General features: G+C 38.2%; 1 protein-coding gene across 2 annotated transcripts; it reads right to left on the bottom strand.

The window, feature by feature from the left end:
• Nucleotides 1-247: 247 nt before the first annotated feature.
• On the bottom strand, nt 248-43,278 carry ppardb (peroxisome proliferator-activated receptor delta b). 2 transcript variants are annotated; one of them, XM_062998960.1, is made up of 8 exons: nt 43,189-43,278; nt 13,088-13,509; nt 11,051-11,202; nt 8,877-9,015; nt 7,327-7,529; nt 4,605-4,808; nt 3,662-3,905; nt 248-2,254 (listed from the first exon to the last, which is right to left on the bottom strand). In XM_062998960.1, exons 2-8 carry the CDS (start codon nt 13,464-13,466, stop codon nt 2,007-2,009), a joined length of 1,569 nt encoding a protein of 522 aa, XP_062855030.1. In that variant the 5' UTR covers nt 13,467-13,509; nt 43,189-43,278; the 3' UTR covers nt 248-2,006. The 2 variants fall into 2 exon arrangements, with proteins under 2 accessions (XP_062855030.1, XP_062855032.1); XM_062998962.1 differs by lacking the exons at nt 13,088-13,509; nt 43,189-43,278 and adding an exon at nt 9,314-9,744 and having other exon boundaries at nt 11,051-11,141.
• Nucleotides 43,279-56,411: the final 13,133 nt, after the last annotated feature.

The raw sequence follows: 56,411 nt of genomic DNA, 5'->3' as shown, positions 1-56,411 counted from the left end.
CATTAATGTCTAAATGGCTGGCAACATAAGTGAGTACACCCCACAGTGAACATGTCCAAATTGTGCCCAAAGTGTCAATATTTTGTGTGACCACCATTATTATCCAGCACTGCCTTAACCCTCCTGGGCATGGAATTCACCAGAGCTGCACAGGTTGCTACTGGAATCCTCTTCCACTCCTCCATGATGACATCACGGAGCTGGTGGATGTTAGACACCTTGAACTCCTCCACCTTCCACTTGAGGATGCGTGAAAGGTTTGTGTATTCAGCACAAAATTGCACATTAACCAGATTTAACATTTCACTGTGTATACATGTTATTTATATTGTGCTTTTTAGCCTTTCAGCATCAAGTGGCAATGTTTAACACATGGTACAATCTAAAAGCCTTCAAATAGGACATGGTTATGATCTACAAAAATATAGATGAAATATACTACAGATATAAGATTGGTGTTAATACACAAGTCTCATATCGACAGGGTTAATAGCTAAACAGTCTAAACACTTTTAGGTGACATTCTGTTCGGGGAAATACATAAAAATCACAGAATAACAAATATTGTTAATAAAATTAATAAAAATCTGTTTCATTGGGTGAGCAGATAATGAATTAACATAAAAAGTACATGCTTTTGCGCTGTGTACTGAATATTCTGCCTAAATCAAATTTTCTGTGGTTTTTATTACTGTTGCAATATTAATAACATTTGTATCACATATTTTCAGTAGCATTTGTTTTAGATCCCATACTCTTTGTTAGTTTTCAAACATCAGTCTATTAAAACAAAAAAAATCTATTCAATGCACATTAAAGTTAAGGGGAACCACTAGCATTGTTTACAATGAAAGGTTTTTACCCTTACAGTAATTATCCAAAAAAACTGGCTAAATATTAATTACCTATATTTACTTCACTGCAAGTTAATGAAACATCTTATGATTTTTGTGGTAGCATGTTGAATGAATGGCTCATTTATATTTTGAGGAATTTTTAGAGTAATTGCAGTACACAAGCTATGATATAATTCAATCAATATAATTAGGAGGACCTTGGATGGCAAAGAAGACAAAGAGATGGATCCTTGACCAAATCAAACCGAACCTCTCTCTCAAAGTACAGATAACCAAACTGAAGTGCTCTTATTTTGGACACATTATGAGAAGAACCAACTGGAAAAGGCAATTATGCCTGGAAAAACGAAGGTAAAAAGGAAGAGAACAGCCAACAACAAGATGGATGGTAAGATAATAACAATAAGAAGAAAAAAAAGAAGAAGAAGAATATGAAGAAGAAGAAGAAGAAAGAAAGAACATACAAATTGCAGGACTTTTGATCTGACAAGGTCTGACCGAGGTTACAATAGCATATATCAGCCACATTTAGAATTTCAGTGCCACATATGTGGTCCAGAACAAAACTGAAAAGGTCCTAATTGAAGTCGTTTCAGCTGTTTACACTAATGAAATAAAACACTTCTGGTCATGCAGGGAAAAACATGTAGTGTAAACATTAGCTTTAGTATGAACTATAAAGTGAAGCAATTAATTGTTATCTTAGCAAGCAGTATTACAGTTTTCATATTGATCGGATCAAAACAAAACCACAAAATTAAACTGTGAGGTACATGTGGCCATGATAAATAAGTGTTAAGTAATAAATGAATCTAAAAATTAGAAACAACCTTCACGACTCCTAAATTTTTATATTTAAAATATTTAAATGTTTTAAAATTCTTCTTCTCAGAATAGTTATATTCTGGGTAGTTTTGTAATATTACTCTGCTGTTAAAAAGTCAAAATCTGAGGTTTACCTGTCACAAAAATTTAAGAGTTCTGAAAAAACAAAAAGATCTCCCTGTAAGAAAATAGTCAGTTTTTAAACAGTATTTGATAAAGCTCCATGTGTGTCAATATAAAAATTTTATGGCATAGGCAGCACCATGGACACCTGTGTGCAGCAACATTTCTTAATTCAGGACCAAAGTCTTACAGTCATAAAAATTAATACATGTCCTTATAGATTTCCTGTAGAAGTGGATGCAACGAAGTCTCCGATTCAGTCTTTTTAATCATTTGAACAAGCTGAGCGTTCTCTGTGACTAGCTGTCGCAGGTCAGCCATCTTTTGCAGCAGTCTGGGAAAGAGATGGACTGAGTCAGGATGGTGAGTCTGGAGGTGCTGGTCCAGAGCCTGAAGGATGCTGTCCTGGATCTGCTCCACCTGCTTTACGTTCATAAGTCCAGGACGGTCTAAATTAGAAAACGAAGACAAAAGTAATAGTTAATCAATTTGAGGAGAAAGACACTGCCTGTAGAAAAATTTAGTGATTCAAAATAAGTTGCAGGACAGTTGTATCAAACATAGTTAAGACTACAAATAGGTAGTCTTAGCAATAATGTACAGCAACAAAATCAACTTCTAAACCGTTTCAGAACAACTACGTCACAGTTATAAAAACAGCTCATGTTGTGCTGATTTGTAGGCACTCCTGATATACACCGATCAACCATAACATTAAAACCACCTCCTTGTTTCTACACTCACTGTCCATTTTAACTGCTCCACTTACCATGTAGAAGCACTTTGTAGTTCTACAATTACTGACTGTAGTCCATCTATTTCTTTACATACTTTTTAGACTGCTTTCACCCTGTTCCTCAATGGTCAGGATTCCCACAGGACCACCACAGAGCAGGTATTATTTAGGTGGTGGATCATTCTCAGCACTGCAGTGACACTGACATGGTGGTGGTGTGTTAGTGTGTGTTGTGCTGGTATGAGTGGATCAGACACAGCAGCACTAATGGAGTTTTTAAACACCTTACTGTCACTGCTGGACTGAGAATAGTCCACCAACCAAAAATATCCAGCCAACAGCGCCCCGTGGGCAGCATCCTGTGACCACTGATGAAGATCTTGAAGGTGACCAACTCAAACAGCAGCAATAGATGAGCGATCGTCTCTGACTTTACATCTACAAGGTGAACCAACTGGGTAGGAGTGTCTAATAGAGTGGACAGTGAGTGGACACAATATTTAAAAACTCCAGCAGTGCTGCTCTGTCTGATCCACTCATACCAGCACAACACACACTCACACACCACCACCATGTCAGTGTCACTGCAGTGCTGAGACTGATCCACCACCTAAATAATACCTGTTCTGTGGTGGTCCTGGGAGAGTCCAGACCATTGAAGAACAGGGTGAAAGCAGTCAGTAATTGTAGAACTACAAAGTGCTTCTATATGGTAAGTGGAGCTGATCAAATGGACAGTGAGTGTAGAAACAAGGAGGTGGTTTTAATGTTATGGCTGATGGGTGTAATTGTTGTAGACAGGTTCTGTGTCAACCCAATCTAATTGTTTTGTTTTCCTAGTTTGAATATGCTTGATCTCCCTGTGCACTTTCTGGTGACCTTTGCTAGTTGCACAACACTGCAGGCTAGCACAAGCCTCCTCAGTAACCTTATGCCTAGAGAGAATGTTTGTTTTCTTAACTAATCTGCAGACAATAAAAGCACAAAAATGTGGAAGCAGCATTAAAATAGACAGCAACAGACAAAAAAATCGAAAGTCTTCAGTTTAAAGCTGCGTGTTGGTGCATGTTTAATAATTACCATGTTACTATCTGTGTTGCTATTGAGTTTAAACTCTTACCTCCACACAGTATAATAGATGCCACAAACAGAGCCAGGTCACTATCATCCAGCTCGAGGGCATTAAACTTCACAGCAAACTCAAACTTGGGCTCCATAATTTCACTGAAGGGTTTGCGAAGGCTACGCAAGAACTCTCTCGTCACGAAGCCCTTTCCGTTAGCTACTAGGAGTCCATCTTTATTCATGAGAGATGGCAGCATTGCAAAAATGGCTTCGTGTACGCCATACTTTAACAGCGTTACCTGAAAAAGAGGTAGTACAGGAAATTCTTCAGGTAAAACCTTTATTTAGCTCATTTCACAAAAATGATGAATAGAAATTTGGATCACAGTTGAACTACGAATAGTGAGAACAATTCAGGCTACTAATCATATTATTTCACACTTACTCAGAATTACCAACTGACCTGTTTCAATTCAGAAAAGGAAAATACGTTGCTGCTCAGGTGGTGCAGCAGTAAAGAACGCTAGCGCACCAGAGTTGGGGTTTCGAATACATTGTATCAAATCTCAGCTATGCCTTCCGACTGGGCTGGGCGGCAGCATGAACAACGATTGGCTGTTGTTCAGGGTTAGAGGGTAAAAATTCAGATCATAGATCCTCATAACTGGTGCAACTGCGGCCCCTGCTGGCTGACTGATGGCGCCTGCACAGGGCTGAGGAATAATGCTGATGGGGGTGTGACCCTCCGTACACAGTGCCCGTCGGTGTATGAACTCGACTCGTTCAGGTGAAAAATGCAGTCTGTACTGACTGTACGTGCCGGAGGGGGCGCATGTCAGTTGAGAGGCGTCCTCAGTCAGCGGTGAAGGGTCGAATCAGTATAGAGGACGCATTCAGGGTAATTGAACACGACTAGATTAGGGGAGAAAATTTGAGGGAGAAGAAGTGGGGAAAAATAGAAAAAAAAAAAGGAAAAAAAAAAGGAAAGTACATCATACCTGATCATTAAGAAAGAGATCTACAAAGCCTGGGATGTTTTTGGCAAACTCTGTGAGCTCTCGAACGGTTTCCACAGTGGTGCACTGGCAGCGGTAGAAGACATGGACTCCGATTTCTTTGTTTGGAGGTGCACCGTTTAACTGGTTCCAGACAAGGCCATTCTCTGCCTGCCACAGCGAGTCCATATCATGAATTACAAAGGGCTGTAGAAGACAAAAAGAAAATGAGCAAATACAGATAATAAATAAACACAAATGAAAAACAGTTCAATCAGCGATGACTGGGGCAATTATGGCATCAGTGACCTTCCTGTGTCCACAGACTTCAACATCATGCACAGAACAAGTGGGTTTTTGGTGTTGCCAGTCAACATCTATGTTTACTAATGAACTCAAATCGGCTCTAAATTACCTGGTAGTAGCCTAGACGCTGACATGGTTTTTACTAACAAGGGAAGTTACTAAAATTTTAATCAATTAATCAAAAATCTGATTATAATGATTACTATGAGGGATCTTCAAAAAGTTTCCGGACTTATATTTTTGTTTTCAACGATGAGGGTGGGAGAGTAGTTAATGGTCATGCCTGAGAGAGAGCTTATAGTTCGGATTTAGAGCCATCTGATTTCCACCTTTTTGGACGCTCAAAGTAGCTTTAAGGGGAAGAAGATTTATGTTACGATGATGTGAAAGCAGCAGTGCATCAATGGTATTACAAAGTTGGTATAACTCTGGGAAAAATGTATTGGAAGGTGACTATGTAAAAAAATTATGTAATTTGTTAATGAAATTCTTAATAAATTGTTTTTTTAAGAACCCTTGTATAATTATTTTTTTTTAAAAAGGGCATACTTATGTTCATGTTTACATATCTTATGCAATCTACACATCACTTTATACATGCCAAGTTACACAAAGTCAGAACCTTACAAGAAAAAAGCCTAAGTGACCACAAATAGAAGAAAACAAACTTATTTTAGCTTGTTTGCAGTAGACGCTATTTAACCACACCTAGTGAAATGCTCAGAATATAAATGTACATTAAACCACAGTGAAGAATAACAGTGTGTGTTACAGGTATTTTAGACAACACGTCTACTTACTAACCTGTATACACCGATTAGACATAACATTAAAACCACCTTCTTGTTTCTACACTTACTGTGCATTTTATCAGCTCCACTTACCATATAGGAGCACTTTGTAGTTCTACAATTACTGACTGTAGTCCATCTGTTTCTCTGCATGCTTTGTTAGCCCCCTTTCATGCTCTTCTTCAATGGTCAGGACCCCCACAGGACCACTAGAGTAGGTATTATTTGGGTGGTGGATCATTCTCAGCACTGCAGTGACACTGACATGGTGGTGGTGTGTTAGTGTGTGTTGTGCTGGTATGAGTGGATAAGACACAGCAGCGCTGCTGGAGGTTTTAAACACCTCACTGTCACTGCCGGACTGAGAATAGTCCACCAACCAAAAATATCCAGCCAACAGCGCCCTGTAGGCAGAGTCCTATGACCACTGATAAAGGTCTAGAAGATGACCAACTCAAACAGCAGCAATGGATGAGTGATCGTCTCCGACTTTACATCTACAAGGTGGACCAACTAGGTAAAAGTGTCTAATAGAGTGGACAGTGAGTGGACACGGTATTTCAAAACTCCAGCAGCGCTGCTGTGTCTGATCCACTCATACCAGCACAACACACACTAACACACCACCACGTCAGTGTCACTGCAGCGCTGAGAATGATCCACCACCTAAATAATACCTGCTCTGTGCTGTCCTGTGGGGGTTCTGACCATTGAAGAACAGGATGAAAGCAGGCTAAAAAAAGTATGCAGAGAAACAGATGGACTACAGTCAGTAATTGTAGAGTAAAAACTGTACAAGAAAAAAGCCTAAGTGACCACAAATAGAAGAAAACAAACTTATTTTAGCTTGTTTGCAGTAGATGCTATTTAACCACACCTAGTGAAATGCTCAGAATATGAATGTACACTAAACCACAGTGAAGAATAACAGTGTGTGTTACAGGTATTTTAGACAACATGCTTTGGCCATGTCTACTTTTGATTTGATTTAATGTATACAAACCCCCTTTCCAAAATAGTTGGGGCATTCTGGAAAGGGCAAATTAGATGGTTGTTCCACCGGAGCACCCTCAACTGTTTATTTAAGGCATGTCTTGCATCAGCAATATTACATTTCCCTTTCAAATAACACAGGCATTTTAATGATGGTACAATATCTAGTAAATTTGCGGCCAGTGATAGCTCAGTGGTTAAGGTCCTGGACTAGTAAACAGAAGGTTGCCGGTTCAAGCCCCGCCACCACCAAGTTGCCACTGTTGGGTCCCTGAGCAAGGCCCTTAACCCTCAATTGCTCATTGTGTAAGTCGCTTTGGATAAAAGCGTCTGCCAAATGCTGAAAATGTAAATGTAAATGTAGTAAATGTAGAACCCCTGCCAAAGCTACATTTAGCTTACCTCACAAAGACTGCAAATAAAGGAATCATACAAATATGCACACTGTTCATTTTTTAGTGGTAGTCATTTAAAAACCAAACTCTTATCACACTCATGGACTGGTATCTTTACTGCCTTAACAGCTGAAAAACTCTCCAGAGAGTTTGGAGAGCAAATACCATAGAAGCTTAGGACTCTTAGTAAACAAACATACAACTTGTCAAGTTCAAATAGTAAACAACATGTCCTAATACCGGTGTGCAGGTGGTTTTGCCAGTAAGAATGCTTCGAGCCTTCTTCTTGGTCATGTTGAGATTCTTCAGATAGGCTGTATTCACATGCTTAGCCAAGGTTTTGAGATCAGAGCCTCCTGGGCTCAGCAGACTCTTCTCTCCTGCTAGCAGCCCTGCCACTAGCTTCTTCTTTTCTGCCTCAGGCATACGTCCATACCGGATAGCTGAGGAATGATAAGCAAGATGAAATATTTCAGAAGCTTATTTTGGATTCATAGATGTTTTGACATATTTATAACCAGTAGACAAAATAGCTGAAGACTTAATGCTTTGTTTTAGTACAGAAAGGACAAGAAAATTGGTCTTAACGGAATTGGACATTGGAGTTGTCTATTGCTTTTATAGAACAGTTTTACAAATTAAAAACAATAAGCAAGAAAGTTTAAAACAGGTGTTTCTCCTTTTTAAAAATTTGGAAATTAAATTTTATGTAGTCAGACGTGTAATATTTTTAAGCAAATGTAAGTGCACAATTGTACCTACTAAATTTTATCTATTGGTAAAAAACTCATTTATAACAGAATATAAATATGTTAAATTTAGCAAATAAACTGTAATTGTGCATATATACACCGATCAGCCATAACATTAAAACCAACCTCCTTGTTTCTACACTCACTGTTTATTTTATCATCTCCACTTACCATATAGAAGCACTTTGTAGTTCTGCAATTACTGACTGTAGTCCATTTGTTTCTCTTCATACTTTTTTAACCTGCTTTCACCCTGTTCTTCAATTGTCAGGCTCCCCACAGGACAGCACAGAGCAGATATTATTTAGGTGGTGGATCATTCTCAGCACTGCTGTGACACTGACATGGTGGTGGTGTGTTAGTGTGTGTTGTGCTGGTATCAGTGGATCAGACACAGCAGCGCTGCTGGAGTGTTCACTCACTGTCCAATCTTTTAGACACTCCTACCTAGTTGGTTCGTTTTGTAGATGTAAAGTCAGAGACGATCGCTCATCTATTGCTGCTGTTTGAGTTGGTCGTCTTCTAGACCTTCATCAGTGGTCACAGGACGCTGCCCACGGGGCGCTGTTGGCTGGATATTTTTGGTTGGTGGACTATTCTTAGTTTAGCAGTGACAGTGAGGTGTTTAAAAAATTCCAGCAGCGCTGCTGTGTCTTATCCACTCATACCAGCACAACACACAATAACACACCACCACCATGTCAGTGTCACTGCAGTGCTGAGAATGATCCACCACCTAAATAATACCTGCTCTCTGGTGGTCCTGGGAGAGTCCTGACCATTGAAGAACAGCATGAAAGGGGGCTAACAAAGCATGCAGAGAAACATCAGTCAGTAATTGTAGAACTACAAAGTGCTTCTACATGGTAAGTGGAGCTGATAAAATGGACAGTGAGTGTAGAAACAGGGGGTGGTTTTAAAGTTATGGCTGATCAGTGTATGTGCAGAAGCGTTTCACTTAAAAAAGCCACCTAACAGGGGTGTCAAAGCTTTGCATAAAACTGCATTTAATTACTAATATGACTAAACAATTCTTACCATCGTGAGACATCCCGAGAGCCAGACACTTCTGGAAACGGCAGTATTGACACTTATTGCGATTCTTTTTCTGGATTTTGCAGATGCGTTCACAGCGCTCGTACTCTAACTTCATACGAATAGTGCGTCTAAAAAATCCCTTAAAAACAGTAAATTATCAAAGTGTTAGTGGTGTAGGGAGGTTCAGTACTTTAAACAATTCTCTCTTTCAAATAGATAGAAAATATACATGTTAAACATGTGCAAAATCTAAACTTCAAAGCACAATAGACTAATATGTAAAGCTATTTGGTTACAAAAATTTTTTTGAATGAATGTTTTTTCCACCCAGACAGGAAAAGCTTGTAACATTTACCACACAGTTCTGCCCACCTAAATGACAATGAGTAAATTTATGAGTGTATTTAGGCATTTGCATGCGTGCTTAAAAAACAAACCAACAGCACGCCTACTGCTCTTTAGCCCAGTGAGGTTGGCCTGAAGGGCATCACGCAGCAGTTTTTCCATTCTGCGCAGCAAAAACAAATGCCAGTGCATAACATTTAAGGGAATTTCTAGTACATTACATGAAAGTTGTTATTCTAATACACCCACATCTAAAAATGTTTAAAATGCATATTGATTTATGACAGAAGAAAAAAAGACAGCATAGAGTTTAATTATGTCTCGATCAATCAATCATATTGTAGCTTTTTTTATGCATTTACTCCCCATTTTCCTCCTGACTTCCACTCAATTTGTCTTCTGCTGCTGAGGGATACCCGATTGCATTCGAGGAGAGCACGTCGCTGCACAGACGTCTCTTCCACCAATCATGGTCTTTGCACAGCGTATGAAGATCCCACCCACGCATAGTCCGGCCTCCACCCTGCAGACATGGTGGCCAATTAGTATCCGCTGCAGGCACTGCCAATTATGCCCGCTAGATGGCACCCAGGCGACCGGTGGCAACACCGAGTTTCGAACCGAGGAGTTCAGAATCTTGGCACTGGTGTGCTAGCGGAATATCCCGCTGTGCCACCTGAGTGCCTAATCACCCTGTATCTTATTCAATTAACATCAGTAAAGAAGAATGCAATGTGATACGGAACATAAGGGAGCCCAAAACCACTCCTGTACCAGCATAATGGATCAAAGCTGACTCAAATCCTGACAAGAGAGACGACATATGAAGTTTTATGTTTTATATATGTGCAAACAAACTAAATGGATGGCAAACAAACTAAAGTGATGGCATCACATAACCAAAACTGTAGAGCTGCAATCAGAAATTTTCGACCAAAGGCATTATGATGCTGTGTATAAAATTCAATTACAACAGAGTTATATGTTGATAAGTTGACAATTTTGAGTTGAAATGAAAACATCTAGTTCTCTTGAGAAATATCCATATGGAACATCTTTTTGCCTTGATAACCTTTAAGTGCGAAAAAGCTTCTGACACCTCTGTGGTGGAATCTTTGCCCATTCTTCTCATACAAAAGCTTTCAGTTTGTCGGGGTTTGATGGAAAAAGCCACTCCAGGATATTCCAGGACTGATTCCCTAACAAAGCTTTGGGTGAAAGGGAAGTGTGCTTGGGATCACTGTCCTGATAAAAAGTCCAAGTCAACCAAGGTTCTATTTCTAGGCATAACATTGCTCCTTAAAATGCTTTGGTATTTCTGTGCATCCAGTTCTTGCAGTAAAAAAAAAAAAAAAATCCCCACATCATAAATGACCCACCCTCATGCATTATACTATACTATAGAATACTATTCCCACGGTCAAGAGCGTAGCTGGGTCTTTGATTATATGGGGATTTTTTCTCTGCTGCAAGATAATGGTCTTTTTTGTTTTACTACACTAGTACATATGTTAGGCAAGAGCTACATATTGTCTATACTGTTTCTTCTATTTTTTAGTTAAATAAAAATGTAAAAGAATGAACAAGTCGCAGTTTCTTGTTTTTATTGCATTTTAAAAAATGTACTAACTTTTCTGGAAATGCTGTTTGTACTAAGCATGGTAAGCATTTACGAAATGTGAGCAATATTCACACTCCTCGTTGTTTTGTTGTATTTATTCCTTGTTGGAACAAAAATGGGGCACAAAAAGTGTTTGGATGAAAACAGGATCTAACAGAATTATAGTCTGAATTATAACAGAACAGAATTATAAGGATTAAGTTCATACCTTACATCCCTCACAAGCATGAACACCATAGTGGAAACCCGAAGCTTTGTCTCCACATATCCTGCACTCCACGTTCATTCCTGTTCCATCGGCAGCATCCCGGCCCAACTTCAAATGATCAGACAGTGACAGAGTCGAGCTCTGAACTGGGTCTGAGGTGGATAATTAAAAAACGCACTATTAATATTGACAGTTTCTCAGTGTCTGTGCAAAAGCTATTATTATTAAGACAACGTGTCAACAAAAAATAAAGCGTATTAAAAAATCTTCAAAAAAATAATGACACATTTGTAGTGAGTACATTGCACAGATACATTGTTTTTATTCAAATTAAAACATGTTCAACTCTAAACATCCTGACCTGAAACCACCTGGACTGGCACATTCTATTCATGACGCATTTAAATCTTTTCCATATTTGTGGGCTGGTAACTCCCACTGTCACTGCACCACAAAGACCCCCTCTTCATCACATGATACCCTGCACACTCATTCCATCACACTCCAAATCATGCTAAGCTAAAGATACATTTAAGATAAATATAAATTTAATCCTGATCTGCTATGATGCATAAATACCTGCCTAAAATTCAAGGTTTTAAACTTTCCAACCTGATCGATAAAAATTCTTGCTATAAACAAACATAACCTTAACTGGCATGACGGGGATCATTCACATAAATGTGCCACAAAACCATAAGAATAATCATCATCATGCCTTTGAATAAACTGAATATTTATTAATTTGGGTTGTAAAGCCATGTGTGACACATATTTGTGTCCTTTTATAGCACGATGGGCATTATGTTTCGATCAGCTTATTGTATCTTTTGGGTCCATTTTATATTTTAATTTTTATGGCTGTGAGATGTTTAAGTTCGGCCATCCCCTCCCACCCCTCTCACGTGTCTGTGTAAGTCGGTCAGCTGACAGCACTGGGTGGTGGGCTAGCATAATAGGCCGCTGCACCACACAAGCTTTTTACTATGTTGTGTATTGTATACAACTGGACTAAAGCTAAAAGACTTTTAGTCTTCTGCATGCCAGTTAGTTAAAAATAAGTTGACTTGGTAAGTTGAAAGTCCCAGGCAGAACATTTGCATAGCAACACTAGTAAGACATCATCTACTTCTGCTCAGATTCTAACTCATACAATGAAATCTGATCACATCACCCCGTCCCAGAGCAGCTTCATTGGCTGCCCATTAATAAGCGTATACAATATAAAATTTTGCTTCTCACATTTACGGCACTTCATGGTTTAGGTCCAGTTTATTTGTCGGACGTTCTCAAGTGCTACACTCCATCCCAGAATTTGAGGTCGTCAGATGCTGGTCTCCTGGTAGTTCCCAGGTTCAGACTGAGTACTATGGGTGGTTGATCTTTTAGTGTTGCTGCTCCTTCGCTCTGGAACTCTCTTCTTTCCTCTCTATGTTCCACTTCTTTGAATTTAAAGCTCTCCTAAAGACTCACCTTTTTTCTAAGCACTTTCTCACCTTCTGCTTTTTCTGTGTGATTGTTACTTTTGTATGTAAAGCGACCTTGGGTTTTGTGAAAGGCTCTATATGAGTGTAACATTATTATTATTATTATCTAATAATACCAATTTGATGACTAGCTTAAAATTCCAATTAATTAATGCCCCAACTCCATAATTTCATTTTTATATGGAGAAAATTCTGTACTTTTTTCTAACAATTTCTTTGACTCATCCATCAGTGGATTCTCATTACAATCCCTAAAATGTTTCAGAGGACAAACCGTAACCATACAGTGTACACCTGGCTTTATATGTAGGAGTACATTACAGCAAATGAACAGAAAAAGTTTGGCTGTTGCCAAATTGACTAAACAGACATGTTCTCCCAGTGCCTGTGTGAGTTTCCTCTGGGAACTCTGATTTCCTCTCACAGTCCAAAGACATGCAAGTGAGGTGAATTCGAAATACAAAATTGTCCATGACTGTGTTTAACATTACAGTTGAACTGATGAATCATGTGTAATCTGTAACCACCTGTCCTGTCATGAACTGTTTACCTTGTAATGTGCTGGTTGTTACAGAAGCACAGCTCTTCTTTGGTGCTTTATTTTTTTCAGCTTCCTTTCCATTCTGATCACTCGTACTCAGCGCTCGCTTGTTTCTGAGTGATGCTTTGGTTTCATGGCTGTCTACATTCTCTCCGCTCTCTCCCTCCTCTCCTGAGGCGGAACCGAGCTCTCTGAGCTCGGACGACGTCGGCTCTTCTTGAACCATCAACCAGGCCGTGTCGTCTGTGACGTGGGGAAGGTTAAGGTCAGACTGTGGTGATGGCTGATCATCAGAAAGCCCATCTAAGGCTACAGTACTTTGTACAACAGACAGCTCTGCCAGACTCTCACTGTTCTTAGCAGAAGCAGCTTGTTCGACCCCCTCCATCGTCTCTTGTCGGCTAGTCCATCATTTGGCTGCTATGGCCACCCTACAGACAGACCAAACGAGAGATGGTTTAGGATTAAGTGGTATGTAAAAAAAGTTCAAATATTATCTGTTGTACAAAAAAATCATAATCCAAGTAATGTATAACCTGTAATAGAATTTAATAACAGACAATTATGGTGCCACAGTAAAGTACACTAGGTTATAAATGGCAGTGTTTTACCACTACCGATTGTAAATGCAGGATCTGTATAAGCAACAGAAAATCTTAAAACCATTACAGCATTAAAATAGAAATGAAAATATGATGATGAACAATCCCCTTAAAGTTAACAAGGACAACTCAGGTGAGCACTTAACTACCACTTTTTACTACCAAGCAATATACCAACAGTAATCATCAGTGTGTACACAAACCATAAACCGTATTTAAACCACTTTTTTATTATTGTTATTTTTATTATTGTTGCGGTTTATTCAATTAGTAACATATTTCTAACATGAAACACAGCGTCCAGACATTTTTACTTCAGCCCACAGGTGCCTCTTTACATCCAAAATAACTGGCTCCAAAATATCTGGATATATAACATGCTAGTGAAAATTTATGTTCAATTCAAAGACCACCAAATCTAAATAACAGACAACAACGTAACAATGTAATATCAGTGAAAATGACAGTTGATGTAGACAGATTACACAGCACACATCTCAAAAGCCAGCCAAACAGCCATTATAATCTTAAACAGTAACAGACATCTATTTTGTACAGTCAGCGTTTCTAAATGCATAGTGTGTTTAATTTTATAAACTTCTATATCACAACCAATACAAATAATAAAATAAAATAGGGATTGTGATAACATTTTGGCCTTATTTTACCCATGTAAAGTTATCAAACAATGTATGTGTCATTTGTGACACAGAACCCTGTCTTTATTAAAATTAAATAATAAAAAATTAAAATGTACAGTGTATCACAAAAGTGAGTACACCCCTCACATTTCTGCAAATATTTCATTATATCTTTTCATGGGACAACACTATAGACATGAAACTTGGATATAACTTAGAGTAGTCAGTGTACAGCTTGTATAGCAGTGTAGATTTACTGTCTTCTGAAAATAACTCAACACACAGCCATTAATGTCTAAATAGCTGGCAACATAAGAGAGTACACCCCACAGTGAACATGTCCAAATTGTGCCCAAATGTGTCGTTGTCCCTCCCTGGTGTCATGTGTCAAGGTCCCAGGTGTAAATGGGGAGCAGGGCTGTTAAATTTGGTGTTTTGGGTACAATTCTCTCATACTGGCCACTGGATATTCAACATGGCACCTCATGGCAAAGAACTCTCTGAGGATGTGAGAAATAGAATTGTTGCTCCCCACAAAGATGGCCTGGGCTATAAGAAGATTGCTAACACCCTGAAACTGAGCTACAGCATGGTGGCCAAGGTCATACTGCGGTTTTCCAGGACAGGTTCCACTCGGAACAGGCTTCGCCAGGGTCGACCAAAGAAGTCGAGTCCACGTGTTCGGCGTCATATCCAGAGGTTGGCTTTTAAAAATAGACACATGAGTGCTGCCAGCATTGCTGCAGAGGTTGAAGACGTGGGAGGTCAGCCTGTCAGTGCTCAGACCATACGCCGCACACTGCATCAACTCGGTCTGCATAGTCGTCATCCCAGAAGGAAGCTGACGCACAAGAAAGCCCGCAAACAGTTTGCTGAAGACAAGCAGTCCAAGAACATGGATTACTGGAATGTCCTGTGGTCTGACGAGACCAAGATAAACTTGTTTGGCTCAGATGGTGTCCAGCATGTGTGGCGGCGCCCTGGTGAGAAGTACCAAGACAACTGTATCTTGCCTACAGTCAAGCATGGTGGTGGTAGCATCATGGTCTTGGGCTGCATGAGTGTTGCTGGCACTGGGGAGCTGCAGTTCATTGAGGGAAACATGAATTCCAACATATACTGTGACATTCTGAAACAGAGCATGATCCCCTCCCTTCGAAAACTGGGCCTCATGGCAGTTTTCCAACAGGATAACGACCCCAAACACAACCTCCAAGATGACAACTGCCTTGCTGAGGAAGCTGAAGGTAAAGGTGATGGACTAAACCCAATTGAGCACCTGTGGCGCATCCTCAAGTGGAAGGTGGAGGAGTTCAAGGTGTCTAACATCCACCAGCTCTGTGATGTCATCATGGAGGAGTGGAAGAGGATTCCAGTAGCAACCTGTGCAGCTCTGGTGAATTCCATGCCCAGGAGGGTTAAGGCAGTGATAATAATGGTGGTCACACAAAATATTGACACTTTGGGCACAATTTGGACATGTTCACTGTGGGGTGTACTCACTTATGTTGCCAGCTATTTAGACATTAATGGCTGTGTGTTGAGTTATTTTCAGAAGACAGTAAATCTACACTGCTATACAAGCTGTACACTGACTACTCTAAGTTATATCCAAGTTTCATGTCTATAGTGTTGTCCCATGAAAAGATATAATGAAATATTTGCAAAAATGTGAGGGGTGTACTCACTTTTGTGATACACTGTATAATTATTAGGATTAATAAGCAAATATCAAGAAGTATTAGACAGTGGAAACCAAGTAGGTAGAGCTTCGGGCTATTAATCAAAATGTTGTGTGGACAGCTTGGCTCTGCAATGCAGCCACTGTTGGGCCCTCGAGCAAGGCCCTTAATCCTCTCGGCTGCAGGAGTGCCATTTAATGGCTGACCTTGTGCTCCGACTCCAGCTTCCAAACAAGCTTAAATGTGTCTGAATATGTATATATGACAAATAAAGGCATTCCATGTGACCAAGATTATTTATTATCATTAATTAAGTAATGACACAGCATCAGATTTACAATTAAAGACAAAAAATTTAATACTAATAGCTAATAGCTCCTGTTTTGCAATTTTTAATTGAATACACTCTATCATAAATTATATAATAAGCAAAACGATTTGAGCAATAACGTAAACCTTTGAAAAAAAGGCATGCATTTCAGAATTACTTCTATTTGATGTAACTAGATTGGTAATAGGTAAACAATGGCTGCAAATTTAAAACATAAACAATGGCTGCAAAGAAGGTCCTGGGTTCAATCCCCAGGTGGGGCAGTCTGGGTCCTTTCTGTGCGGAGTTTGCAAGTTCTCCCCGTGTCTGCGTGGGTTTCCTCCGGGAGCTCCGTTTTCCTCCCACAAGTCCAAAAACATGCAGTTAGGTTAATTGGAGACACTGAATTGCCCTATAGGTGAATGGGTGTGTGTATGTGTGTCTGCCCTGTGATGGACTGGCGCCTCGTCCAGGGTGTTACTGTGTGCCTTACGCCCATTGAAAAGCTGGTATAGGCTCCAGCAACCCCCGCAACCCTGATTGGATAAGCGGCTGCAAATTTAAAACTAAAACGAGTTTTTGGTGAGTGGAACAAATTCATATGCTCAGTCATGTGAGCATTTGCTTCACTGGAAAAAATAAAATTCAACAAAACCTGTCCTTTAATAAATTTACATGGTAAATCCTCTCAGTAACTGTTGCGAGAATATATTAAATTCTTATTTTTTTTGTAAAAAGAAAGTTTACTTTTTTTAATGCTTCTGATTTGTAAATTGGCAGAATGGTGTCCCTACTGCTGCCCATGACCCTGCACTCATGCCCAAACACATTGAACTCTGTGTCTAAACAGTTCTTTACAAACGTGCAACAAAAATACACGAAAGAGGCAACATTTACAGACTACTTTTTAAATTTATATATTTTTAATATATTTATATTTTTACATTTACATTTATATTTTTTTTTAATGTATATACAACACAACTGCCTCATTCAAGACAAACTGAAGTCTGGATCAAAGATTTTCATTAATAATTTTCTCAGTAAATAAACGAGGAAACTGGAACAGGACAGTTAACCTTTCACAATCAACATCCAAGTTACGCAAGAGTCAAAAATCAATACACAGACCAAAACAAACAAAAACACCAGCTCACAGAACTGCACAGTGACCTGAAAGAAACTGCTCATTTAAATGGCTAAAATTTGAAGCTGCGATGTTGTAAACAAAGTTAAGCAGTAAGATGCCAGTTGAATAAAAATGTTAATGAATAAATTCTTATGCAATGAAATTGCCACAAAAAAAAAACTGTCATAAGGGTCAGGACTGTTCACACTGAGCTCTGTGAACCAAGTAAACAATCTGCTTAGCAAAGAGCTTACCACTCCAGTACTGGATTTTAACAAATGATTTCTATGCAAACTAGGTCATTTTGACAGCAGGAGTAATCAGCAAAATGACTAATTTGCATTATTACTATTTAACTATAATTACAAATAACCATAAAGTTACTATTAATTCATTTAATCATCACTTTTCTACCTAAACTATTCAAGGAAAACCCACATGGGAAACATGCCAAATTTACAGACAGACCCAAGATGAGGTTCAAACCCAGGTCCTCAGATTCCTGCAGTAAACAGCAAATCTCAAATTGCAGTGTTTGTTTGAGATAACAAAGAGTGGAATTATAAGACATGCAATTAGAAATCGATTAATAGATTTTTTTCAGGCAACCCACATTTTGTCCATGATTTTTAGGGGACCCAGGCAGCACAAAAAATGCATCTTACTCTCTGGTCCCACTGTGGTTTACAAAATGTTACATAAAGCCTCCACAAGCTGTACAAGCTTATTTAATTATTATTATTTTTCTTTGCTACACATTTTTTCCAGCTTGCGACCCCTACCTAGGGTTTGAAAAACTCTGACATAAATAATACAAGCCATAACACAAAGACAGGTCAAGTAAAAGTGGATTTTTTTGCTTAAATGCATTATTGCATCACATTTACTCTTGAATGTTAATTGTACAAGTTCTGCTTAAATTGAGTGCTTCTTAAGATTTAGAATAGTATTTGATTTGCTCTTATCTGAACAGGGATCATTATTTAGTAAATTTAGGTATTTATAAACGAGCAATTCATGACTTTTAGAGATATTACAAACAACAAACATTGTGATAGACTTAATAATAAATCATTAGTCTAGAAATTAGCAAGAATTAAACAAATACACTTCCAAGACCTTAACCACTCACTTCTGTTTTTTTTTTTTTAACCAAAAGCATTTTTGTCAGAAATGTCTGATATATCTCTTATGTCAAATGTTATATTTTATCTCTTATGTCAAACTTACTTTTAAACTTAAAAGAATTTTGGCTAATTTGTAAAACTAGACTAAATGTAAAATACATGAAAAACACTGAGCAATCATGAGAAGAATGGGAGCTGAAACCACATTGTGACTGTAATCCATGTAATTTCTAATAAAAAGATTACTAGGCAGTCATGTACAACTGTTAGCTTGAACAATACATCTAAAATCTATGTAGGTACACAGATAGAAATATGGATATATTACAATTGATAAAAGCTTTGGTCTGGCCAGTAGCTAGTGCTGGACAATAATTCGATATCGATATACAGGGGTTGGACAAAATAACTGAAACACCTGTCATTTTAGTGTGGGAGGTTTCATGGCTAAATTGGACCAGTCTGGTGGCCAATCTTCATTAATTGCACATTGCACCAGTAAGAGCAGAGTGTGAAGGTTCAATTAGCAGGGTAAGAGCACAGTTTTGCTCAAAATATTGCAATGCACACAACATTATGGGTGACATACCAGAGTTCAAAAGAGGACAAATTGTTGGTGCACGTCTTGCTGGCGCATCTGTGACCAAGACAGCAAGTCTTTGTGATGTATCAAGAGCCACGGTATCCAGGGTAATGTCAGCATACCACCAAGAAGGACAAACCACATCCAACAGGATTAACTGTGGACGCAAGAGGAAGCTGTCTGAAAGGGATGTTCGGGTGCTAACCCGGATTGTATCCAAAAAACATAAAACCACGGCTGCCCAAATCACGGCAGAATTAAATGTGCACCTCAACTCTCCTGTTTCCACCAGAACTGTCCGTCGGGAGCTCCACAGGGTCAATATACACGGCCGGGCTGCTATAGCCAAACCTTTGGTCACTCGTGCCAATGCCAAACGTCGGTTTCAATGGTGCAAGGAGCGCAAATCTTGGGCTGTGGACAATGTGAAACATGTATTGTTCTCTGATGAGTCCACCTTTACTGTTTTCCCCACATCCGGGAGAGTTACGGTACGCACGCTGAGACGCTAGCCTAGTAGTTTGTTTGTAGCCTTTAGCTAAATAACTTTTTATATACGTATGTTTTAAACATATAATTTATACGTTAATCTTCCGTGTGTTGTTGATTTAGTTTTATTTTGTTTATCGTAAAAAAGCGCTTGTGTTTACTAACGTAAATTCGTGCTGTGTTGGAAACTAGGAAACTTCTGCTACCGGCATCCGAACGAAGCCCGGTTTTGTTTGTTTTTGTACTTCAGCGCATAAACATCATAATTATCCAGAATTAAAACCGTTTTCGGTCCGCACGAAGCGCGTTTGTGTTTGGTTGTGTTCTGTATTTCAGCTCTTAAAACACCTCTGTTTTGTGAGGAGTTATAACCGTTTCTGTTCGTAGGAAGCGCGTTTATTTGTTTTGTACACCAGCGCATAACACCGTTTTCCTTTAGAATTACAGCCGCTTTTGTCCGAACGAAGCACGTTTGTGTTGGTTTGGTTGGTGGTTTTTGTATTCCAGCTCATCATCGCCTGTTTCATCCGGAATTAAAGCCGTTCTTCTGTGACTACCAGCAGAAGCGCCGGTGAATCCAACATAAACATCATCTCCAACTCATCTTGTAAAGCTAAGTATATTTCTTTGTTGTTATGGCCCCAGCAGGAGCGCTGTATCCATGTTCCGAGTGTAATATGTTCAGTTATTCCTTCTCCGTGTTTAGTGATAACTTTACATGTGATAAGTGTAGATTAGTGGTTAGTCTAACGGAGAAGATCTCAGTGTTAGAAGGGCGCATTCGGGCGTTAGAACAGACTACTACTAGTGAGGGCTTAGATTCAGCTGTAGCAGTCCCGAATGCCAGCAGTTCAGGTACAGAACCCCAGACTCCGGCATTAGAGCCCTCACAGCGGGGCGACTGGGTGACGTCTCGGCGACATAGTCGTAGGGAAAAGCACCGACCATCTCAGTTGCACGTGTCCAACAGGTTTTCCCCACTCAGTGAGCCACCCGCTGAGAAGCCTGTTAATGTAAGTGCTCTGGTTATAGGAGATTCTCAGCTCCGACACGTGCGTATTGCAACCCCCATAGAGACACCAGCAACCATAGTCACCTGTATTCCGGGGGCCAGGGCGCCTGACATCAGAGCAAACCTGAAAGTGCTGGCTAATGCTAATCGTAGATTTTCGAAGATTGTTATCCACGTCGGCACTAATGATGTTCGTTTACGGCAGTCTGAGGTTACTAAGAGTAATGTTAAAGAGGTGTGTGAGTTAGCTAGGTCGATGTCTGAGGCAGTAGTGTGCTCTGGCCCCTTACCGATTCGACCCAGTGGCGAAACCTACAGCAGGTTGTTGTCGCTGAACCGCTGGATGTCTAAATGGTGCTCAGAAAACTGCATCGATTTTGTAGATAACTGGTCCACCTTTGAGGGAAGGCCTGGTCTTTTGAAGCGGGATGGTGTCCACCCCACGTGGGAGGGTGCTGCTCGCATTTCTTGCAGCATAGGTGACAGGCTTTACCACCGCGTTAGTGTAGCGGCAGATAGTGTTAAATGACTATCCAGAGCCAAGACCAGGCAGCAGACTAACAGGCCTAACCGACTGTCTGCGAGTCGCCATCGGACGTCACCCGGAATCCTTAGGTCACAAACCATTGAGACTGTGTCTGTTTACCGTGGCAGGTGTAAGCCAAAACAAAATCAAAAAGTATGTCATAATAACTTAATTAAAATTAATCTAAATGAGCATCATGAAAACCCTAGTAAAGTTAAACTAAAGTTAGGACTTCTAAACATCAGGTCACTTGCATGCAAAACAGTAATTGTAAATGAAATAATTACAGATAATTGTCTTAGTGCCCTGTGTTTAACCGAGACCTGGGCTAGACCTGATGAGTATCTAAGTTTAAATGAAGCATCTCCTCCGGGTTACAGTTATGAACATAAGCCACGTCTTAGCGGTCGTGGTGGAGGAATAGCCGCAATTTATGATAAAGACATAGGTCTTACTGTAAAATCATCTCCCATAACAAACTCGTTTGAAGTTCTTATCTCTGACATAACCAATAAATGTTCATCTGATAAAAATAGTATGTTTAAACTGGTTACTGTTTATCGACCCCCTGGTCCTTACTCAGAATTTCTTAACGAATTTGCCGATTTTCTTTCTAAATTAGTCTTATCAACTAAGAAAGCTTTAATTGTTGGTGACTTTAATATTCATTATGAGGATAAGTGTAATCCACTCAAAATTGCGTTTGATTCTATTTTAGAATCCTTAGGCATCACCCAAAATGTAACAGGACCCACTCACCGCTGTAAACATACCTTAGATTTAATACTTACTTATGGTATAAACATAGACAACCTGGAAATTATACCACAGAATGACTTAATCTCTGATCACTCCCTACTAATATATGAAGTGTCCCTGTCCAATAATATACAGCAACCAAATCGTTTTAAATGTAAGCGCACTATTACATCTGCAACTGCAGCAGCGTTCATAAACTGCCTACCAGAATTACCAAATATATCAGCATCAGAACCTAAAGAACTAGATCAGGCAACTCAAAACCTAGAGACCGTACTGCGCACAACCTTAGATAACGTAGCCCCACTCAAAACTAAACTGATTAGGGAGAAAAAACTTGCTCCTTGGTACAATGACCACACATGCGCACTTAAACAAGCAGCACGGAAATTAGAACGTAAGTGGCGTCACACTACACTGGAGGTGTATAAGATTGCTTGGAAAGATGCTCTAACTGAGTATAAACATGCACTTATAAAAGCTAAATCTTTATATTATTCATCCCTAATAGAGAAAAATAAAAACAATCCTAGATTCCTTTTTGAGACAGTGTCCAAATTAACTAAAAACGTCAATGAAACTGAATCTAATATACCGCCCGACTGTACCAGTGATGATTTTTTAAAATTCTTTAATGACAAGATAGAAAAAATACGACTTCAGAGTCAGAGTGTGTCACTTGCCAATGTTAAGTATGGACTCACTCCGAGCAGCATTGGTGATAATAGTAACGAGTTAATCCAACTAAATTCCTTTAATCCAATCTCCCAAAATGAACTAACTGTGTTGATTAAATCATCGAAGTCATCATCGTGTATACTCGATCCTGTTCCAACTCGTTTACTTAAAGATTTACTCCCAGCTATTGTAGAGCCCCTGCTTACATTAATCAATGCATCCCTTAGCCTTGGGTATGTACCTAAATTGTTTAAAAGTGCTGTTATTAAACCCCTGATTAAAAAACCTAATCTTGATCCACATGTTTTATCTAATTATAGGCCAATTTCAAACCTTCCTTTTGTCTCAAAGATATTAGAAAAAGTCGTTTCCAAACAGCTATGTTCTTATTTGAATGAAAATTGTATTCATGAAAAATTTCAATCAGGATTTAGACCCAACCATAGTACCGAAACCGCATTAATTAGAGTAGTTAACGAGTTGTTAATGTCTTCTGATAATGGATGTGTCTCTTTTCTTGTTCTATTAGATCTTAGTGCAGCGTTTGATACGGTCGATCATAACATTTTACTGGAGAGGCTAGAAAATACAGTAGGTGTTAAAGGACTCGCACTCTCTTGGTTTCAATCATATTTGACTGACCGCTCTCAATTCGTTTATGTAAATAATAAATGCTCAGAAACTACAAAAGTAAAGTGTGGTGTTCCACAGGGGTCGGTACTTGGACCGCTATTATTTACACTCTATATGCTTCCACTAGGTGAAATTATTCATAAACATGGCATAAACTTTCACTGCTATGCAGATGACACACAGCTGTATATATCAGCCAAACCAAATGATACTGACACAATCAGTAAGATAGAAGATTGTGTAAACGACATAAAAAACTGGATGTCGTGTAATTTTCTTTTACTTAATTCAGATAAAACTGAGGTTTTACTTGTTGGCTCTAAAGCTGCAAGAGACAAGTTGTCTAACCTGGTGCTAAACTTAAACACGTTCTCTGTTACTCCCAGCCCAGATGTAAAAAACTTAGGTGTCACAATAGATTCAGATCTCTCATTTGATACACACGTTAATAATATTACTAGAGTTGCTTTCTATCATTTGCGTAATATCTCTAAAATAAGAAATATACTATCTGTTAATGACGCCGAAAAACTGATCCATGCGTTTATAACTTCTCGGTTAGATTATTGTAATGCTCTTCTAACTGGATGCTCTGGTAGATCCTTAAACAAACTCCAGTTAGTTCAAAATGCAGCAGCTCGAGTGCTAACTAGAACTAAAAAATTTGATCATATCACTCCTGTTCTATCATCTCTACACTGGCTGCCAGTTAAATTTCGCATTGATTACAAAATACTTTTACTAACCTATAAAGCGCTACATGGTCTGGCTCCACAGTATCTGAGTGAGCTTATTAATTACTACAACCCAGCACGTCCACTTCGTTCACAAGATGCAGGGTTACTTATAGTTCCTAAAATTAAAAAGACCAAAGCTGGTGGAAGAGCATTTTCTTACAAAGCTCCACAACTCTGGAATAATCTTCCTGCCTCTGTTCGGTATTCGGACACAGTCTCAATGTTTAAGTCTAAACTGAAAACATATTTATTTTCTCAGGCTTTTGATTAGTATAGACAAAGGCGCAGAGCTTGGGGGTTCTTGGTCATAGAAACTTGTGGTGATCAGGGATGTTGGGTCGCTGTCGTTCTGCCTCTCTTGTCCAATCACTCTGGTTTGGGTAGGAGAGGTGGGCGCTGATGTCCTGTGAAAGCCTTCATGACCTTGTTACCTGCTCGCTCTCCCTTTTAGTTATGCTGTAATAATTAGGGCTGCCGGAGTCTAAAACTCTCTGTAAAACTGTTTGTCAACTAGCATTGTACATTATTAACTACATTCTCTGTTGTTTTACCCCGAGGGCATTCTGATGGAAACCTGTTTACCCGCCGAGGTTAAGGATTAAAGTCGAGACTGCCGGGACAACGATGCTGCTCCTGTCAGATGTGACGGGTCTGGAGTAATTGCAACGACAAGAAATCACTACAGACTTTATTGAAGACTAGAGCGGATAACAACTCTATTATTATTTAATTGTTTATTTATCTATTTATTACCACTGTATGACTTTTAGATCATTCAATTCTGTGTTTGTATGATTTGTGTAAATCGTGTATTTATTTAAAGTATCCTCCAGACCACCCAAGAAGGATGGGCCCTGTTGAGTCTGGTTCCTCTCAAGGTTTCTTCCTGTAATTTTCAGGGAGTTTTTCCTTGCCACAGTCGCCCTCGGCTTGCTCAACAGGGGTTTTTGTATCTGTTGGTCCTGGATTTTGTAAAGTTGCTTTGAGACAATGTATATTGTAAAAAGCGCTATATAAATAAAGTTGACTTGACTTGACGGTGTGGAGAAGCCCCAAAGAAGCGTACCACCCAGACTGTTGCATGCCCAGAGTGAAGCATGGGGGTGGATCAGTGATGGTTTGGGCTGCCATATCATGGCATTCCCTTGGCCCAATACTTGTGCTAGATGGGCGCGTCACTGCCAAGGACTACCGAACCATTCTGGAGGACCATGTGCATCCAATGGCGGTGCCGTGTATCAGGATGACAATGCACCAATACACACAGCAAGACTGGTGAAAGATTGGTTTGATGAACATGAAAGTGAAGTTGAACATCTCCCATGGCCTGCACAGTCACCAGATCTAAATATTATTGAGCCACTTTGGGGTGTTTTGGAGAAGCGAGTCAGGAAACGTTTTCCTCCACCAGCATCACGTAGTGACCTGGCCACTATCCTGCAAGAAGAATGGCTTAAAATCCCTCTGACCACTGTGCAGGACTTGTATATGTCATTTCCAAGACGAATTGACGCTGTATTGGCCGCAAAAGGAGGCCCTACACCATACTAATAAATTATTGTGGTCTAAAACCAGGTGTTTCAGTTTCATTGTCCAACCCCTGTATATCGCGATAGAAAATGTTTCAATAACGGTGATATGATTTTTAAACAAATTCGATCGATAAGCATTACGTCAGTGCGCTTTGCCCGTGTTACTTTTTTGCGGAAGCATTTCTGTACGCAGGTTCCCACAGGGACGCAATTCAACAGCGCACCTCAAGCGAGTAGTTCTCCATCAAAACAGTGCAGTTACACACTCAACATAAATGTCAACCACCAACACAATTACAGAAAAAGTACTAGTACTGAGTACTAATACCAGTTATTAATATTACTTCTTATTAGTTGAGGCGCGCTACGAATAAAGGCACCAACGGGATATTCGCGTTCCACTGTTGCCAGATTGGGCTGTGTTCCTCCTAATTGGGCGGGTTTTTTTTTCAAAAACAATTTAATAGCATTTAAATAACACTTCTATTGAAAAGAGAATATTCAGTTTTAAGAAGCCCCAGCATTGTAGAAGGCTATTAAAAGTAAAGTCAATTTTCAATGCTGATTTGGCTTAATAGTGTTGGTCAGAATGTGTCATATTCTTGAAAGAAAATTAAAATTAGTTTTCCATGCATTCATGCTAGCATGTTCTGGGGTTCAGATGAGTCTCATCAGGTACACACAAGTTTGCAATCAAATGATCAAGTAATGCAAAGGAATATCTTTGAAATTCTGTTAAGGTTATAAGCTATATTTTAGTTTTTCACAGGGAAAATAAGAAAAAATAAAAAGCTTATTATGCTAGGCTTGATGGAATTCTACATGGCACTCACTGCCTGTATAGGTAAACGAGTGAGTGACCAAAACACTACTAGATCAACAGCTACTAGCCACATACAAAATTAAGGTATCAGACAGTTTCTGTGCCGCCCCTGTGTGAGCAATGGTCTCAGTCTTGCCACCCCTATGGGAAATTGTCTGGCTTTGCCACTGTCCACAGTTGAAAAAGAAGCAGACGAAATAGCTGATAAGAGAGGAAGGACTAATTCAGTCGTGTATTCAGCTTGTATTTCTTGCCAGAAACCAGAAAAGAGGTTTGCAGGTACAGCCATCCAATTTTGGTGTTTTTGGCAGTTTTTCTGACATTTGTATTATTCATATCGATATCGGAATTATATCGTATCGACCGAAATTAGGAGTTATATCGTGATATAAATTTTAGCCATATCGTCCAGCCCTACCAGTAGCCATATATGTACATGAAGCCTGACATTGAATAATGAGGAAGAAATATACATTAGGGCTTTTTAGAACAAGAGCATTAGAAAATCTCAAGGAGGAACATGAGCACCACTGAGCAAGTTTACAAGATGGCCAGAACAGAAAAGGAGCCACTGTACCACATTAGTTCCAGCAAGTTACGTGACTTTGGGTAAGCGATAAGATGCCCACATGACAGCATTGAAAGCAGTGTTATGACAGGACTTGTGAAAGGACTCCGAAGACAAGAAAGACAAAGAAAATCTGGATTGACAACATTATGATGTGGTTTGCATTATCAGTAGTTTGTCTGCTAAAAGCAACATGAGACAAAGGGCATTGAAGAAAGATGACCCATCTGTGCAGCCAACCATCACAAAGTGATGACACTGTAGTGACATGAGATGACAAAAAGAAATAGGCAAAATTTGCTTTTACTTACAAATATAAACACGGACCCCACCAACACACAGAAATCATGTTTAAATAATCAACTCCTCATGAATGGTCAACTATTTTAATTTTGACGACACATTATGTGTGTATATATACGTATGTATATATGTATATGTACAGTATATATATATATATATATATATATATATATATATATATATTAGGGCTGTCAAACGATTAAAAATTTTAATCGTGATTAATCTCAGAATTTTATATAGTTAATCGCGATTAATCGCATTAAAAAAAATCTGTGTAAATGTTATAGAAAACAAGGATTTTTAAGTGAAATGTTACAGTTAAAATGGTGAACTCATTTTATGCTAAATGTACTTATGTTAAAAACTGCTGGGACAAGAGAAAACTGTAAGGGAGTTTTATTTACTAACATACTAGGCAGTAATACTATCCAGCAGAGACCCTTGACTTCGTATAAATGTCAGATTGTAGGTTAAAATTTCTCCATCAGCAAACATTGTAGATCAGCAGTGCTTTAGGTGGGATAAGGCGTAGTTATTGTAACAGACTTTTCTGTGGTTGTATCGTGATGGACGTTTCTACACAAAGTGAGTGTGTTTTGACCCTTTGGGTCTTCCATAGTGCATGTAATAGCATTCTCGGCTAACGCAAGGGCTCTGGCTGTCAGCTATTCGGTACTGTAACAGAAGTCTTTAATAAAGTGTTAAATGCTCCCGAAACTTGTGAATATACCGTGTATTTATTTCTTTATTAAGAAAGTGCATTATACCACGCTCGGTTACATTTCAGAAACGCCGTCTTAATGAGAGATGCCGTGCACGGTCAAGTCTCAATATAAACTACGGATGACTCGCAGAGCCAAACAGAAATGGCACTTTGCGTTAACGGCACTATTTTTTTTAATCGCGTTAAATTGAGATTGCGTTAATGCGTTATTATCGCGTTAACTTCGACAGCCCTAATATATATATATATATATATATATATATATATATATATATATATATATATATATATATATATGTATATATATATATATATATGTGTATATATATATATATATACACATATATACTGTATATATATACAGTATATACAGTATATCCATATATCCATACATACTATATTGCCAAAAGTATTCGCTTGTCTGCCTTCACACACATATGAACTTGAGTGACTCCCATTCTTAATCCATAGGGTTTAATATGTTGTCGGCCCACCCTTTGCAGCTATAACAGCTTCAACTTTTCTAGGAAGGCTTTCCACAAGGTTTAGGAGTGTGTTTATGGGAATTTTTGACCATTCTTCCAGAAGCGCATTTGTGAGGTCAGACATTGATGTTGGACGAGAAGGCCTGGCTCACAGTCTCTGCTCTAATTCATCCCAAAGGAGTTTCACACCAAATTCACTCATCCATGTCTTTATGGACCTTGCTTTGTGCACTGGTGCACAGTCATGTTGGAACAGGAAGGGGCCATCCCCAAACTGTTCCCACAAAGTTGGAAGCATGAAATTGTCCAAAATCTCTTGGTATGCTGAAGCATTAAGAGTTCCTTTCACTGGAGCCGAGCAGAGCCCACCTCCTGAAAAACAACCCCACACCATAATCCCCCCTCCACCAAACTTTACACTTGGCACAATGCAGTCAGACAAGTACCGTTCTCCTGGCAACCGCCAAACCCAGACTCATCCATCGGAGTCCAGTGGCGGCATGCTTTACACCACTTGATTCGAAGCTTTGCATTGTGCTTGGTGATGTAAGGTATGGATGCAGCTGCTCGGCCATGGAAACCCATTCCATGAAGCTCTCTACACTCAGTTCTTGAGCTAATATGAAGGCCACATGAAGTTTGGAGGTCTGTAGCAATTGACAGCAGAAAGTTGACGACCTCTGCGCACTATGCGCCTCAGCATCTGCTGACCCCGCTCTGTCATTTTACGTGGCCTGTTGCTGTTGTTCCCAATCGCTTCCACTTTGTTATAATACCACTGACAGTTGACTGTGGAATATTTAGTAGTGAGGAAATTTCAAGACTGGACTTGTTGCACAGGTGGCATCCTATCACGGTACCACGCTGGAATTCACTGAGCTACTGAGAGCAACCCATTCTTTTACAAATGTTTGTAGAAGCAGTCTGCATGCCTAGGTGCTTGGTTTTATACACCTGTGGCCATGGAAGTGATTGGAACACCTGAATTCAATTATTTGGATGGGTGAGTGAATACTTTTGGCAATATAGTGTATTAGCATATGGGAGGAAAATAGACTTGGTTTTATGGTTCAATGGTTTCATCCATCATGACTTGACAGGCTTGAAAAAATTTGACTTCATAGCTAGCAAGCTAACAATAGGTACGCCACTAGCTTGCCTCTACCAACCTTAAAGTAAACATGTATTTAAGATTTACATTTACATTTTCAGCATTTAGCAGACGCTTTTATCCAAAGCGACTTACACAATGAGCGGAACACAATGAGCAATTGAGGGTTAAGGGCCTTGCTCAAGGACCCAACAGTGGCAACTTGGTGGTGGTGGCGGGGCTTGAACCGGCAACCTTCTGTTTACTAGTCCAGTACCTTAACCACTGAGCTATCACTGGCCCCCAGATGTTAGAGTTTATGTCTCAGAGCCACAAAACTACTGTGGTTTTGCAGGCACGGTACACTGCAATATCAGAGCCGAGAGTGAGAATCGCTTTTCCTGATTTAGCCGGTGTAATAACATTTGTTGGCTAGAATATCCTGCTGGCAATCATAAAATCCCACAAGACAAGAAATTCAGTAATCAGGAAGTGTAGACACAGGAAGGTTCCTGCTGGATCACATACAGTCAACACAGCGAGCTCATAAGCTAACATTAGGCAAACTGAAACATGGGAATGGTTACCTCTACTTTAAAATCTAAAGGCTGCTCAGACAAGGCCTTAGGCTTGAGGTTTACGAGTGCGTTACAAGAGGTAATGGATGTGTGCTAGCCAATAAGATGTGCACTGTTTGAGTAAGGACTTTCATCTAGCACTCCCAGACCCTTCCGCTGCTATTATACATTTACAAATGACCATCCAAGCTCTCATGAATCAGTCTGATTTAAGAAATATCAACCAGTGGCTGATCTCTACAGCTTAAAAAAAATGTCATCGTTGACATCGCTGTGTAACATGCAGGAAGAAAATGGTCTCTGACTCAACTCCAAAGAACAACTGTTGCAATGCATACTAGGTTCATGGTTAAATCAGTAATGAGACAGTTTAGAGAGATATTACTGTTTGATACAGCCACAATGCCACTGGTCCAGATTTCTCTCCCTTTTTATTTAATTTATTTATTAGAATTTTTAAAAAATGCTTTTTATTCCCATTTTCCTTCTGATTTAGCGCACTAAATTTTGCACTTTGCAGTTCTACAATTACTGACTGTAGTCAGTGTCACTGCAGTGCTGAGAATGACCCACCACCCAAATAATATCCGCTCTGTGGTTGTCCTGTGGGGGTCCTGACCATTAAAGAACAGCATGAAAGATGGCTAACAAAGCATGCAGAGAAACAGATGGACTACAGTCAGTAATTGTAGAACTACAAAGTGCTTCTATATGGTAAGTGGAGCTGATAAAATGGACAGTGAGTGTAGAAACAAGGAGGTGGTTTTAATGTTATGGCTGATCAGTGTATATATACAGTGTATCACAAAAGTGAGTACACCCCTCACATTTCTGCAGATATTTAAGTATATCTTTTCATGGGACAACACTGACAAAATGACACTTTGACACAATGAAAAGTAGTCTGTGTGCAGCTTATATAACAGTGTAAATTTATTCTTCCCTCAAAATAACTCAATATACAGCCATTAATGTCTAAACCACCGGCAACAAAAGTGAGTACACCCCTTAGTGAAAGTTCCTGAAGTGTCAATATTTTGTGTGGCCACCATTATTTCCCAGAACTGCCTTAACTCTCCTGGGCATGGAGTTTACCAGAGCTTCACAGGTTGCCACTGGAATGCTTTTCCACTCCTCCATGACGACATCACGGAGCTGGCGGATATTCGAGACTGCCATGAGGTGCCATGTTGGAACTTTCAGTGACCAGTATGAGAGAGTGTGAGAGCTGTACTACTAAATTGAACACACCTGCTCCCTATGCACACCTGAGACCTAGTAACACTAACGAGTCACATGACATTTTGGAGGGAAAATGACAAGCAGTGCTCAATTTGGACATTTAGGGGTGTAGTCTCTTAGGGGTGTACTCACTTTTGTTGCCGGTGGTTTAGACATTAATGGCTGTATATTGAGTTATTTTGAGGTAAGAATAAATTTACACTGTTATATAAGCTGCACACAGACTACTTTTCATTGTGTCAAAGTGTCATTTTGTCAGTGCTGTCCCATGAAAAGATATACTTAAATATCTGCAGAAATGTGAGGGGTGTACTCACTTTTGTGATACACTGTATATAAATAGTTTTTCTCCCATTTTCCCCCAATTTAGTGTAGTGATTTTGTCTTCCGCTGCTGGGGAGCCCCGTTTTTTTTGCAGCTGGGGAGGGTATATTGCTGCCCACGCCTCCCCCGACCCACGCGCAGCCCTTAACGGAACCGTTTTCCACCCATGCACCCTGCACAGGCGCCTCTATCCGCCAATCAGAGTCCTTACACAGCGTTTGAAGACCCCACCCACATATTCCGATCATCCCTCCCTGCAGGCACTGCCAAATACGCCTGCTAGATGGCACCCAGTCAACCGGTGGCAACGCCGAGTTTCGAACCGAGGACTTCAGAATTTCGGTGCTGGTGTGCTAGCGGAATATCCCGCTGCGCCACCTGGGCGCCTGACTGTTTCTTTATAAGGGACACCAATCATACACTAGAAAATAAAAGCAAGTTGAAATGTTACCTAGCTCATTTGTAGGATTTGCTTTGGCAGTAAAACACAAAAGCAGTTTTCAGACTGCATTAATGACCTGTTTATAGTTGTAAATCGAGATTTACTGGCTACTTAATAAAAAGGGTGTACACAGAGCATATACATACATTAATAAAAAGGGTGTACACAGAGCATATACAGTGCCTTGCAAAAGTATTCAGCCCCCTTGAACTTTTCAACCTTTTGCCACATTTCAGGCTTCAAACATAACGATATGAAATTGTAATTTTTTGTGAAGAATCAACAACAAGTGGGACACAATCGTGAAGTGGAACGAAATGTATTGGATATTTTAAACTTTTTTTAGAAATAAAAAACTGAAAAGTGGGGCGTGCAATATTATTCAGCCCCCTTGCGTTAATACTTTGTAGCGCCACCTTTTGCTGCGATTACAGCTGCAAGTCGCTTGGGGTATGTCTCTATCAGTTTTGCACATCGAGAGACAGACATTTTTGCCCATTCTTCCTTGCAAAACAGCTCGAGCTCAGTGAGGTTGGATGGAGAGCGTTTGTGAACAGCAGTTTTCAGCTCTTTCCACAGATTCTCGATGGGATTCAGGTCTGGACTTTGACTTGGCCATTCTAACACCTGGATACGTTTATTTGTGAACCATTCCATTGTAGATTTTGCTTTATGTTTTGGATCATTGTCTTGTTGGAAGATAAATCTCCGTCCCAGTCTCAGGTCTTTTGCAGACTGCAACAGGTTTTCTTCCAGAATGGTCCTGTATTTGGCTCCATCCATCTTCCCATCAATTTTAACCATCTTCCCTGTCCCTGCTGAAGAAAAGCAGGCCCAAACCATGATGCTGCCACCACCATGTTTGACAGTGGGGATGGTGTGTTCAGGGTGATGAGCTGTGTTGCTTTTACGCCAAACATAACGTTTTGCATTGTGGCCAAAAAGTTCGATTTTGGTTTCATCTGACCAGAGCACCTTCTTCCACATGTTTGGTGTGTCTCCCAGGTGACTTTTTATAGATATCTTTGAGAAATGGCTTTCTTCTTGCCACTCTTCCATAAAGGCCAGATTTGTGCAGTGTACGACTGATTGTGTCCTATGGACAGAGTCTCCCACCTCAGCTGTAGATCTCTGCAGTTCATTCAGAGTGATCATGGGCCTCTTGGCTGCATCTCTGATCAGTCTTCTCCTTGTTTGAGCTGAAAGTTTAGAGGGACGGCCGGGTCTTGGTAGATTTGCAGTGGTCTGATACTCCTTCCATTTCAATATGATCGCTTGCACAGTGCTCCTTGAGATGTTTAAAGCTTGGGAAATCTTTTTGTATCCAAATCCGGCTTTAAACTTCTCCACAACAGTATCTCGGACCTGCCTGGTGTGTTCCTTGGTCTTCATGATGCTCTCTGCGCTTTAAACAGAACTCTGAGACTGTCACAGAGCAGGTGCATTTATACGGAGACTTGATTACACACAGGTGGATTCTATTTATCACCATCAGTCATTTAGGTCAACATTGGATCATTCAGAGATCCTCACTGAACTTCTGGAGTGAGTTTGCTGCACTGAAAGTAAAGGGGCTGAATAATATTGCACGCCCCACTTTTTAGTTTTTTATTTCTAAAAAAAGTTTAAAATATCCAATACATTTCGTTCCACTTCACGATTGTGTCCCACTTGTTGTTGATTCTTCACAAAAAATTACAATTTCATATCGTTATGTTTGAAGCCTGAAATGTGGCAAAAGGTTGAAAAGTTCAAGGGGGCTGAATACTTTTGCAAGGCACTGTACATACAGTAAGAGCAACTGTTCGGACGTCATGCTGCTTCTCAGTTTACTTACTGTACTGACGTCCTATGGGACATACATACAAAGAGGGATTTATCTTCTGTGTATAGGGGATTGTATGACAGGAACACACCCACCTCTGCTCGTCTCATTGTTCTGGCTTTCTTCAGATTTGAACACGTTATATTATTCTGCGATTCGCTCATCTGACACAATATTTAGTTTAGTGTTAAGTTTTAATGCCATGTCTGACCTTGGGCCATGTTTATGGCAGGAAACGTTGCGATATAAACGGTCTTTTATGTTAACAAAAAGGAGGGGAGTCGCTATTCTGTTGTGCCACAATATTTAAACTTTTCTAACAAATCTGTTAAATCTGTGGCTGGTGAAATCCCATGACTGGCCTAGCTGTGATGCTGTTTTAGCACAGGTATTGATGTAAAACATTAGCACTGCCTTTTCCATGCGTAAACACTTGACCAGAATGGACTGACTGTGTGGCTAACTTACTGTCACACATATATCCATGTGCCATGATTCTTGTCAGGCCAAGTCATTTGTATTTATATCCCATCCATGTATAGTTGCAAGTGGAAATATTTATAATACAACTAATTATCAAAGAAAATGAATAAAATTAATGAGGTAGTATTTTTAGATAGCAGAATATTTTATTTATGCTGCCATGTAGTGCTGAACGATTTTCACGATTAATTTGGTTAATTCGAATTAACGTTTTCACACGTCAGAAATTTGACAATCGCGACTGTACAAGTTTACATACTTTATATTTTAATTAAAGTACCAACATGTCACAAGGCAGAAACTGACCAGATGCTCGCGGAATATATATCAAGAAAAGTTTATATCAGTGTACAAAGTCAGGCAGAGTCCAAAACCAGAGGACAAACAGACAGGCAAAGAAAACCAAAAGGCGCAGGCAAAAACAGTAAACGGAGGACAACAAGGGTCATACACGGTAACGACTACATTCAGGAATAAGAACCGCTTGGTACGCACGCAAACACAGTCGGCAATACTTCGCAACGAGAGACAAACAGAGGTGTTTAAATAAGATTCATGGAACTGAACACAGCTAAACTGAATCAAAAATGCAAAGACGGCGTGAGGACCGATCAGGACTGGGTGACCGGGGACATGTGATAGTCATGTGAGAGTCCGTGGAAGCATGAGAATTGTAGTCCATATTGTTAAAAGCAGACCGTGCCACCTCCATCCACCCCCCAGTCACAAGAGGACAAAATCAAATAGGCTCGTGTTCCTTTCAAGAAACCTGTAAAGAACTTTTTGTGGTTTTGTACTTTTCTTAATGTAAGGAGGTTATGCTTTCACATTATTTAAAGTGAGAGTTTGTTTGTGAGCTATTTTTAAAAATGATATAACTAATTAAGATTATTGTTATGTCATTATTGTTATAAAGTTTGAGTCCCTTGAAAAGATAATTATAGGTGGTGCTGTTACTATTTTTGCACTTTTAGTCTTTTAAATTAAAATGCAAATTTTATTGTCTCATATCACCCCTAGGTGGGAGCATCTGGTTGCAGTAAAAAAAGCTCAGGGTTCCCACTGATTTTCCATCATTGGTGAGTAGTATTGTTTTGCACTTTGTGTTTTTATTATGCTCATTGTATAATTTTATTTTAAATTCCTTCCGCCCCGCCGGTCCGTGAAATTATACCTCATATGAAACCGGTCCGTGGTGCAAAAAAGGTTGAGGACCGCTGGACAAGAATATGCCAGAAGGAATTTAAATAGACTTGCAGAGAACATTAACTTCTCATAGACAGTTATGTAAGGCAAGGATCAAACCCAGGTCCCCTAGGACGCTGGTGCTGTGCGGCAACCACACCACCAACTGAGCAAAAGCGCTGTACGCAGAATTACACTACAGCAGTTATTTATACCTTGAAATAACCATTCATATGACATTTACTGCAGGTGCAGCAGCAGTAATCAAATCCACTGCGAGTGCAATCACCCGCTTAGGTTTTATCAGCATAAATCAACACAGAACAGCCAAGATAAATCATGTGTCTGAAGACAGAATTGGCCAGATTTTAATCCTGCACCCCTAAACAAACCCCTTGTAAACAAGGTTACATAAAGAGCAGTGCTGAATAAAAACCAACCCAACATAAAACCACACAACATGACACAAAAGCTACAGAAGCACAAAGTACAAGAGAAATACAAAACTCTGAGGCTGCTGATGAACCTGTTTTTTTATTTATTATTACAAATCATATAATCAGCATATATTGGTGAAAAAGTTGAATCTTTGACAAATCCATGACCATGTCCATTACTTTGTACAAAAGGTCAATTGTTATTGGAGTCTTATCCTTCCTTTTGAAGTGCATATTCAGATACATTAAACATGTGGATCTGACCTACTGTAAACATTGTTCGCCTTAAGTTCGCCCCAATTTTTCCCCCTAATCTAGTCGTATCCAATTACCTTGATTACATTATGCTTTACCTCTACCGATACAACCCACCACCACTGACTGAGGAGCTTCGCAACTGACACACGCCCCCTCTGACACGAGCTCAGTACAGACTGCATTTTTCGCCTGCACGAGGCGAGTCCATATGCGGATCAGCACTGTACACGGAGAGCAACACCCTGATCAGCATTATTCCTCAATTCTGCGCAGGCGCCATCAATTAGCCAGCAGAGGTCGTAATTGCACCAGTTATGAGGAACCCTGATCCGGCTTACCCACCCTGTGAACAACAGCCAATCGCTGTTAACTTTTAACTTGGTTATGCTGATTATATAAATTGTAATAAAAATGTGGAATCAGACTCTTGTGCCCCTGCACCTCCTCCTTATTGATTCCATACTTCACTTATTTACATTGCACTGAATGGCAGAGCTTTAAACGTCCTGTATTGGATGATAATTACTAGGGATGGAACGATGCATCACAATGCAGTTAATAACTGATTCAAATCGATTTGACATGTAAAATGAATCGATATTCACTTTAAACAGCAGAAGGCACTGGCGCTATATACCTGGTTGGCAAATTCGGGGGTTTTCAGCCAAATTAGGCTTAATTCAAAATTGTTTTGCATAGTTTGTACCTACCTCAGAAATAAAAGGGCAATTATTATTTAGATAAATAAAAGATAATCACAAATACAGTATTTTATTAAATTTTTTTAAAAGAAATAATAAAAGGAAACTTTGTCATAATTTGTCTTCAATTTCAGTTTTAAAAAAAAAACGGGAAACCGTATCGTGAACCCAGTATCGTGAATCGCATCATGGGTAAAGTGTATCGAGACATCCCTAATAATTACCATCCTCAAAAGTAATTATTTAGTTCTGCCATATTGTCAGCAGCATGGTCAATTCACCCTGATGGATGAAACACATCCACAGCTCATCATGACTGGCTTTAACACTAAAGAGCATTAACTAATTTGTGACGGCAATTCTCTCTATACTAGAATTTAGACTTCCACTGACCAGTGACACACTTCAGCAGTCTTGTTTTATTGTAACGTTCACATGAAGCTCCAGCCTATACATCTACTGCAACATGAGACAACAATGTTGCCACAAACCCTTTCTTCACTGTTTAAAAATAAATGTAAAACGTCAGGGTTGCCACATTGTTGTTGTTGAAAAGTTTTAGATTTTTTTATTTAAGAAAAACTTTAGGATATGGAAAATGTTCATTTAGTAGAGTATGAGCATGCCAGCAACAAGTAGTTAAACAACAAACACTATACCAAAAGTACATGGACACCTCACCATGAGCTTGTTGGACACCCCATTCCAATAAAAAAAAATCCATACTAAGAACATGGTCCACCTTTGCATCCATACCTGTCTCTGCTCTTTTGGAAAAGCCTTCCACAACATACTACAGTGTGTCCAGATATTTTTGCTTATTTACTTCAAATGAGAGCCACTTCATGCCAGAGGTGTTTAATAGGATTGATGTGAGGTCTCATTTAATTTGGTAAACTTACATTTACTGCATTTAGCAGATCTAGTCCAATACCCCACTGAGCTACCACTGTCCTTAACTTTTAGTCTTGAATCTGATTGAAAGGGCTTAACTCGTTAATAAGAAGAGCTGTCTACAAACTTTTTTGCCGTATACATACACCGATCAGCCATAACATTAAAACCACCTCCTTGTTTCTACACTCACTGTCCATTTGATCAGCTCCACCTACCATATAAAAGCACTTTGAAGTTCTACAATTACTGACTGTAGTCCATCTGTTTCTCTGCATGCTTTGTTAGCCCCCTTTCATGCTGTTCTTCAATGGTCAGGACTCTCCCAGGACCACCACAGAGCAGGTATTATTTATGTGGTGGATCATTCTCAGCACTGCAGTGACAATGACATGATGGTGGTGTGTTAGTGTGTGTTGTGCTGGTATGAGTGGATCAGACACAGCAGCGCTGATAGAGTTTTTAAACACCTTACTGTCAGTGCTGGACTGAGAAAAGTCCACCAACCAAAAATATCCAGCCAACAGCACCCCGTGGGCAGCGTCCTGTGACCACTGATGAAGGTCTAGAAGATGACCAACTCCAACAGCAGCAATAGATGAGCGATCGTCTCTGACTTTACATCTACAAGGTGGACCAACTAGGTAGGAGTGTCTAATAAAGTGGACAGACAATGAGTGTAGAAACAAGGAGGTGGTTTTAATGTTATGGCTGATCTGTGTATATGACATCTTGTGAAGTAGGCATCAATCATAATAAACAGAAACAAAGATTAGTATTACAAGGGAAAGCTTTTGTATTAAACAATTTTTACTAACTGATTCATTCTGTCACATTCAGTCACAGTAGGTCAGAATAATTTCTGCTATTAACTGAGCAAACTGGCTGCAGGTTTAATCTTTTAAGCAAAGTTAATTACAGAATAAATATACATAATTTACTCCAACATGCAAATCTGAACTAATTATCTCATGACCCCTCTGACAAGTGCTTCCGCACGCTAAAAATCCTCTCATAGCTGTGTGGTGATTCTGTTTTTAGCCTAACAGCTATTGTTGTTTAGTCATCTAAAAAATGAAAGCACTGTTTTATCACTTAGGCTAATCAAGACAGATTTATTTATCCCAACTTTCCAACTTCATTTATTAAATCTCTGAGAATATTAATCAACACCTTCACAGTATTTGAGACAAACAAAGAACGTAAAATATATAACCTCTAAAAAAAGCATACAGATCTGAAAACATGTTTGACAGAATATGCTTGGACACTAGATTAACATAGAAAGTCAATATGTGACTCTTAATGACTTTTAAACGCAGAGTTTCCTGATTATTAAAGAGGTTATGTAAACCATGTACTGTGGGAAAGGCCACTCAGTGTTTTTGAGAAATAGGATAAAACCAACTGAATTTAAGCTCAGTATTAAGGTGATTAAGCACAAGTAACACTAGTTGTATTGTGTAATAAGACTTAAGAATAGACTAGAAACTAGTAACATCAAGAAAATGTGCTTTATATCCAAACAAGGACAATCTAATATATTAAATAATAATAAAAACACAATGTTTTTAGGAACAAGACTGGTGTAATTAAAACAGTTACTAATTACAAGCTTTAGGTATTAGGTGATTACATTTTATTAGATCACCAGTAGCTTGATTGCTACATTAATACAAATCACCCACATTTTTTCATTCTAAAATAGGTTTGAAAATAAAAACTACCATACATATAAAATAATCATGCTTTTTTTTTTAAGCTAACTGACTATTGCACCAGTGTTACTATCTACTGATATCAAGCCGCAGTCCGAGTACCACTGGTTTGTTTGTTTTTAATCCAAGTGCTAGAATGTATTATTAACTACATTTCCTTGTTAATGATACTTACAAGACTTGATACTTTGTGAATTTTTACAGAATGATAGATGTTTTACAGACCAATAGATGCGTTTCTGCCACCACAACATTATTTGTATTTTACTAATACATTAGAGAAAAAATTATTCCCCCCTAACTTTCTCCCCATTCTTTTCACTTTCCAATTTCCTTGCTGCTTGCACCACTACTGATCACTCACCCCACAAAACATGTGCAGTCACCAACCACTTTTTTTGACCTGACAGACTGAGTTCCATTGCCATAACGCATACAGAAAGCCACGTTATGACAATCCGTGAATCATCCACCCCTCATGCAGGTGCTCAGACCAGAACAAGTGCAAGAAGCGCATGTGCATACTTTTTTGCATCACTTTTTTTATCAGACATCTATTTTAACTGTATAATTTGTAAGTTGATTTTCCTACAGATATTTAGATTAACTCATTTTGATGAAATTGTCCACTTATTTTGCCAAAACCTTGTAATCAAAGTGTTAATAGTTAACTCTGAGATGAATTTATTTACTTACAGATTTCATCTTACACTGCAAGCTCATGTGAACATGTTCCATTACAATGGTGCTTTAAAGTTTAAACCGCCAAAGCAGCAAGTTAGATCACGATCCTTCCAGCATGAATGTAAAATTTCTCTGTATCTAATCAGTTTTAGCATACAGTTGTTGACCTCTGTCCAGACTGACTGGTTTAAAAAAATTAAGTATACAGTGGAAGCCACAAGTATACGACCATTAGCAAAAATGCTTGTATTGTTTTACATTACAAATTATATAATCAACACAACAATTTTAGGAAAATAGTTATATTCATATAAAAAAATATATGAATGTAAAAAATTCGTAGCATTTGGGGTGGTCATATTTACACCAGTTGAAGAACTGGCTGCAAATTTAATTTAAATATCATTTAAATAATGTACAGACTAAAGTAAATCTGACTTTTCAAACAAAGAAATTGACATGGTCAAGTCCACAAAAGAACTATATTGCTTTCAACCCAAAAACTAAAACGAATTATTTAATTTATTAATTTAGGTTTCCAAGCCTTAATATTTTTACTTAAATTGTTGCAATGACACCAAAATATTGATTGATATTTTGGTATGTGTACATACATACATACATACATACATACATACATACATACATACATACATACATACATACATACATAACTTGAGATATACAGTGTATCACAAAAGTGAGTACACCCCTCACATTTCTGCAGATATTTAAGTATATCTTTTCATGGGACAACACTGACAAAATGACACTTTGACACAATTAAAAGTAGTCTGTGTGCAGCTTATATAACAGTGTAAATTTATTCATCCCTCAAAATAACTCAATATACAGCCATTAATGTTTAAACCACCGGCAACAAAAGTGAGTACACCCCTTGGTGAAAGTTCCTGAAGTGTCAATATTTTGTGTGGCCACCATTATTTCCCAGAACTGCCTTAACTCTCCTGGGCATGGAGTTTACCAGAGCTTCACAGGTTGCCACTGGAATGCTTTTCCACTCCTCCATGACGACATCACGGAGCTGGCGGATATTCGAGACTTTGCGCTCCTCCACCTTCCGCTTGAGGATGCCCCAAAGATGTTCTATTGGGTTTAGGTCTGGAGACATGCTTGGCCAGTCCATCACCTTTACCCTCAGCCTCTTCAATAAAGCAGTGGTCGTCTTAGAGGTGTGTTTGGGGTCATTATCATGCTGGAACACTACCCTGCGACCCAGTTTCCGGAGGGAGGGGATCATGCTCTGCTTCAGTATTTCACAGTACATATTGGAGTTCATGTGTTCCTCAATGAAATGTAACTCCCCAACACCTGCTGCACTCATGCAGCCCCAGACCATGGTATTCCCACCACCATGCTTGACTGTAGGCATGACACACTTATCTTTGTACTCCTCACCTGATTGCCGCCACACATGCTTGAGACCATCTGAACCAAACAAATTACTCTTGGTCTCATCAGACCATAGAACATGGTTCCAGTAATCCATGTCCTTTGTTGACATGTCTTCAGCAAACTGTTTGCGGGCTTTCTTGTGTAGAGACTTCAGAAGAGGCTTCCTTCTGGGGTGACAGCCATGCAGACCAATTTGATGTAGTGTGCAGCGTATGGTCTGAGCACTGACAGGCTGACCCCCCACCTTTTCAATCTCTGCAGCAATGCTGACAGCACTCCTGCGCCTATCTTTCAAAGACAGCAGTTGGATGTGACGCTGAGCACGTGCACTCAGCTTCTTTGGACGACCAACGCGAGGTCTGTTCTGAGTGGACCCTGCTCTTTTAAAACGCTGGATGATCTTGGCCACTGTGCTGCAGCTCAGTTTCAGGGTGTTGGCAATCTTCTTGTAGCCTTGGCCATCTTCATGTAGCGCAACAATTCGTCTTTTAAGATCCTCAGAGAGTTCTTTGCCATGAGGTGCCATGTTGGAACTTTCAGTGACCAGTATGAGAGAGTGTGAGAGCTGTACTACTAAATTGAACACACCTGCTCCCTATGCACACCTAAGACCTAGTAACACTAACAAATCACATGACATTTTTGAGGGAAAATGACAAGCAGTGCTCAATTTGGACATTTAGGGGTGTAGTCTCTTAGGGGTGTACTCACTTTTGTTGCCGGTGGTTTAGACATTAGCGGCTGTATATTGAGTTATTTTGAGGGAAGAATAAATTTACACTGTTATATAAGCTGCACACAGACTACTTTTCATTGTGTCAAAGTGTCATTTTGTCAGTGTTGTCCCATGAAAAGATATACTTAAATATCTGCAGAAATGTGAGGGGTGTACTCACTTTTGTGATACACTGTATATATATATATATATATATATATATATATATATATATCAAGTAGTCAGTAAGTGTAGATTAAATGTGGTTTGTGTATTTTGGTTATGAATACTATTGTGTAGTGTAAATTGAAGTTCAATGTAGTTCATTGTAAAACCAGATGTAAAAACTCCACTATTCATATACTGTGCCATCTATAATGACTTAAATAGTAACATTGAAAATACAGCTTTAAATAAAATCTAAACAGAAGCAAGCAAAACCATAAGACAGCTGAAATAATTCTAAATAAACGTAATTAAACAAAATATATAATAAATAGTACAAGCTAACAGCAGTCTGGAAGAACCAGTAAAGCAAAGCGTAGTAAACAAGTCCAGGAAAACTCTTCAAACATTAGCCAGTTAGCAGAGTGTGTTTATATTGATTACACAATACTAACTTTGATCCGGGTGTTATTAACTATTAGTTACCATGTGAAACTACACTGAAAACTGTTTAAACTACAGCTCGAAAGTGCTGCCAATGTTTAAACCCACAGTCTTAACCTAACTTGCCAGAGCACAAACACTGGCGTCGTTACTGTGCACTCTTTACCTGCTGTTGTTTTGAGGAGAATGATGAGTGGTTACCAACTTTCTTCTAGAGTTTATACTGTTGATTTGGCAGCGGTGATCTTCTGTAGGTGATGATCGCATGACCAGAGAATATGCAGATAAATGATGTGGATTCCAGTTAATCATCACATCGCTTTAACGCTACTTCAGTCTGTCCGATTGATCCTCTTACACGGTAGCTCGCTAGCTGGCTGGCTAAGCTAATCCGCCTCCCGTTGGAACTTGGAAACTTATTCAGGTTGACCTATTAACATATTGCCGTTGTTATTTCTTCTTTCCGTGTTAATTTTTGTTTAAAATAAAAACACAGATGGCGAATAAAGTGCGCGATTAAACTTTAACCCAATCTCGCTTCGATTGCTCGCAGGATTGACAGCAGAAGCTACACACTGCGCGTCAGGCTCGGCGTGACTGATACGTACACAGCGGGGCGTGGCTTTGTGACGTCACAGTATGGTGTTTCGTACAAGAGGCGGTGAAGTTACATCCAATAAAGAAACTACAAAAGAACTCTGTATAGAATGTCTTTATCATATATATATATACACTACGACATCCTTGTTTCTACACTCACTGTCCATTTTATCAGCTCCACTTACCATATAGAAGCACTTTGTAGATCTACAATTACTGACTGTAGTCCATCTGTTTCTCTACATGCTTTGTTACCCCCCCTCACCCTGTTCTTTAATGGTCAGGACCCCCACAGGACCACTACAGAGCAGGTATTATTTAGGTGGTGGATCATTCTCAGCACTGCAGTGACAATGACATGGTGGTGGTGTGCTAGTGTGTGTTGTGCTGGTATGAGTGGACCAAACACAGCAGCGCTGCTGGAGTTTTTAAATACCGTGTCCACGGTCGGAGACGATCACTCACCTATTGCTGCTGTTTGAGTTGGTCATCTTCTAGACCTTCATCAGCGGTCACAGGATGCTGCCTACAGGGTGCTGTTGGCTGGATATTTTTGGTTGGTGGACTATTCTCAGTCCAGCACTGACAGTAAGGTGTTTAAAAAGTCCATCAGCATTGCTGTGTCTGATCCACTCATACCAGCACAACACACACTAACACCACCACCACCATGTCATTGTCACTGCAGGGCTGAGAATGACCCACCACCCAAATAATACCTGCTCTGTGGTGGTCCTGGGAGAGTCCTGACCATTGAAGAACAGGGTGAAAGGGGGCTAACAAAGCATGCAGAGAAACAGATGGACTACAGTCAGTAATTGTAGAACTACTAAGTGCTTCTATATGGTAAGTGGAGCTGATAAAATGGACAGTGAGTGTAGAAACAAGGAGGTGGTTTTAATGTTATGGCTGATCGGTGTATATACGTTCATACATATACAGGTGTACAGGACAATGCAATTCTTTTTTCATCTCTTCCAGCTTGTTTGGAAACTGGGGTCAGAGCAACGGGTGATGTTATCACTGTGGCTAGCCAAATGCTTAAAGCAGAATTTTGGCTTTAGTGGATACTTTAAGAACGGCAGCTGATTGAGTTTCCCCTACAGCCAAGGTGTCTTAACATGATAAACATTCTTGAAGGAATCCTGCCATGTTTTTGAGCAGTAAAGATGGTCAACAAGCTTATGGTCAGATGTCCTAATACTTTTGGCCAAATAGCATACCAAAACACTCCAAAACACAGATCTGGTGCAAGCACAAGATTTACACCAAATCTGACTTCATAGCTCTGAACTCTTATTGACATTTGAAACTTTACAAAAGATTTTAAGGATTTTGTTAGGTTAAAATATGTTTTAAAATCTAACATTCAATGTTCATAAAAGAATAGTTAATGATATGTAAATACCATAGAAAAATAAAATAGAAAATTACCTAAAAATAATAGGTCTGGTAAAACAATTTTAAAAAGCAGGCTTTAAAACAGGTGGACTGGTGGCACAGTGGGTAATGCTGTTGCCTCACAGCAAGAAGGGCCTAGGTTTGATTCCCCAGCCAGGTGGTCAGGGTCTTTTCTGTGTGGAATTTGCATGTTTTCCCTGTGTCCGTGTGGGTTTTGTCCAGGTGCTCTGGTCCCCCTCCCCTTCCTGCCCAAAGTGTGCTTTAAATGTGTGCCCTGCAATGAACTGACAACCTGTTCAGGGTGTTTCCTGCCTCTCCCCAAATGAGTCAGTCCCACCATGACCCTGAGTGTTAAAACAGACAATAAATGAGTGAATGGATTTAGAACAGTAGTAAAATTTGAGTAAGGTTCTGTAGTTTAGGTATCAGCAGTAGGCAAGCAAGGGGAGGTCAGAACAAAGCACAGAGACAACAAAGTAATTAATAGTGTTTGTTTTTCTGATGATTTAAAAAAAATTAATAAGGTTATTCAACTAGAAAAGTTGTCTGGAAGTCATAGGTTAGATTGTTCACAAGCAAGCAAGCTTTACATCACTATGGACTGTATGGAAAACATTGTTTATGTGACGTATTTAAATTCAAATGATATATTCAGGTCACCATAATTACAGCACTATAAAACATATTTATTAACATAAAATGCAATGCGTAAAAAAACCTAATTTCATGCTAAACCTATCCTTACAACATTCAATTTCTGTATGAAGAAGCAATAACAAATGTAGTATATACTCATCACACTGTTACCATGAGATAAAAATATGCCATTTTAAGAGCAATTCTTCCTGTTGTCAAGAAAAAGCCAATAGAATATAATTTATATATCACAATCAGATTTTTTGGCATATTTCAGTGAAATACACTAGCAATCACAGCACTTAGACCTAATTCATCATCACAACAAGTTTCTAATCACCCAAAAGACTGTCATCAGTTGTTCACACATATTTATGGCGTAAGACCTGCACTTGGTCACTTTGTTTTGCTGCATAAGCACAGAAACAAATGCTATATGTGGTATAATATTTTTTCAGTTGAGCAACTAAAAAAAGTATGTAACAGCAGGCCTTTTCCTGTTTCAGCTGACCCATTTCTAGGGCAAACTAGATTTAGTTTCCCAAGATTATGAGTCCCTCTAAAGTTCAATTCAAATTTCTTAATTTCGTCCAAATATATATTTTTAAAACTCTCTCATATATCATGGTACATCATTCCTCCCATGTTTTCTTTAATGATGTATAGTGCTTAGTATTGTTTGTCTGCATGCACAACCAACTATCTTCAAGAATAAAAAACTTAACTATTGCTCAAAAGCTTTTTATTCATACTGGATCCATGTTGATGCTGAATTACTTTTAGAGATAGATAACTTTATTGTCATTGCTCAGTACAGGTACAAGGGAACGAAATGCAGTTAGCATCTACCAAAAGTGCAAATAGTAGCATTGTGCAAAGAAAAACAGAGAATATCAGTAAACATATATCTATGATTAATATGAATATAAATGATTATATAGTTATAACTATAGCTACTTACATATATGGAATTATATACATATATATTATATGTACATAGTACTATATACATAAAAGCAATAATAACAATAAGCATATGAATAAAAACGGGTATGTATTATAATAATAACAGTAATAATAATAAAAGAATAGTTAGGTACATATTATAATAATAACAGTAATAATAATAAAGATTAGTTAGGTATATATTATAATAATAAAAGTAATAATAAAAAAGATTAGTTAGGTATATATAAATTAAAATAATAACAGTTATAATAATAAAGATTAGTTAGGTATATATTATGATAATAACAATAATAAAAATAAAGATTAGTTAGGTATATATTATGATAATAACAGTAATAATAATAAAGATTAGTTAGGTATATATTATGATAACAGTAATAATAATAAAGATTTGTTAGGTATATATATATAATAACAGTAATAATAATAAAGATTAGCTAGGTATATATTATAATAATAACAGTAATAATAATAAAGAATAGTTAGGTATATATATATAATAACAGTAATAATAATAAAGTTTAGTTAGGTATATATTATAATAATAACAGTAATAATAATAAAGATTAGCTAGGTATATATTATGATAATAACAGTAATAATAATAAAGATTAGCTAGGTATACTGTATATTATGATAATAACAGTAATAATAATAAAGATCAGTTAGGTATATATTATAATAATAACAGTAATAATAATAAAGATTAGTTAGGTATATATATAATAATAACAGTAATAATAATAAAGAATAGTTAGGTATATATTATGATAATAACAGTAATAATAATAAAGATTAGTTAGGTACAGTGGGGGAAATAAGTATTTGATCCCCTGCTGATTTTGTAAGTTTACCCCCTTACAAAGACTTGAACAGTCTATAATTTTTATGGAAGGTTTATTTTAACAGAGAGAGACAGAATATCAATAAAAAATCCAGAAAAAAAACCATTAAATAAAAGTTATAAATTAATTTGTATTTAATTAAGGGAAATAAGTATTTGATCCCCTACCAACCAGCAAGAATTCTGACCCCCACAGACCGGTTATGTGCCCATGAGGCACACAAATTAGTCCTGTCCCTGTATAAAAGACTCCTGTCACAGAATCAGTTTCTTCCGTTCAAATCTCTCGACCACCATGGGCAAGACCAAAGAGCTATCAAAGGACGTCAGGGACAAGATCGTAGACCTGCACAAGGCTGGAATGGGCTACAAGACCATCAGCAAGAAGCTTGGTGAGAAAGAGACCACTGTTGGTGCGATAATTCGAAAATGGAAGAAATACAAGATCACAGTCAATCACCCTCACTCTGGAGCTCCATGCAAGATCTCACCTGGTGGGGTAAGAATGATTCTGAGAAAGGTGAGGTCAGTCCAGAATTACACGGGAGGAGCTTGTCAATGATCTCAAGGGAGCTGGGAGCACAGTCACCAAGAAAACCATTAGTAACACACTTCGCCGTAATGGATTGAGATCCTGCAGTGCCCGCAAAGTCCCTTTGCTCAAGAAGGCTCATGTACGGGCCCGTCTGAAGTTTGCCAATGAACACCTGAATGATTCAGAGAAAGCTTGGGAGAATGTGATATGGTCAGATGAGACCAAAATTGAGCTCTTTGGCATCAACTCCACTCGCCGTGTTTATAGGCAAAGAAATGCCCGGTGGGGATGGTGTTCTTGGGGTCATATCCAGCATTTCTCTGCTCCCAGCTCCCTTGAGATCATTGACAAGCTCCTCCCGTGTAATTCTGGACTGACCTCACCTTTCTCAGAATCATTCTTACCCCACCAGGTGAGATCTTGCATGGAGCTCCAGAGCGAGGGTGATTGACTGTGATCTTGTATTTCTTCCATTTTCAAATTATCGCACCAACAGTGGTCTCTTTCTCACCAAGCTTCTTGCTGATGGTCTTGTAGCCCATTCCAGCCTTGTGCAGGTCTACAATCTTGTCCCTGACGTCCTTTGATAGCTCTTTGGTCTTGCCCATGGTGGTCGAGAGATTTGAACGGAAGAAACTGATTCTGTGACAGGAATCTTTTATACAGGGACAGGACTAATTTGTGTGCCTCATGGGCACATAACCGGTCTGTGGGGGTCAGAATTCTTGCTGGTTGGTAGGGGATCAAATACTTACAGTGTATCACAAAAGTGAGTACACCCCTCACATTTCTGCAGATATTTAAGTATATATTTTCATGGGACAACACTGACAAAATGACACTTTGACACAATGAAAAGTAGTCTGTGTGCAGCTTGTATAACAGTGTAAATTTATTCTTCCCTCAAAATAACTCAATATACAGCCATTAATGTCTAAACCACCGGCAACAAAAGTGAGTACACCCCTTAGTGAAAGTTCCTGAAGTGTCAATATTTTGTGTGGCCACCATTATTTCCCAGAACTGCCTTAACTCTCCTGGGCATGGAGTTTACCAGAGCTTCACAGGTTGCCACTGGAATGCTTTTCCACTCCTCCATGACGACATCACGGAGCTGGCGGATATTCGAGACTTTGCGCTCCTCCACCTTCCGCTTGAGGATGCCCCAAAGATGTTCTATTGGGTTTAGGTCTGGAGACATGCTTTGCCAGTCCATCACCTTTACCCTCAGCCTCTTCAATAAAGCAGTGGTCGTCTTAGAGGTGTGTTTGGGGTCATTATCATGCTGGAACACTGCCCTGCGACCCAGTTTCCGGAGGGAGGGGATCATGCTCTGCTTCAGTATTTCACAGTACATATTGGAGTTCATGTGTCCCTCAATGAAATGTAACTCCCCAACACCTGCTGCACTCATGCAGCCCCAGACCATTGCATTCCCACCACCATGCTTGACTGTAGGCATGACACACTTATCTTTGTACTCCTCACCTGATTGCCACCACACATGCTTGAGACCATCTGAACCAAACAAATTAATCTTGGTCTCATCAGACCATAGGACATGGTTCCAGTAATCATGTCCTTTGTTGACATGTCTTCAGCAAACTGTTTGCGGGCTTTCTTGTGTAGAGACTTCAGAAGAGGCTTCCTTCTGGGGTGACAGCCATGCAGACCAATTTGATGTAGTGTGCGGCGTATGGTCTGAGCACTGACAGGCTTACCCCCCACCTTTTCAATCTCTGCAGCAATGCTGACAGCACTCCTGCGCCTGTCTTTCAAAGACAGCAGTTGGATGTGACGCTGAGCACGTGCACTCAGCTTCTTTGGACGACCAACGCGAGGTCTGTTCTGAGTGGACCCTGCTCTTTTAAAACGCTGGATAATCTTGGCCACTGTGCTGCAGCTCAGTTTCAGGGTGTTGGCAATCTTCTTGTAGCCTTGGCCATCTTCATGTAGCGCAACAATTCGTCTTTTAAGATCCTCAGAGAGTTATTTGCCATGAGGTGCCATGTTGGAACTTTCAGTGACCAGTATGAGAGAGTGTGAGAGCTGTACTACTAAATTGAACACACCTGCTCCCTATGCACACCTGAGACCTAGTAACACTAACAAATCACATGACATTTTGGAGGGAAAATGATAAGCAGTGCTCAATTTGGACATTTAGGGGTGTAGTCTCTTAGGGGTGTACTCACTTTTGTTGCCGGTGGTTTAGACATTAATGGCTGTATATTGAGTTATTTTGAGGGAAGAATAAATTTACACTGTTATATAAGCTGCACACAGACTACTTTTCATTGTGTCAAAAAGTCATTTTGTCAGTGTTGTCCCATGAAAAGATATACTTAAATATCTGCAGAAATGTGAGGGGTGTACTCACTTTTGTGATACACTGTATTTCCCTTAATTAAATACAACTTTTATTTAATGTTTTTTTTTCTGGATTTTTTGTTGATATTCTGTTTCTCTGTTAAAATAAGCCTTCCATAAAAATTATAGACTGTTCAAGTCTTTGTAAGGAAGTAAACTTACAAAATCAGTAGGGGATCAAATACTTATTTCCCCCACTGTATATATTATAATAATAACAGTAATAATAATAAAGATTAGTTAGGTATATATTATAATAATAACAGTAATAATAATAAAGATTAGTTAGGTATATATATATATATATATATATATATATATATATATATATATATATATATATATATAATAATAACAGTAATAATAATAAAGATTAGTTAGGTATATATTATAATAATAACAGTAATAATAATAAAGATTAGTTAGGTATATATTATAATAATAACAGTAATAATAATAAAGATTAGTATAAATTATAATAATAACATTTTATAATAAAAAAATATATATATATATATATATATATATATATATATATATATATATATATATAATAATAACAGTAATAATAATAAAGATTAGTTAGGTATATATTATAATAATAACAGTAATAATAATAAAGATTAGTTAGGTATATATTATAATAATAACAGTAATAATAATAAAGATTAGTATAAATTATAATAATAACAGTAATAATAATAAAGATTAGTTATAAGAATAACAGTATATAAACATAACAATAACAGTATATATAATAACAGTATATCTTATATAAATTATAAGAATAACAGTAATAATAATAAAGATTAGTTAGGTATATATTATAATAATAACAGTAATAATAATAAAGATTAGTTAGGTATATATTATAATAATAACAGTAATAATAATAAAGATTAGTTAGGTATATATTATAATAATAACAGTAATAATAATAAAGATTAGTTAGGTATTTATTATAATAATAACAGTAATAATAATAAAGATTAGTTAGGTATATATTATAATAATAACAGTAATAATAATAAAGATTAGTTAGGTATATATTATAATAATAACAGTAATAATAATAAAGATTAGTTAGGTATATATTATAATAATAACAGTAATAATAATAAAGATCAGTTAGGTATATATTATAATAATAACAGTAATAATAATAAAGATTAGTTAGGTATATATTATAATAATAACAGTAATAATAATAAAGATTAGTTAGGTATATATTATAATAATAACAGTAATAATAATAAAGATTAGTTAGGTATATATTATAATAATAACAGTAATAATAATAAAGATCAGTTAGGTATATATTAGGGCTGTCAAACGATTAAAAATTGTAATCGCGATTAATCTCAGAATTTTACATAGTTAATCGCGATTAATCGCATTAAAAAAATCTGTGTAAATGTTATAGAAAACAAGGATTTTTAAGTGAAATGTTACAATTAAAATGGTGAACATATTTTATGCTAAATGTACTGATGTTAAAAACTGCTGGGACAAGAGAAAACTGTAAGGGAGTTTAATTCACTCACATACTAGGCAGTAATACTATCCAGCAGAGACCCTTGACTTCGTGTATATGTCAGATGCGCGGTTATTGTAACAGACTTTTCTGTGGTTGTATCGTGACGATGGTTTGATGGACGTTTCTACACGAAGTGAGTGTGTTTTGACTAGGGATGCATCGATACCATTTTTTCCCAACCGAGTACGAGTACATGTATTTTTGTACTCGCCGATACCTATTTAGAATGATGCAATCTGGAGCATTATGGAATAGTTTAGTGTTTAGTGTAAAATAGTGCAGTGGAACAGTTGCTTGCCATCACTAATTGTAAAAAAAAAAAAACACCGCACAGACATCATTGAGAAAGCTTCTGACAAGCTAACGTAATTAATGTTCATTAATAAACGCACGTAATTAACGTTGTGTACATCATACATGCGATGCGATTCTGCTGATTGAAATATTTACTTTAAAAATATAATACAGTCCGATCCCATCTGAGCCGATTCTATCAGCACGTTCGTGGTTCACCTCGGTAAATCGTAAACGACTCTGAGTCGACTCCCGCTCTGTGGTAATAACCAGTATAATTAAGCCTGAGCTTTATAAGGTAAGCGAGTCACACAGAATGTTCTGTAGTAGTTGGTGTTTATTTACAACCGCATCATTTATTATAACAGTAAACACAGAGAATTGACTGAGAAAAGAAACTTACGCTGCGCTTACAATGAGTCGACTCCTGAATCACTTGTATCGACACTGTGAACAGAGTATTGAACACAAACACAGCGGTCGCTGCTTTTGTAACCGGTTATCTTCACTGTTAGCTCTATTTTAAAGGGTTTTTTCTCTCAAACGGAACTAAATAACATTAAACGTGCGTGTGAGCGTGGTCAGTGAGAATAATTCAATCTGTCTCCCGTGGGTGAAAAATGAATCGCTTTAGTTTTAGAAGTGAAAAAATCTCGTAATGTCATTTGCGTTAATGGCACTATTTTTTTTAATCGCGTTAAATTGAGATTGCGTTAATGCGTTATTATCGCGTTAACTTCGACAGCCCTAGTATATATATATAATAATAACAGTAATAATAATAAAGATTAGTTAGGTATATATTATAATAATAACAGTAATAATAATAAAGATTAGTTAGGTATATATATATATATATATATATATATATATATATATATATATATATATATATATATATATAATAATAACAGTAATAATAATAAAGATTAGTTAGGTATATATTATAATAATAACAGTAATAATAATAAAGATTAGTTAGGTATATATTATAATAATAACAGTAATAATAATAAAGATTAGTTAGGTATATATTATAATAATAACAGTAATAATAATAAAGATTAGTTAGGTATATATTATCATAATAACAGTAATAATAATAAAGATTAGTTAGGTATATATTATAATAATAACAGTAATAATAATAAAGATTAGTTAGGTATAAATTATAAGAATAACAGTAATAATAATAAAGATTAGTTAGGTATAAATTATAAGAATAACAGTAATAATAATAAAGATTAGTTAGGTATATATTATAATAATAACAGTAATAATAATAAAGATTAGTTAGGTATATATTATAATAATAACAGTAATAATAATAAAGATTAGTTAGGTATATATTATAATAATAACAGTAATAATAATAAAGATTAGTTAGGTATATATTATCATAATAACAGTAATAATAATAAAGATTAGTTAGGTATATATTATAATAATAACAGTAATAATAATAAAGATTAGTTAGGTATATATTATAATAATAACAGTAATAATAATAAAGATTAGTTAGGTATAAATTATAATAATAACAGTAATAATAATAAAGATTAGTTAGGTATAAATGATAAGAATAACAGTAATAATAATAAAGATTAGTTAGGTATATATTATCATAATAACAGTATTAATAACAAACCAAAATGTAAAAACAAGAGCTGGACAAATTATAATATAATAATGATGTTGGCGTTGTTCTCTCACGTCACCGGCAGAGGTCGCCCCATCCTGCTTTAACCGCTTACGTTGAGGCGTCCAAACTTTTTTTTTGGTTAATGCAAGACAAATTAAATTAAGCAACGACCAAACCATTATTAATTCACTGTTTTAAACTTTCCATCCACTAGTGGTGCAAGGGTGTATCACTCTCTGCCCTTTCAGTTAAAAGGGACATTAAAATAATTTGGGATTGAGTACAAAAATGTAAGATCTTAAAATGTGTGAACAATTGTGATTTTGCATTTTTATCAAATCAAATCAAATCAAATCACTTTATTGTCACGTCACATTAACACAGGTGTGAAAGGTGAGTGAAATGCTTTGGTGCTCGGTCCCTCACAGTTGCAATACACATAAAACAAAAAATATACACCTTAACTTACAGAATAAAACTAAAACTAGCACCATTTTCAATATATACAGATATAATAAAGGAATCTTTATGTGCAGATGTACAGAATTATGAAAAGTGAATGAATATAAATATATAAAATACAATTGAATAATAAGTCCGAGATGTACAGTTATTGTGCAAGATATGAATTACACATGGTAAAGTGCAGAGTGCAGAATGGGTTGTATGGGGGGGGGTGTATGATGAAAGTAATTGTCTAGGCTGGTTTTAAAGATTTGGGCTGGGTTCTTCAGTTCCAAAATAACTTATTTATAGAATTTGAGCAGATCTAAAAAACCTGTCCTTGTGCTAGAACCTACAATGGCATTTTAGAAAAATACATGCTGTTAAAATTGTCGTAATAGTTGTTAGTGTTAACTATTTTCTGATATATCATGATCATTCCCTTGTGCAAAGCAATGTCCTGACCTCAGACTAATGCAATACCTTTAAGATAAAGTACAGTGAATACCTGCAGTCATGTTGTAATATATATTAAATGTCTTGTCATAAAAGGAGAGGCTTTGAAAGCAGTACCAGCTATGGATACCATATAGTGTAGTGGTGGGGGGTTTATGATGGGAGAGATCATTGTGTTGATCATGAGGAGTGTGCTTGTCCATTGCTGTTCAGCAGTCTGATGGCTCGGGGAAAGAAGCTCTCTCGGAACCGGCTGGTTCTGGTCCTGATGCTCCTGTACCTCCTGCCGCTCGGCAGTGGCTTGGGTGGGTGGAGTCCTTTATAATCCTCCTGGTCTTCCTCAGGCAGCGGCTGGTGTAAAGGTCTTGGAGGTTTGGCAGTTGAACCCTGGTGATACGCTGGGCTGTCCGTACGACCCTCTGCAGGGCTTTCCGTTCCAGAGCAGTGCAGCTCCCGTACCAGGCGGTGATGCAGCCTGTCAGTACACTTTCCACAGTGCACGTGTAAAATGTCCTGAGGATACGGGTACTCATGCCAAACCTCTTGAGCCGTCTGAGGAAAAAGAGGCGTTGTTGGGCCTTCTTCACCAACCGTGTGGTGTGTTCTGTCCATGTGAGGTCCTCAGTGATGTGGACCCCGAGGAACCTGAAGCTGCTGACCCTCTCCACCGTGGCTCCGTTGATGGTGATGGGGGCGTGCGTTGTCTCCTGCTTCCTGAAGTCCACAATTAACTACTAACATTTAAAGTTGTGTCAGAGCTATGTGCCACAGAGTCCTTTTTTTGTACATCATGATCCACTTATGAACAAGCTAACTTTTTCTGGTCCATCGGGTGGACAAGAAACATGGTTGAAGTTCAGGCTGGGCTTTAATTGGGTTTTGGGTGCTGGCCACACTGGGAAACCAGCTAGACTTGAGCTGAATACTGCAAGCACTATAAAATGTATGAGTGCTAGCTAATAGCATTGGCTAAAACTAATTAGCACTACCGCTATGTTTATTTTCCAGCTTTGGCAAATTCTTCACTTAAAGATGTCTGAACTGCACAGTTTGGCCAAGTGTATACTCGTACACTGCAACTGGTGCCAAATGCTGTCTAAAACAGCTTGGTAAACAGAACTTTGTCACTAGTGACAGTTTTTTCCACTGAACATGGTGTTTAGAAAGTGCTGAGTTAGATTTTATGCAGACACCATTAAGGAAGGTTTTCAGGCTTCTTTATTAGGCTGTCAATCATAAAACTAATAACATCTGAAAGTTACAATAGATCTGAAAGTGAAAAAAATATTGAAACTGAAAAATAAAGTTTTCCTGAAAACATAAAATCTACAACTGAAAAATAAAAGAAGAAAAATCAATTCTTCGGTCACTAAGGTCAGATTTCTTTTTCAGCATGTTATGAAATACTGAACAACCTGTAATACACTACTCATTGATTAGCAGCAGGCCTAAGCATTAAAAACAATTAGCAAGAAAATCTGGCTTTTAAAACTAAATTAAAAGTATCAAGAGTGCATCAACTTAATTCTTTATTAATTTGTTCATTTTTGGGATTCATTTCTTTAAAAAAAAAGTAGAGACTGTTTAATTTGGCTGCATGTGTGGTCATGTGCATTTTGAAATGTACTATCAAAAGCACTGTCTTTGATTAAAGAATGAGA

The sequence above is a fragment of the Trichomycterus rosablanca genome, chromosome 7, assembly GCF_030014385.1.
Source record: "Trichomycterus rosablanca isolate fTriRos1 chromosome 7, fTriRos1.hap1, whole genome shotgun sequence".
NCBI classification, from domain to species: Eukaryota; Metazoa; Chordata; class Actinopteri; order Siluriformes; family Trichomycteridae; genus Trichomycterus; species Trichomycterus rosablanca.
The sequence above is the reverse complement of the archived record's forward strand: the minus strand, read 5'-3'. Positions and strand labels throughout refer to the sequence as shown.

Bases quoted from the DNA above. Each gene is read 5' to 3' on its own strand.
- ppardb (XM_062998960.1), bottom strand. From the start codon at position 13,466: ATGGAGGGGGTCGAACAAGCTGCTTCTGCTAAGAACAGTGAGAGTCTG. The intron at 11,203-13,087 runs GTAAACAGTTCA...TATCCACCTCAG, and splicing joins AACAACCAGCACATTACAAG to ACCCAGTTCAGAGCTCGACT. The intron at 7,530-8,876 runs GTAAGAATTGTT...ATCATTCCTCAG, and splicing joins TCTCGGGATGTCTCACGATG to CTATCCGGTATGGACGTATG.